The 72,089-nt window shown below is 40.7% G+C and overlaps 1 non-coding gene and 2 pseudogenes across 1 annotated transcript; all 3 read right to left on the bottom strand.

Annotated features, from left to right (window-relative positions):
• Positions 1-24,460: 24,460 nt before the first annotated feature.
• On the bottom strand, positions 24,461-27,414 carry LOC126015917 (coiled-coil domain-containing protein 34-like; annotated as a pseudogene).
• A 1,181-nt stretch (positions 27,415-28,595) lies between these two features.
• LOC126015916 (ribosomal RNA processing protein 36 homolog) lies at positions 28,596-70,730 on the bottom strand (annotated as a pseudogene).
• On the bottom strand, positions 33,857-34,070 carry LOC126016839 (small nucleolar RNA U3). The gene has a single exon (XR_007498531.1). It is a non-coding gene; the product is annotated as a small nucleolar RNA U3 (small nucleolar RNA).
• Positions 70,731-72,089: the final 1,359 nt, after the last annotated feature.

Below are 72,089 nucleotides of genomic sequence, written 5' to 3'. Positions count from 1 at the left end.
TCATGGACTATTGGACCATTGGACCATTGCTCTGATACAATTTGGTTTTTCTTGAAGTTGGAGTCTCTTTGTCTCTTGTGCTTCACTCCAAGTAGTACTGAGATCTTTTCCAAACACTGGGATGTCATGATGACTAATAACAAGTGCCAAGAGGTCCCTCAGCATTACCTGAGTGAGCAGGTAAGCACATGGTTTAGGACTTGTGTAGTACCAGAGAGACCTCTTTGTTCATTCCAGACCTATTTCTCACCCTCCTGTCTGCTTTTTGATCAGTAGGGACACCATCCATATTGGGTGGTGACAGAAACAGGGACAGAACTTGGCTGTGTCTATGAGAGTTTCCCAAGTGAATGCAGAGCAGAGGTTAAGGAAGTTTGGAAATTTGAAGAAGGACCCAGTTGAGATACTTTATTTGAGGAGATTGTGCACAATTCTGGGTGTTGCCAAATCAGATATCTGGGCAAAATAGCACTCATGGGTTTCTTGGACAAGAAGGGCACAGGGGCCAAGTGTCACAATGATCAACTGCAGAGCCAGACATTTTTTATTTTTTTTTATTTTTGGGTCACACCTAGCAGTGCTCAGGGGTTACTCCTGGCTCTATGCTCAAAAATTGCTCCTGTCAGGCTCAGAGGATCATGTGGGATGCTGGGATTTGAACCACTGTCCTTCTGCATGCAAGGCAAATGCCCAACCTTCATGCCATCTCTCTGGCCCAGAGCAGGCATTCTTTTCCAACTGGCAGGTCTAGAGACTGGGAGATAATTCAAACAGATGGAAGTGCTTGTCTACACACTTGATACAGTGAGTTCCATCCCTGGGACTACACTACCTCCTGAGAACCTCTTGTGTTCCTAAGACAAAACACACTCAGACACTTCCAGTGGCTTGGTCACTGTCACGAGTTGATGTGGGGCGTAGTGACAATTGTACCTGCTCCAGTGGGCATGGATAAGGATTGAGGTGCAAACCAGCCATGAGATTTTGTCCCTTTTTGCCTGAGGTTTATTGGAGGGAAGCTCTCTGGGTCCCACAGAACAGAGAGACTCAGGTTCCTACATCCAGTATGGATCTGTTGACTATTCATCCGGGGCCTTCCTCTGAGCTCTTTGCCACAGGAGAATTTGTCATTATCTATAAAGCCTGTTTCCTGCCTTTTCTTACAAAGTCAGTTGCAAGAGTTTCCTCTAATTTTTTTTATTACCCTCAAATTTTAATAATCCCGTGGCTGTCAGTTACAACAATAATTGGGTGAAGTAGTTCAGGGAGACCCATCGTCAGACATTAGAGTATGTCTTTCTGCTTTCTGGAGCATGGGGTGCTGGGTGTGAATGCAGGGTTTTTCTCAAACCCAGAAGCATCTGGAGGGCCCACATCCTGTGATGCCTTGTCAAGCTCAGGCCTGCACATTGGGGTTAGGAGCCCCCAAGAATGAAGTATTTGTTGCCTTGGAATCTCAGAGTTATGGGCTATGATGTCACTACAGTTGCTGGGGCAAAAACAGAGTTTAATTGCCCTATGAGCCCTGTGTGCCCACAGAAGAACCAGAAAGTTCCAGCACAGGAATTATGGGGCCACTTGGTGAAGTGTCACAAATGATTGAGACAGCTCAGGTTTGGGCTTCATGTGAGAGGGCCTAATTTCCTCTATCTCTACCTTAACCATTGTGGACACAAGTGTATTGTCATGAACTTGTAAAATCACTTTTTACTTTCACCTTTTCTGAGTTAATGAGCACAGCTATCCTTAATTATGTCAACCCTGACCCTCAGGTGATTTATGTTAAACTCTGGCTAATAAAATTGGCAGACAAAGAAGCAGAGAGCTAGAAGATTGGCTGGCTTAGTAAGATCCAAGAGGTTGCTCAACAACCCATGGCTGAAATGCATTTTCTCTCTGGTTTCTTATATTATGCCTTTGGTGCTCTGTTGACCCCTGGGCCCACAAAGCAGTAGTGGCTATGATAGGCCCTAAAGGAGCATGGGGGCTGCACCTGGCAAGGTCATTCTTATTCAATCTACACTTCCTACCCCCAAAAACTTGGGGTGCTTTTTTTTTTGGTGGAGGTTTTAGGTCCACCACCCATCGGTTCTCAAGAGTGTTCCTGGCTTCTTGAGGTCAAGAGTGACCCTTAGCAGAACTCAGGGGTGGTTCCAGGTGGTTCCCAACCATGCTGGTTGGGATGTGAAGTGAATGCTTTAATGCCTGTACCAGCTCTCCAGATCAATAGGTTTAGGAAGCCACGGATCCAATCCCAGCTCAAAAACACTCATCCTTCTTCCACCCTTAGCTAGCTCATTTAGCCTCCAAAATTCTTCATGGCATTGCTGTTCCTGCTAGCAAGTCACTTTAGGACATATGAGTTGGAGTGTCAATGTTTGCAATCAGCCCACATGTTAGTAGCATGTGATATCTCTCCCAGCCTACAGAACCACTTCCAAGACAATTCATGACATATCAACATGCTCATTTTAGGCTCACATTGGTCTGACAAAGAGAAAAAGACTGCAGATTTTCTTCCAAAGGTCCTCCTATTCCTCATTGGGTGTGAAGCCAACAGTGATGCACAGACATTTACCAAAGGCACGAGGTTGTTTTATTCTCCTGACACTCAGACATTAGACAGCACTCACATGGGTGAGTGAGCCCAGATCCAGCCACACCATGGATCCAGGGGCCAGGACTTTGTCCAAACTGTGAAGCTGCTCCCTAGGAGCAGGAGTGGAGTAGACATGAAAAAAAATGTGGAGAGTGCAGCAAAGTTAGCAGTGGAGACTGAGCTAACAATTACTAGAAGTTCCTGAAAGTTTGTGGATTTGTCTTGAGATAGGCATGTAGACAGGACATTGTTCACTCTGATTAGGTGCATTTGGGAGATATTTTTAGCATATGCAGGGCCCATTCCTTCAGTGTTTATAAGGCAAACTCTGTGCTCTGCCTTAATCTGCTTTACAGCTGCTGATGGTCTTACTTGGGGAAGACACTGACGGTCATAGGTAGTCCCTGCTATTTTAGTCTCTGCTGGTTCAGGAGGCTGGGCATGCATTTCATCTTGCAGGGGCTCACCTGGCATATGTGTTCCTTGTCCTGCTGGGGGCTCAGCATATCTGTGTACCTCATCCTGCTGGAAGCATTCTCTCATCCTTCCTCCATGACTGCTCTAAACCAAAGGGCAAGAAGGTACTGTCCTAGCACAAAGCTCTTAGAAAGATTGGTTCTATGCTAAGTGTTTCAAATTATACTGAAAAAGGGGCACCTTTACCAGGGGTATACGAGGACAACCAGTGTATGACAACTGAACATGAGGCTTCAGGGTCTGGCTTTGACTGAGAAAACCAACCTGTAAGAAAAGCCAGAAGGAAGAAAATGAGAAATAGGATGAAAAGAATAAAGAAGTGTGGCCCAGCAGGAGTTGGTCCTTCTGAGAACAGAGGGATCTACCATCAGGTAGGAGCACCCTCTCTGCATACTGCTGTATTGCCTGGGTCTCTCCAGTCCCTTCAGGGGAGTCCCCTTTTCTGTGCTCCATGAAGCATACTTGGGCCCCACACATTTCTCTGTCCTTACTTCCTTTACCTACTCACAAAGCTTATTTCTTCTAAAAGAACCCTTCAAATGGCTGATTTCTTCTAAGAACATGAATCTTATACAAAGACTGAACATGATTTTATACGAGACTGAACATGATTTTCAGGGCTCCAGAGTTGCCCCTTGTTTTTTTTTCCTTCATCCACAGTGTGTCTGGGGTCAAGGGGCACTGTGAAGGGGCTGACTTGAAATTATTTCTCAATCACTGCCTTCAACCTTCATGCCCACTCCTACAATGTGAACCGACACCCCTGAGCCTCATGTCTGGTTGGGCATTGAGCTGTACTGGTTCAACTCAGAAGAGCCTTTGGGGTTGTGGTGGCTGGCCCTGATCCACTCAGGGACTTCACCTTTGAGTGGGTGTGATCTTACGCCAAGGGCTGAGGAGAAGAAGTAGAGCTGGGCAGGGGCCAGCCAAGGTCTGCACCTGCCTCCAGAGCAGCATGCACTAGTTAGGCATTAACAAGAGACAAGCCCAGGGCTGTGACCAAAAACCCAAATGGGCAGGTTTATAGGCAGTGGCCTTCCAATAAATTACCTCTTCTGTCCCAAACACACCTTCTTCCTTATTTCTTTTATTTTTTATTTGTTTTCAGATCATACCCAGAAATTCTCAGGGATTACTCCTGGCTCTGCATTCAGATATTACTCCTGGTAGTACTTAGGGTACCATATGGGATGCTGGGGATCCAACCCAGATCAGGAGTATGCAAGGCAAGAGGTCTCCCAGCTATACTAAATTTCTAGTTCCATCTCTTCCCTTTTTCAAGCCATTGAGTTAAAATGACAGGTGAAAAAACAGCAGGGGTGATGGGCTAGACTGGTCCCTGTTGCTCAGCAGGTCTACAAAGTACCTCTGCCTGAACGGAACCACATTATTCCCTGGCAAATGTCTGTGCAGAGAAAGTGAGAAGCAAGCTATGTACCTCTAGAAGTCCAAGCTTGGCAAGGAGGGTGCAGGAAGGAGATACATACCCCATCTCCTTGTAGTGAGAGCTTTTACATTTTAGCACTGTGTGTAGAGAAAGTAAGGGAGGGAGAATACTTATGCTCCTCCAGGCAGAGCACGGTGGTCTCAGGACTTGTTGAATATGGACACTGAGTCACCTTCCCACAGCCCGGTGGCTCTCAGCAGAGCTCTGTGATTGCTTTGAAATATTCAGGCCTCTTGAGGGACTGGAAGAGCCTCTACTCTAGTCTCCCAAATGAAAGATGAGTCAGATGTGGGAAGGGCAAATCAAGGTCAATAGTTCATAAAGCCCCAAACAAATTCAGCTTTAGAGAACTCAGAACACTCCCCTTTATTCTAAAGACACACCTATAAAGACCCTTGCATGCAAAACTCCAGGAAAATCTGCACCCCTTCATCTTTGCTTTCCTCACTCCCCCACTTCGCTCCCTCCATCTCACCCATTTTTATCCAGGTCCAGCACAAGCACCTGGAACTCTGGAGAAAAGCAAGCAGGGCTCAGGTGTGTCATATCTAGCTTCTCTGGGAGGGAAACAGGGTGCAGGCCTTGAACACAGTTGTAGAGCTTAGAGATGACAACCTTCTGGACCACTGGCACTTCTGGACCACTAGCTAGGATAGGATACCTGGACTATGATAATACTTGATGTCCAAGACAACATCCATGACATTCCCTCAGGACATGGTAGCTGATAGGTGTATTTCTCCAGGGATTGGCAATGGGTCCATAGGCCAACTTGGAAACCATTTGTATTAAAACACAGCTCAGTGTGCAGCTCAGACTTGTGGAGACCATCTTCATCAGTGTTCATCCTACAGACTCCTTCTACCTTGCCTCAAAGCTGAAATGGCACCATGAGGCAGCGAATCAGTTTCACTCTATACTATAAGTCCCTGGGAGTCATTTGGCTTTTTTGAAAAAAGTGACTATGTTTTTAGATAGTTCAATGAATGTCAAACCTGAACACATTTTTTCCTTTAGTTATATACCATTATAATCAATTTCGTGAGTAAGAGATCAACAACAATAACATAAGGCAATTATAAAAAATGCTGCCATCTAAAGTTCTGTAAATGTAGTTTCTTTCTCCAAATAACTTATTGTAGAGATCTATAGTACAGAGGGTAGGGCACTTTTCTTGTATGCATTTTGGCATGCTTTGATCTTTGGCACCCCGTGTGATCCTTTGAGATCCACCAGGAGTGATCCCTATGTGAAAAATCAGAAGTAAGGCCTGAGCACTGCTGGATGTGACCCAAATACAAATGAACAAACAAGCAAATAAAGTCTTTTTTTTTGGCCACATCCTGTGATGCTCAGGGCATACTCCTGGCTCTGCACTCAGGCTCTTGCCCTGGCTTGGGGGACCATATGGAATGCTGGGGATTGAATTGCGGTCCATCCTAAGTCAGCCGAATGCAAGGCTGTGCCATTGCTCTGGCCCCAAAGAGTATTTTTTTAATAGAGCCTTTGTTTCAGATTAAAGTTGACTGCAGCTAACACTCTATGTTTAATGTGATATAATATGATATGATATGATACCTTCTTTCTGTTCCTCCTATTTCTGGAGTCAGACAATACTTAATCTTTGTTACTGATATTTCTGAAAGTTAATATCAGGCCTATATGGACCATCTAGATTGTATTGGGTTTCAGAATAGTGTCTTCTTCTGAAGGATCGAATGTTGTTCTTTTCCTTGTATAGTGGTGTCACCTTGTTTATCCATTTCTACATACAGGCACAGCATTATCATAATAGAAATCTTAATATTTATAAATTTATAAAGATTTTTATAAATATTAATATATCTAAAGGAAGTCAGTTAGAAGGCCTTCCTTTTGCCTCTGGTAAGTGGTGCTCTATGGACAAAGATGAACAAACACATCCATCCAACTTTCCAAATGCCAGAATGGTGAGTTTTCCCACTGGTGTGGACAGAAGTATGTATAAAGGGTGGTGCCTCTTGCATGATCCCTGGAGAGGATGATGCATGCAGACCAATTCTTTGGAAAGAGATGGAAACAAAGAGACACAGGTGTCCAGTCCTTGTCTGTTCTTTGAAGCCCTTGTTTGCTTCCATTGAAAAAAATATCCCATAACTTTCTTCCATATACAACCCTACCTTTCCTCAGCAGAGGCTCAGGGGTGAGATGTTGGTCTCTATTAGTGTCCCTGTGTCCAGTTTTCCTGAAATGTTCCAAACAAGCTTGTTGTGGTATAACTTCCTCTTATTCTCATCCTGTTCCAACCTTTGATTTCTGCTTTACCAACCCCTTCTCTCGTTGACAGGTCCCTTTCTAACCATGAAAGTTTTATTTGATCCTGGTCCTAATTTCATACCCTAAGCATCACTTCTCTAAAACCATGGACAACCAAGGCAACCTTGGTTGCCTTATATATAAAGTGAGGATGATATCTGCTTGCTTTTCCACATTGTGAAAGAGAGAGTACTTTAAGGGAGAGGGCTACTATTTATAATGGTTCCTGAAATGTCATGAGTCATGTCAGAGATAGATGCAGATAGATGGAGATAGATGCAGCAGAAGGAGCTGGAAAGATAGTTTAGGAGTGAAGGCACTTGTCTGAAGCAGTCAACTTGGGTTCCATATGATCTTTGTCCCCAACACTTCCAGGAAAGACCTCTGAGCAGAAATCTAGGAGTAATCCCTGAGCACATATGGATGTGGCCCCAAAACCACCCCCCAAAACAATAAAAGAAGCAGTAGAAGTGACAGGAATTGCCAACCTTCAGGGCAAGATCAGAATGCTTTGTGAACATAAAATGCAGATGAAAATTATTAGTTGATTATTTTGAGCACGAATAAGAAACACAGAAAACAATAATTACAATGGCTAGTAATTGGTAAGTGTTTCTATTTACCAGCCTGGCACCATCTCATCTTTTTCTCATAGCAATCCAGTGAGAATTGGGATAATTTTATTATAGCTCTGATGGTCAGGGTCATATGACAGAGACACACATGGGCCAAACCTACTAGAGTCTGCTAGGCTATATATATTTTTTTTTTGGATTCTTTTTAATTTTTTAATTTTTAATTTTTAATTATGAGAACAAAGATGCAAAGAAAGAGGACAAGGTAAAGTTACAGTGGAAGCACAATCACCCATAACATAACTCTCAGAAGTCCCCTTGCTGATATCTTAACTTTGAAATTTCAGCCAAAGAACATTAAGATAAATAAAACAGAATCCATGTACAATTAATTTGTCCCTCAAGCCCCCAGATTGTAACACATTATAATATTTCTTAACAGCACACAAGGCAATCTAAAGCCATAAAACTTATGTAACTCCTTAAACATTACTGGCATAGTATTTTTTTACATTTCCATGTACATGCATATTAGCTTAAGTTAACCTCAAATTTAAGTGTTTTTTTTTTTTAAGGATCAGAGTCAAAGGAGCAGAGTAAAAATGGTGTTAGAGTGGCAATTGTTGTTTGCATAGGCCCACCAAAATATGAGGGACATGGAAAGGAATAACCTTGGCCTAAATACAAAGAGACCTGACACCTGAAGTTTCCTGGCACAAGACTAACTCTAGGCTCCAGGCAAGCTAGATCGTTCAATCCAAGACATTGTCTGTAGTGCCAACACACTTTTATTTTTCACACAGTCTCTGTTGTTGGTATCATGTTTCTGTATTAAAGATCCTGGAATCTGCATATCCTACATTGAAGTCAGGATGTGGAGCATCCTCTCCTTTCACCTCACAATCAAAGGGCAATGCAGGGAGCCCTGTCTGTAAGCAGGTTGTTGTTGTTGTTAAGTCTTCTCAGTGTTAAGGGAAGTCTCTTTTGAGCAGGTCGATGTCTGAGCAGTGTAGGGTCTTCCGTGGTAAAGGATTACTTCCAGGTGATGTTATAGACAAGCCTGGATGTTTCGTAGATGGCTTCCCTGGTTCAGGGGTGAATGGAAAATGCCCTTTCTTCTGAGGTCTGTGTGCTAGGCTATATTTTACCCTATCATTTCCCTGCCCTTGGCTTGTGGGAAGGGCTGGGAAGCATCTTGTACCAAAGAACTGTGATTCTCCAAGGCTGCTTTCTGGAATTTCCCTTCTTCTCTCTCGCCCGTGGCATGATTCATGCATAAGACTTCTGCAGCCTGACTCCAGAAACAAATATCACATCAATGGGCAATTACATCTAATTCTTGGATATCTCTTTTTTTGGGTGGGGTGGGGGAGTCCAGACCCTGAAGCATTCAGGTATACTCCTGGCACTATATTCAAAAATCACTCCTGAACATAATGAAAGACTTTATCCCAGGCTTCATCCTAGGAGCAACATAATGACCAAGACTACCAACTACAGAAGATGGATTAAAACGACACTGAAGAAGCAGAACTGATAGAACCACAAAGAAAGACTTCATCATAAGCTCCATTCCTTGAGCTGCACAGTCACCAAGATCTCTAGATACAGAGGTCTGATTTTACCATCCGAGACGAAGCAGAAGCCTTCCATACAACATGAAAGCACCGAGGGAAGAGTAAATGATCATGCAAACCCTGTACCTCCTAGGCCAAGGGAATTCCCTCTATATAATATCCCCAATAGTTACTGTGCCTATGCAGGGAGAAAAAGAAAAAAAAGGCACAAAGTAATCATTTTTCCACATATAAACTTATTGATTGATTGATTTTTACAGACGTCTTTATTTGGGTGTAGATATTGAAGTTGATGTCTCCAATTTTATTTTATTTTATTTTCTCTTTCTCTTTCTCTTTGTACTCTGGCATGGTTTGATTTCAGAACCGAGACTATTGAGTGATGCTTGTTTTTATTGCTGTAGTGCTCACTGGATATTTAATTTGATATTTCTTTCTGTATTGATGTGGTGTTTCAATTACCTTTTTCATGTCCTCACTCAAACTGAGGTTGAAAGCCTCCAGAGAAGGACTTCACCATTTTTAGCTTATTTGATTTTTTAATTTAATTTTTTTATTTTTCCTTATTTTTTAAAATTTTTTCTTATTTTTTACTCCATGCTATTGCTTTTCTTTCCTTCAAACAAAACCACATAACTTGAATTATCTAGCTCCACCTCTCAAATAGAGGGGGAAACAAGGGAGGGTACCAGGACCAAACAGATATATGATCACTAATAGTAAGCTAGACAAAGAGGGGACCACCTACTCTAGCAGCCTGGGGGGTGATGGTGGGAGATATGGCTGCAGGAAGGGAACGAGGATGTGGGGAGGACAAATTTGGTGATGGGTATTCCCCTGATTCAGTGTTAATATGTACCTAAACTACTAGTGTGAAAGATATGTAACCCATTATGATCAAAATATAAAAAAAATCACTCCTGGCAGGCTTGGGGAATCATATGGGATGCCGGGATTTGAACCACCATCCTTCTGCATGCAAGGCAAACACACTGCCTCCGTGCTATCTCTCCAGCCCAATTCTTAAATGTTATTCTTAACCAGAGTTTAGCTTTGGTCTCTTGTTCCATAAGCACTGGGGATTCCTCAGACACAAGCATGGCTTATTCATAAAAGAAGTGATGTGTAGTCCATTTCTTGATAGGTTATGATTAGCATTTAGGAACATCTTAGATTCTGCCAGCTGTAGGTCCTTTGTCCTAGTTACTACCGATACAGTTCTTATTCTATGAGCTGAGCAAAAACCCCCAGTCCCCAATTACTGGAACACTGAAACCTGACAGACTCCACTGCCTGAGGAATCTATATAATAGGCATTGTTTCACAATTTAAACCTGTACCACAGAGGTTGGCCTGGAGAAAGTGCTTCCAGGTCCTCATCTTTCAGCTCTCCTCCCCAAACTGTCAGTGTCATTAGCATTGAGGCTTAGCTCTGAGACTCAGGGCTGGGGGTCTATCAGGGTGCACTCCACACTTCTATACTCACAAAGACTGAGTGGAGGACAGAGAACATAGGTACCACAGGTGTGGTCTACTTATTTATCAGGGAGATGAATCATCTGTACTAACCTGCATGTTTATCAGGATACAGAAAGATGGAGCTGAGCTTTCCAAAAGTAGGTGTCAAAGAGGGAAGCAACAGGAGAAATTCCCTACCAGTTTGGAAAATGGGGAGAAAGGCCTCTGGGCAGTGAACTTGCTTAGTCTGTTGTGTTTGGGGTGAGGTGGGTGTTGGAGGAGAGCGTGTATCTTTTTACATCCTTTGCCTTTACCTCTCAAATACGTCTTCTTTCTCTTTAAACACTCACCAGTTGGCAAGGGTAGAAACACTTTCTACAGTCAACGCAATCAACTACATTGCCTTCCGTGGTACAACGTGCTGAATAAAGATGCTCTTCTGTAAGCAAGTTTCCTCCTATTTCTTTCTGGCTCAAATGTGCTGCTAATCTTTCCTTGAATGTGGCATTTTTTATCCTTTCTTTACTTCCTGTGCTCATCACCAAGTATTTGTAAGGCCTTTTTTCCTCTTGTCATGTGTGAACCAGCAGTGTTCCTTGGCTTCAAAGCACTGGCATTTTTCTCAAGTGGCTTCAGTTCTATAGTTATTTCCTTCTTTCCTGTGACTGACTCCTGCATTCTGTGAAGACCTGCTCTAAGTGATTTAACTCATCTCAAGCTTGCCCAGAAAGTCAGCTAAGAAAATTTCAGAAAAGTCCACAAAGAATATTCTCAGAGCTGAGAGGCTCCATAGACTCCATCTACTTCTGCTAAACTCATTCAGCTCAACCTGTTGCTCTACAAAATGAAACAAAAGTTAAAATCAATATTTTCAACATTGTATTTTATGATTTGCTGTTAAAATACTCCTTGGGCTTATCTTCTAAACTCAGTTCTAAAATATTAGTATACTTTGTGATAGTGAATTTTTACTGTTGCCTGGCCTCAGCCTTTGGCCTACTGGTCCCTCCTTTTGTCTTATTGGTTCCTCTGTTACCATATCATTTTGAAGAATTTTGGGGGTGGGGTGTTTCTGTATGTGGTCAATCTCCAAACCAATTCTGCTAATCTCAGGGTTTGGGAGGGACGCTTTGCTCAGTCACTTTATGGCCAGTGAGAATGGAGGGTTTGTGTTTGCTCTTCCAATAAAGAAACCTGGAAGGGAGAGAAGGGCATTTTATGTGGAGCTGCCGACTTTTGAAACCTGGAGTCCTCTTGCTTATCAAGCCTGTTTATAACCGGTTTCATAAATGTTTTATGAGGGACTGGGCAGGCCCTGCTGACAGGGGTGGTAGCAGCTGTCTCCAACTTTCCATATTGACAAGATCAAAGGACAGATTCACCACCTGATAAGATGGGGTGGATAAGAAGGGCACAATCTGCAATCTCTGACCTGACTGACTTCTTACTGCCTTCCACACAAAGACACACAAAGAGGGCCTCCCCCACTCCCAATTCTCTGAACTCTCATTTGACATCTTTAGTAGAAGCAAGTGATTTCCAATACCAAAAGCCAACTACTCTGTCTCCTTAACCACTTTATATATTTTTTTTAATAAATTTTTATTGTGATCGAAGTATATTACAAATCTTTCACAGAATTATTTACGGTACATAGTGACAATGAATGAAGGAAATTCCTACCACCAGTATTGTCCTCCCTCCACCCCTTTTCCCAGCATGTATCCCATATCTCCCTCCTTTACCCCCCAGAATACTAGTGTAACTGGTCTCCACTTTAAAGTTTGTTGTAGATTGGGTATCTATTCTGTTGTCATTGACTTTGGGTTTGGTGTTCATGCCTGATCATTTTTTATTTTCATTACATGTTTATATGACTGTTACTGGTATCATAATTTTCCCCCTTCAATTTATGAGGCTGAATGATTCAAGTTATGTGATTCTGTTGGAGAAAAAAGGGATAAGGAAAAGAGAGGAAAAATACAAAAAAAAAAAGAGAAAATAATAAAAAGAAAGAAAAGAAAGAAAAGAAAAATGCGCCCAGTAAAAAAAATCACCAAATAATATCCACACGAACCACTTTAGATTTTTTAAAAAAGCCTATATTCTAAGAATAGCAAATTATCTGAGCCCTTGACTACTATTCAATCTGATGAGAGAAAATATCTGAATAATAACTAAAAATTTACAAAAGGAAAGTAGAAAAATGTGTGTGAAAATAATTTATGGCCAAATAAATCACCTCTAGAACATTTATATTTCAGGTAGAGAAATTTTATTGATTTGATTGCTAGTCATTGTTGACATTGCACTACAATTACCTCAATAACTGTTGAGAATGTTCTTCTAATCTGTCTTGTTATTAGAAATAAAACAACTTTCTTTTATTACTTAAAAGGCAAGCCTTTCCCTTCTTCTTCTTCTTTCTTCTTCTTCTTCTTCTTCTTCTTCTTCTTCTTCTTCTTCTTCTTCTTCTTCTTCTTCTTCTTCTTCTTCTTCTTCTTCTTCTTCTTCTTCTTCTTCTTCTTCTCCTTCTTCTTCTTCTCCTCCTTCTCCTCCTCCTCCTCCTTCTCCTTCTCCTCCTCCTTCTTCTTCTTCTTCTTTTTCTCCTCCTCTCCTTCTCCTCCTCCTCCTCCTTCTCCTCCTCCTCCTCCTTCTCCTCCTCCTCCTCCTTCTTCTACTTCTCCTTCTCCTTCTCCTCCTCCTCCTCTTCTTCCTCCTCCTCCTCCTTCTTTTTCTTTCTCCTTTTTTTTAAAACAGAGGAAAGAGGTCTTTCTTGAGTCATTGGGTATAAAGCTTACCACTAAGAGTGGTGAGTTCAGTTAGAGAAATGACTACAATGACAACTATAATGACAATGTTAATGAGTGAGAGAAGTAGAATGCCTGTCTCAAATACAGCTGGGGGTGGGGAGGAGGGAGATGGAGGCATTGGTGGTGGGAATGTTGCACTGGTGAAGGGAGGTGTTCTTTTTTATGATTAAAACCCAACTACAAACATGTTTGTAATCATGGTGCTTACATAAAAATACATTTAAAAAAAAAGAGATTTTTTTTGTATTTTTCTAGAAATACCCATGATACTCTTGGCATTCCTCGTTCTTCCAGTATCCGTGTTGTCCCACAGCACCAGAAGGGTGGACACTGAGACTTCTGCCTTTGTGGAGATTGACCTCGTGAAGGTCAGAAATGTGCTCTCTTCCAGAAATTTATGACTGATATCAGAGAATGACCCCAACAAAATAGTCAGGGATAACATTAAAACTCACACTGTTCTGGAAAGATTTAAAAGAATTTCTGAGAAGGTGGCCAAAGAGATAGTACATTTGATAATATACTTGCCTTTCATGGCCAATCTGAATTTAATCTCTGTATTTCATATGGTCCTTGAGCACCCTCAAGAGTTACCACTGAGTACAGAGCCAAGAGTAAACCCTGACTGTTGTAAAAAAAATAGAGATTCTGAGGAAAATGTGTGAAGGCTGCTCTGCTTACCTTGACCTTATTTCTCCGGCATATCTTGAGTTCCTTTTCTTTCAGCTCCTGATGTTTCTTTATTTATTGGGATACTTCTCTTGCTTCTCAATTAGGTCTACCTTTCTTTTTGTTGTATTTTGTTTTGGGCCACACAAGGCTGTGATCAGGGGATACTCCTGGCTCTGAGATCAGGAATCACTCCTGGCAGTGCTCAGTGGACCATATGGGATGTTGGGATAGAACCCAAGTTGGCTGAGTGCAAAGCAAATATCTGCTGTGTTATTGCTCTGGCCCAAGTTATACTTTTTCTTAATAAAGCAGACACTCTTCTTCATCTATCTCTATTTTTAATTTACTTGCTGTGTAACTTGAGACATTTCAGGAAGCAAGTTGAGAAATCTCCACTAAGGTGGAATGCCTGACAAGACTTGAATTTATGAGGTGCTGTTCCCCACTCCTCAGTTGTTTTTGATGCCACTGAGTCCTTTGGGTCAATCTATTACGCTGGGAAAGGTTTTAAAGTTGTCTCTGAGTATCTATAGACATAGAGCCTAAGCCCCAGGATCCAGGCTCAGAAACAAACCCTCTCCCTGGCTAAAACTGCATGCATGTGCTAGGGTGAAACACCTGTAGGTGACAAAATCTGCTCAGACTGGCATAGAATAGACATGGAACAAAGGGTTGGCCATGGATTGAATTAAGCCAAGCATGAGGATTTTGGAGACTAACAGGGTAAAGTGGTCTTTAAAGACAGTGTAGAAATGTTTTTCTGGGAGGAAGATTTTTTTGTTTGTTTGGAGTTTTTTTTTTTGTTTTGGGTTCATAACTGGCAATGCAAGGGCATACTCCTGGTGGAGTTTGGGGAACTATATGAGGTGCTGGAGATTGAATTTGGATCAGCTGCCTGCAAGGCAAGCCCTGTGCTATTTCTCTAGACTGGGAGTGAAATTTAATTCATGTCCGTTTTCTCTACTTCCTAATTTAAAACAACAAAATAGATATCAAGTGGACTTCCATCCTCTTGCACCTCAACAACGTTGCAAGAAGAGAAACATCTGCAGACATGCTGGAATCCCTCCTTTCCTTGGGAAAAAGAATGATGCTGGCACAGAAAAGACAAAAACACATTCCCAAGCAGTTGCAAGTTCAGGAGCCTCAGATTCATTTGTGCCCAGGACCCTAACCACGTGTCTGTGTTCCAGGCTGTTTGGACTTTCACCTGTACCCCATATGGTCCTTTGAACCCAACCAGGAGTGATTCCTGAGCACAGATCCAGGAATGAGTCCTGAGTATCACCAATTTACACCCCCCAAAAAAACCCCTAAAATAAACAAAGAAGAATCCTAGGGCTGGGAACTCTTGGTAGTTGGCAGGAAGAATTGCTGTGTGCAGGAGGACTGCCCAATCCCTAAAGAAAGTTCTGCCTTCCAAAGACGCATGTGTAAGTTCTCACTGGATCCTCTAGATATAGAGGCTGTGTGTGAGCCAGTCCCTAGGGGCCTCAGAGTGACAAATGCAGGACCCAGAGGAGGCATCTCTATGGGCCTTGAGGGGCAGAGCCTTATCAGTCCAGAATCAGCAGAATTTTCTCTTTGTTCTAAAGGGGCCCTCTGTCTGCACACAGCTCTGTGATTACCTTAGAACCTATGATGGTCTTAGTTCCACTGAAGGCAAGTTAGAAGCACCAGAGGTTTGGTGGGTATTTTTATTTGATTGGCTTTTTATTTTTGTGCCACACTTGGCAGTCCTTGAGGGTGACTCCAGTTCTGGGCTTTATTGTTGATCCAGGCAGTGCTCAGGGGGATGTGGGGTACCAGGGATAAAGCCCAAGTCTGTACCTAGTCTATTGTGCCATCTTTTCTGGTCCAGCATTAGAGATTTTGATGCTTGTGAAATCCTAAAGCTCAACAGTTTTAGGGAAAATGACAGGCCAGATTGTGAAAGGTAGAGAACTCAGAAGAAACAACCTTGGGAAGGAAGTAGGTGACTTTGGGGGTGCTTAGCTCAAAAGTACAGTGGCTGAGTTCTTGGATACCTCTCATTGCATTTAGTTGTCAAAGATGTCTTAGTTGTCTGGAGTCTGGAGACGTCACTTCAGTGGACTGTGCTGTTTTCCCAACTATCACTGAAAAGAGCAGAGAAGGTGTCTCCTCAGATGTAGGGAACATTGGCTTCCTGCAAAAGGCCTGCAAAGGTGACAGTAAGCTCTTTACCTGAGTGGCTGAGGTCCTGGTTCCCTTTGGTAGAAGGGCCACCAATGGGCCACCAACTCTGCCTCCAGTCTAACAAGTTGTTCATAAAGGAAGCAGTGGCTGCACCTTTGGGGTGCCTTTCACTCATCAATACCTTGTGATCCTGACTTTTACAGTGAAATCTGGCCTCAAACTCAGAGCTGTGTGGTAGAAATGGGGGTGTTTGAAGCAGGAAAAAAGGCAACTTTATTATCTGTGAAATTGTTTCCGAAACATTATCAACTCAGATATTGGTCCCAAAATTTCCTAAATTATTGGTCCTAAAATCAGAGTAATTGGCTTTTACAGTGCTGTAAAAGGCATCTGGGCTGGTTCTGGGGTGTCTTTGCTCTCATTTATCCCTTCCTTTTATCAATATAGCCATAATTTGACACTTGTGAACAGAAGAAGATTGTAAAGTATCCACAGAGCCTGCAGACTGTACTGAGATTAGTATTACTACTAAGTCTATTCCCCAGTAAAAGATAATTAAATTGATGGATGTGGCCGTAAACTTGCCTTTTATCACACACTTGCTCTTGTGCGGCATGTCTCCAGCCTTATTATTTTACAGCATCATTAATGTGCAGGCAGAATTACACCAGTAGTGGATGCTGCACCGGCCACATGAGGACGTGAAAATGTATAGATATGTCCTCAGTCTGCAGGTTTGTGCTGCTCTTCCCTACACCCTGCCCCATCACAGGCCACAGTTGGGTTGGGGGATGTGGGGGCTAGATAAGGGATGGGTCTTTTTTCATGCTCTGTAGCTAAGAAGGTAAATCAACCAGGCAGCCTCTCCCTCCACCCCAACTGGGGCTATCTGACGTTTATGGAAAATGTGGATTTCTTGGAATAGGTCACTGGAATGTAATATTTTTCTATAAATAGCTTGAGGAATGGAGCAGAAAAGACTGATTTCTGCAGAGACACTAACTTGTGGCCAGATGTCACAAATTCTGGGGTAAAATAGGCTTTTAAACTACAGCTTAGTGGGGCAGTTGAAATGCAAGGTTTTCCTAATAAACTGTAGTGAAAGATCTTGGATGTGTTCAACTTAGTGGCTCCTTATGAACACTGAGGTCAATTTGCACCATGAACACAGAAGCTTCTTCTGCCTTGGGATGGTGGGTGACAAGAGAGCTGAGGGGTGAGGACGGAGAGATAGCAGAGAGGTAAGCATTTGCCTTGCATGCAGAAGGTTGGTGGTTTGAATCTCGGTATCCCATATGATCCCCTGAGCCTACAGGAGTGATTTCTGAACATAGAGCCAGGAGTAACCCCCTGAGCACTGCAGGGTGTGACCCAAAACAACCATGATAGAGAGAGAGAGATGAGAGAGAGACTGAGAGAGGAGATCGAGAGAGAAAGGAGAGAGAGAGAGAGAAGAGAGAGAGAGAGAGGAGAGAAGAGAAGAGAAGAGAAGAGAAGAGAAGAGAAGAGAAGAGAAGAGAAGAGAAGAGAAAGAGAAGAGAAGAGAAGAGAAGAGAAGAGGAAGAGAAGAGTAGAGAAGAGAGGAGGTGGCTGGCATGGAGGGGAGGAGAACTCCTGGAGGGCACGCTCTCTTAAAGGATGATCTTCTGAAGCTAAATGTTACTGGAATAAGTAGTGAGACCCCCTTCTTACCCATCCCTCACCACCCTTCTCCACAATCCCACTAGTTATTTTAGCCTTGACCAAAAGCAAAAAGCAAAGAAAATGGTCCATTAAGTTAGGATAGCCTCTGGTTAGGGTCTGGCACAGCCCCCAATCCCCCACTCCAACCCAATGTTAGCTGGGATTACTGATGTCTTTTCCCTACAGGCTATGGGGTAGAAATGGCATCTCCTACTTGCACCATCCATTTCACTGGTATGTGAAGCTCTGTCTCTGACCTAGCCAATGACTAATCAGGTTTGCAGATACCATTCAGAGCCTACTGTTTGCTCCTGTATAGTTACTTCTACTGGTACCTTTTCCTGAAGGTCATTATCCTTCTGGAATGTTCAAGTGCCCAATCTGGCCTAAAGAGGCATCTACTTAGATACATTTCTCTGACTTTTGTTTCCCTATTGACAGCATCTATTATTTACTAGATCATTATTTATATGGTGCTGTTGGTTGTGGGCAATGTTCTGAGTACTTGCCTCTGATACTTTCAGCGACCTTGAAGGGATCCTGTGAGTAACTGGGGTCAAACCTTGAAGGGATCCTGTGAGTATCAGGGGTCAGTCAAACTTTTGTCACTGGCCTGAGTTGTGGAGACTGCAACTTGAGGCTGTTGAGTGAGCCCTGACCTTGACCATAAGAGCTGAAAGGCAGAGAATAAGGAAATAGGAAGAGAGAAGCATTTGTCATGCAGAGATAAACTCAACTTTTTTTTCTTTTTCTTTTTATTACCCTACAAGCTAAGCGATATGTACCCTGGTTGAATAAGCAGGCTGAAAGTTCAAGAGATAAGCCGCTTCTCTGGGCGTGAGATATCAGCCAGGCTGGCAGGAAGGATTTATTTGGAGGCACAATAGACCTTTTGAACCTCTCATCAGGCCTTACTAACTGTGGTGGCAGTAGCAGGGCCTCCTTCCTTGTGATGTTGCACAATCCTTTCTGGCAGGGAAGAGGATTAGTGAAGAGATATTGAATCCTCCCACACCTACTGCCAGATTCCACCTCAGCATGCAGGGTGGCATGGTGGCATGGTTCTTTTGGCTGGTTCTACAGAGGGTGCAGGAGTCAAGAATGTTGCCACTTGCCCTGGGGTGCACAGCAAGTTCCTAAACCTACTTCTGTTTGGGAACTGAGTCAGTGCAAGAGGTGTGCTGGACATTTGTGATGAATTGACTGAATGATGTGCTTGTCAAAAATGCTGCTTCCTGGACCTCTTCCAACCTATTGGTTTGAAGAACACGAGCTTTGATTCCCAAAGTGAAAAATCACACCAACTATCATTGTTCACCGTGAGGGTGACAAAGGCAGAGGCTTCTGTGAAGTAGCAAATGGTGGCAGTGAAAATTACAGACCCAGGGGCTGATGAGTTAATCTCTACCCATTCCCCTGACACCCCCTGGATACAAGTACATGGCAACCATTGGGAAAATATACATAAGCAGGAAGTATACATGGATTTCATGGTCTCTGGGGAGGAAGAAACACCTGGATGAGAAACAAGCTGAGGAAGAAAGAAGAAAAATGAAGAGTAAGCAGGAATTAATATTGAAAAGTCTGATTTCAACTTTCTATTAAAATGATTTATCAGGGGCCTTAGTAATAGTAACCTGTGGATAGGGTGTTTGCCTTGCATGCAGTTGACCCAGGTCCAATCTCCAGCACCCCATATGATCTTCCAAACTCTACCAAGAGTGATCCCTGAGCACAGATTAAGGAGTAATCCCTGAATGCTGCTGGGTATGTCCCATAAACAAAACATCAATCAGTCAATCAATAAATTAGTCTGGTTTAATTCCTGGCACCCTATATGGTCTTTTGAGTACAACCAGGAGGAAGCCTAGAGCATTACACGGTAGGACACACACCCCCAATCCAAAACTAAAGAAAATAAAGCTCCTCTAGGTTGGAAGACACTCATCTCTTTCTTCCTTTAAAGGCTTACTCAGTGCTCACATGTAGTTGAACAAGATTCCATCCTTGCCTTCTGCCCCTCCACATGGTAGCCAGGAGTGGAGGGAAAACAAAAGACAAAGGTGTGGGGGAGCTTGAGATTGGGGACTTAAAAAGCTCAGAGTTGTAGCCAAACTCTATTCTTCTCAATCCCACTGTGAAGTGTGTGATGGTGGTGCTATGCTGTGTGTGTATGTGTGTGTGTGTGTGTGGCATACTTGTACATATGTGTAGACTCACAGAGAGTCTAGGGCCACACAGATACACAGTTTGACAAACTTGCACCCAGACTTGATACCTCTGAATTCCTAACTCCTTTCTGTGCTGGAAACTCCCTTGCCCAAACAATGACTTTTGAAAATTTAGTGCTTAATAAATATTTCTTTTTCTCTTGCAGGATAGCTTTCAGTTCAATGAACACACACCACATTTACTATGATGTTCCTTAAAAGTATCACTTCTATTTTTTTTTTGGGGGGGGTGAGGATTTGGGAAAAAGAAAGAACCCAGAATAGAAGGAAGTAAGGTAAAGAAGCCACCATTGCAAACAAACCAAAAACTTGGGTGCTATATCCCAGAAAACCTTAAAGAGTCAGGGCTGAATCTGCTTGTGAAATCCTCTCTGTGCTTAGGACTAATAAACGAGGCTATCTGAGTCAACACTATATGTTTTGCCAACTATTAGATTTTTACTACTCTCAATAAGTGAGCCACATTATTTATTTCAAGTAATATTCCATTCATTGTTTCCTAAAGATTAGTGATTTAAAAGAGATGTCAACAATTTTCACTCTTTAAATTAAGGATAATAGGTTTTTTATAGCACAATATAAAGATACCAAAGGGAAGACTGCAATCTAGGCACTCCAGTCCCCTTTATCTATCAATACAGCCCCAATTTGACACTTGAAAGCAGAGGAAGCTTGTAAAGAGCCGGCAAGACCTATAAAACCCTTGGTAACATTTGGATTGGTCTTATAGCACATGTTAGGCACAGTAAAATAATAATTTAATTATCTAATAGGCCATCAATGCATGGTTTACCTAATTAGTTCTCTTCTCTTTGGCCTACTAGTAATTCCAATGTTCAGTGTTTACACATTTGCAATGACTTTCCCTGTTTTCCAGCCTCCCATGGGCTCCATTCCCCCCCTCACCCATGGGACTGTGACATCTAATCTGGAGAAAATGCTGCCAGTCCGTAAGTACTCCATTTATGTAGTGTCACAGAGGCTGCCTCCACTGGGGATAATGAGATTTTCCACATCCCTTTACTAAGGGGAGACCCAATAGGTTTGTCTGTTCATGCATAACAGCAAGTTATGCCTAGTAGTGTGCCTGGTAGCAAGTGTATGAAGGAATGAGAATGCCCGCAGTTGTGAGCATGCTTGGGAGTGAGTGTATTTGGGAGTGAGCATGGGAGTATGTCCAAGTGTGTCCCTGGACCTGAAATGTGGATGGGAAGGGAATGTTGAACTCTGGTATGCCCACCCCCACTCCCACCCCATTTCCTGCAGTAGGCCAGACTTGGACCAGGCTAGAGGGCATGAGGGCCAGTGGGAAGGGTCAGTCTCTCTTCTGGCTCCCAGAACAGCCCTTTTGTGGGTCTGCTTACTCAGTAGGTGACCTACTGGGTGGCCAGGGTTATTCTATGTTACCATCCTGCTGGACAGTGGTCAGCATACCTCCTTCTCTGGACAGTACAGAGAAGAAGGATGAGAGCTCCACATAGCACTGGGTTCCTAGGATCTCTCTCGGGGTTTTTAGGGTTTCTCTAGGGGTTCCTGCAATCACAGCTACCCTTTAATTCCAGAGCTAATCTCATCTCATCTTCTCATTCTTTCTTTGGGCTCAGGCGGCTTCCAGGGCTGGAGAGGTAAGTTTATAGTTGTGGAGCTTACAGACTCAGAGGGTGGGGTAGCCTGGGGTTCATTAATCACGTGAAAGAATGAAAACTCAGAGATAAATATGTGTCTTCAAGACTGTACATCCAGGGGGAACCTTGTGTCTGAGTGTAAAGCCTTACAACGGGCTCCTTTTCAGCCTCAACGGCAACTTTTTCCCACTTTGCATCTCAAAGACACTACCTGAATCTGATGCTGATGTCTGTGTGCCATTGCTCAGATGCAATATTCCAAAGACCAATTTTGGCCTTTGGAATCCATGCTGTTGGCCACAGAACTGGGAGGTACTTCCCAGAAGAGAACAGAAGGAGTCCAGAGTCAGGAGACTTTCCATTGCTTTTTTTCACTGCTTCCTTCTAGGAATGGCCATGACTGGGTGCTGGCTATTGCAGACCCATCTGCATCAGAATGTCTAGGAGAGCTTGCTAAGATGCTGATACTAGGTTTAATTCCTGGACATATATTCCTAATGATATACAAGTAGGCAATTTCTATTTTTGAAAATGATTTTTTGGTGAACTGGAGAAATGGCTAAAGGTACTGAGCACATGCTTGGCACATGGGCATCCTGGGTCCAATTCCCAGTCATGCAAGGTCCTCAAAATCCTCTAGCTGGAGGATCCCCTGAACACCATAAGGTGTGACTCAAAAACAACAACAACCACCAAAAAATAAGCAAAACAAAACAAAACAAAACAAAAACAACAACCCAACAAACCAACTTTAAAACATTAGCAAAATAAGAGCTGAAGCAGAGTGGCGCAAGGGTTGAGGCATTCTGCCTTTGTCCGTGCTAGCCTAAGACATTTGATCCCCCAGGTCTCTTCATATGGTCCCCAATGCCAGGAGCAATCTTCTGAGCACATATCCAGGAGTAACCCCCTGAGAGTCATCAGGTGTGGCCCAAAAACAACCTCAGCTACTCTCTCTCTTAGCCCATGACTTAAGGAAGCTCTTTTAAGGAAACTTTCCACTTTGGAAAGTGAATAGGGAAAAGAGAATAAGCTTACATGAGGAATGCTCCAATTTTCAGAAGCCAATGTGGTTGCAAAACAGCATCAAAATGAATCTTGTCCCTTTTATGCTTTAAAGAATACAATTCCCACTTTCTATTTAACAACGGTGTCATAAAGAATTGTTGTTTGATTCTAATTAGTACCAGTCATTCCCCTGTTAGATAGTAATTTATATGACTGTATCATCATGTATTCAAATAAAACTCTGGCACCTGTGTTTTCAGCAGGACATAAAGCTAGAAGGTTCCATTTCTCCTGAGCTCTTTTGAAGAGCGTTGCCCAGGACCATGGGTTAGAATTTGAGTATGACTCTACTGCCATCTTCTGGGAAATCGAAGTTTGTCTATTTACACCTAGAATATTGATTCCAAAATTTATTATCCCTGAGATTATAGAACTGAGAATACCAACTTGTGCCTGTGTAGGATGGGGGTAAATAAAGTATAATGGAAGTGACTTTGAGTGGAGGATCTAGGACACATTGGTGTTTGGTAAAAAGAGCTAACTCTATGCCTCCAAAACATCACTATGAGTAAACACACAGTAGAGGAATGCTGGTGCTGAGGGAGGGAGTTGGGACCAAAGCTGATCTAGGATAGTGGTGGCAGGTCATGGGCCCTTTGATAGTGGTGCTGTGCAGCCATTTTGTACACGCACTACTAGAAAAATAACTGTAACTATATTACCTAAACTATAAACTAAAGAGGAAAGAAAACATAGAATTCTGAACAAAATTACTGTGGAACTATTTTTGGATAAGAAAGTAATGTACTGTGAATAAAATTATTTATACTATCTGGGCCGAAAAGATAGCATAGTGGTAGGGTGTGTGCCTTGCATGTAGCCAATTCAGGACAGATGGTGGTCCAAATCCCGGCATCCCATGTGGTCTTCCATGCTTGCCAGGAGCAATTTTGGAATAAAGACAGACCTTGAGATCAGTGGAATGACTTGAGTATTCAGAGAATGTTCCCCAGACATACAATCAATTAATCTTTGATAAAGGGGAAAAATGCAAAACGAAGAAACCGGAGCGGTGGCATAGTGGTAGGACGTTTGCTTTGCACGCAGCTGACCTAGGATGGACCACAATTCAATTCCCTGGCATCCCATTTGGTCCCCCAAACCAGGAGTGATTTCTGAGCACAAAGCTAGGAGTAACCCCTGAGCATTTCCAGGTGTGGCCCCAAAACCAAATCAAAATAAAACAAGAAAAGAAATAAAAAATGGAGCAATGAAAGCCTCTTCAACAAATGGTGTTGAGACAACTGGTCAACCACATGCTAAAAAGTGAACTTAGATCTCCATCTGACACCATGCACAAAGGTCAAGTCCAAATGGATTAAAGACCTTGATATTAGACCTGGAGCCATAAGGTATATAGAAGAACACACACTCCATGGCATTGAGATAAAAAGCATCTTCAAAGAGGATACAGCACTGTTCAAACAAATGGAAGTGGAGACAAACTGTTGGGACTATATTAAGCTGAGAAGCTTCTGCACCTCAAAGAAAATAGTGACGAGGATACAAAGGCCACCACAAAAATGGGAGAAAACTATTCATCCAAATCCCCATCAGAATAAGGGGCTAATATTCTAGATATATAAGGTACTGACAGAACTTAACAAGAAAAAAATCATCTAGCCCCATCAAAAATGTGGAGAAGAAATGAACAGACAATTCCTCAAAGAAAAATTAAAATGGCAAAAAAGACACATGAAAAAATGGTCCACATCACTAATCATCAGAGATAGAAATCAAAACAATGATGTACCACCTTGAAATTATTTTTTGTTGTTTCCTTCTTTTCTTTGTATTTTAGCTTGCCACTGTTTTTCTTTCTTTTCTCTTTCTTTTCATATTCTTCAACATTTTTCTTTAACCATTCTTGATATTTTCTCTTTTGCTTTTTCCTGCAAATATTTTCATTTCTTCTTCTGCCTTTTCCTCCATTTTAAATTTTTTTGTTCCCTTATTTTTTCTTTTTTCTTTATTCTTCTTCTGAACCCATTCCTTGTGCTTTTCTTCAGAAATTATCTTTCTTTTATTGCATTCTTGCATTTCTTTGATCTTTTCTAACTTTTGATTTAATTGCTCTATAGCTTTCTATTGCAGACAGCCACATTCTTCTTTCTCCTTGCCCAAAAACTGCAGTTTCCATGGTGTCAATCTGTTATCTTCTAAGCACTCTAGTTTCTGCTCTTGGTTATCTTCTGATTTAGGCACATTACTGGAGAACCCCTGTAAATCCTTTCCTTTTGAACTCTCCACCTTGGCCTCTGAAGGGCTTCTTGGTCTGTGCCTTCTTTGTTCTCCCTGTCACCGTTGTTGTCAAATGGGAAGCCTTTGTGGCTCAGGGGAGACAACAGCGACAAGGTAGAATTGGCAGCTAGTCCAATGTCACCATCTCCTGCCCATGGGAGCGAGCCCCTGACAACAGAGGAGCTCGAGAACAGCCAAGATTAAGAACATGGTTATGCAGTCCTTCAAAATTTCGTGGTTGCATGAAGGTGGAGTAGCCTCCTATCTTCCCGCCACCCACATCTAGCCTGCCAAGATCAAACCCTTCATCAGAGTGACTTTGGATCTCTCTAAGCACCACTGTGGGTGCAGATCCTAATGCAAGGGAAAATAAAAATTAAAATGGGTACTTGAGCAAATCATCAAAAGACCAAATGACTGAAATAAGTCTTCCTCTCCACCCTGATTATGGTGTCCAAGACAGCCTTTTGTTTTTGTAAAATCACCCTTGAATGTATTTTAATTTTCTTTTTTTTTAAATTATTTTTATTTAAGAAAGAGGACAGGGTAAAGTTAAAGTGGAAGCCCAATCACCCATAAGCAGAATTCTCGGTAGACCCATCGATGATATCCCAGCCTTGATCTTTCAACCAAAGAAAATTAAGAAAAACAAAACTGAACCCATGTACAATACAATTAATTTGTCCCTCAAATCCCCAGTTGTATTACATACTATTTCTTAGCAGCACACAATATAATCCAAAGAGATTAGACTTATGTAACTCCTTAAACATTGAGGGCAAAGTACATTTATCTAGTTCCATGCACATGCTTACTAGTTTAAGTTAACCTCAAAAGTTTTAGTGGGTTGTTTTTCTTAAGGATTGGAGTCAAGGGAAAATAGTAAAATATGGTGTTAGAGTGGCATTTGTTTGCATAGGCCCACCAAAATATAAGGGACATGGAAAGAAAAATTATGGTCTAAATACAAGGAGACCCTACCCCTAAAGTTTCCTGGCACAGGACTGACTCTAGGCTCCAGGCAAACTAGTTTGTCCAATTCAAGTCATCGTATGTAGTGGCAATACACCTCCATTCCTCACATAGTCTCTGTTGTTGGTATCATGGTTCTGTATTAAAGGTCCTGGGAGTCCTGCATATCCCATATTGCAGTCAGGATGGTGCAGAGCATCCTCTCGTTTCACCTCACACTTAAGGGGCACTAGAGAGAACCATGTCCTGTAGAGCAGGTCATTGTTGTTGTCAAGTCTTCTCAGTGTAAACGGAAGTCTCTTTTTAGGAGGTCGATGTCAGACCCTTGGTAGTGTCTTTCCTGGTAGAGGATTGCTTCCAGGTGTTTCTATTAAAGACCTTGGATGTTTCGTAGATAGCTTGCCTGGTTCTGGCGTGAATGGAGGATGCCCATTCTTCTGAGGCCTGTGCCAGGTCATTATATCAATGTTCAGGGTGTAAGGTACATTGTACTGAAATTTATTAGATAAGAACTTATCTGTAGGTATAGTATTTTCCTATTTTAATGTGTCTATGCAAAGAAGGATCAATGCCATAAAGCATTATTGGTGCATCTGGAGGCAATAGGAACAAGACCAGCAATTTCCATGACATAGTTCAATCATAGGCATTAAACTGAGGGACAGTTCCACCAACAATCCTTATTGAACAGCTTACAAAGAAAAGACAAGATGAAAAGTGGATAGAAACATCATGGAAGAAGAATATAGAGAGAGTTACAGCCGTTAAAGAAAATATACATAAAATATTCAAAAGATATATGTGTTCAATTTATGTCCTTCTAAATAGTTCTGGGATTGTTAGATCCACTGTATGTCTTTGGTCTGAGATTAGAACTGTGTATTATTGAAGTTAAGAAGGGTAAATCGGGGGTACTGATGGTTGGGAGGAGTATACTTTCGTGCAGGGGCGCTAGCCCCTGCGCGGTTTGCATCATGTTGAATAGTATGAAATTGCCAGTGACAGCCTGAGTATAACTGACCAGCTATCTGCCACCCCACAGATCAAACACCACCCCCCAAGCCAATCTCAGGAGCTCAAGCCCCACCCTAGGCCAATCTCCGCAGCTGGCCTGGGAGTGGGGAAAACCCAGGGTGCCCCATCAGGTCCTCCCAGAAACCCACCTGGAGATCCGGAGGAAAGGGGGAGGGGGGGTCGGGTGACCCAGGTCCGGGCCCCCCTCCCCTAGGCCGGGCCAAATGGCCCCTGGCACATACGGAGGTCTGCCAGGAGCCAGCCCGTGCCGGCTGAAAATCCTGCCCCAGGAAGGGAGGAAGGCCCTCCCAGGCCCAAAGGACCAGAGCTCAAGACCCACCCGTATTTTAATTTTCTTATTGAAACTATTGTGATTTACAAAGTTCTTCATAGTTGGGTTTCAGACATAGAATGTTTCAGGGCCAATACCACCACCACAGTTGATATTCTTTCACCAATGTTCCCAGAGTACATCCCAAGCTCCCCAGCTTGCCAGCATAACAGGTCCATTTTAAGTTTTGATTGTTAAAGTTTGGGACTCATGATTACATTGCTGTAGACTCTAGTTTGGATATTTAGTTCTGGCCTTTCTTAATGCCACCACTTTGCCCCGTTCCCTTTCTTTACAATTTGTATTTCTTCCTCCTTGCTATATCTGGGACCTAGATTGTTCTTGACAATTTCCATTTAAACCACTGCATTTCTTCATGCAGTTATTCTAAACACCACATATAAATGATACCATTCTGTATTTATCCTTTTTATTCTGGCTTACTTCATTTAATATAATATCTTTCAGTTCCATCCTTATTGCAGAAAATTGCATGATTATACAACATTCCTTACAGCTATGTAGTATTGAATGTCTGTTCTTAATGAATTAGGGACTTATTTTCTATGCTATGTCTAATGTGGTAGCAGAGATCTATTAATGAAACTATCACTGACATCGTGATTTGTCATTCACCAGAGATGGTGACAGGTAATGAAAATGTTCTTATTGGCAATGAGCTCCCAAGAAAGGGAAAGAGGGATGAGTGAGTTGCATGCAGGGGACTCTGCAACTCATCATCTATTGCCCTAAGAGAATGCTCATGAGAAAAAAACTATCACTTAAAGCAGCAAGACATAATGACTTCAAAACAAAGGCTTTTTTTAAGGTTGAGTCACCCTCTATTTTTTGCTTTTTGGTTTCTGGAACACCTGGTAGTGCTGGGGTAGGAAGGCACTCCCAGCAATGCTCAGGGGAATGTAGTATTGGGCTCAATCCTGGGGCTCCTGAATGCCTAGCCAGTGATTTTAGCCCACAGACTTATTCTTTGAAAGATTGTTGGTGCCTTTTGTTTTAAGTAGGAGGAGTTTCTGCCCTGGGTAGGAGACTCCTACATCTACACAGATGACTGGCTAAACAGAGCAGTTTTGTACACTCTGCCCCAATCCCTCCAAAACAGAACAAGATGAATGAAGTGGTTTATGAACTGGTTCCTACATTAGGTCCCAGCCATGGGAGCCCCTGGCAGACGCTAAGCCTCAAGGCCACGCTGAGGCCTCTTTCTGTATCAGCATCATTTTATAATGAAGGCAGGGGGGAACATAAGGACATGATGAACCAGAGTTAAGCCCAGAGCTCCTCTTCCTGAGTGGCACACTCCTAGTTCTGTCCAGGCACCCTTTGTCTTTTCTCAGGCAATCTAGTTCAAGGGCTGCTGTGAACAGGAAAGGTCAGGCCAAGCCCAAGTTTGCCAGTCCTGCGGCAGCGGCAGAGCTGGAGGCAGGTCTTGGCCCTCTTTGCTGAAAGGGAAATGTCCCTTTCCTTGCCTGCATTCTTCTGCCTCTTTTGACTCAAAAAACTCTCCAGCTTCTTGCTGCGTTTCAGTTCCTTGAATTTCTCGGCTAGGACCAACAGACACAGCTCGGATTTCTTCAAGAAATATGTCTGATGGCCCAGCTGGATCTGAGTCCGCCGCTCCTGCTTCAGGGACAAGCGCAACTCCAGCTGTGGCAGTTCTTGCTGCTCAGTTCGCTGGAGCAGCTGCTGCAGTTTCTTATGTTCCTCCTCTGAACGGTGCTTCTTCAGCTACTTTTTCACTAGCCCTTTCTCTTTGGAGCGAATGCCATCCAGGAATTGGTATGTTTTGTCAAACACCTCAGGATTTTACTTCCCGGAGAGATCGTCAAATCAGGGATCACGGCTACCTTTTACTGGCAGGCACACCTTGGTGCAAAAATGGCACTTAGCTTGTTTTACCTCTAGAGGCCTGTGCTTCTCTGTGACGCATGCAGCCTGTACAGGTAGTCTGGACCCTTGCTTCTTCGTGCTGCTTGCAGCTACATATGTCTTTGTGCCCACTTGTTTCTGCAATTCCAACAGCTCCTCAAACGGCATGTGTGATGAGTCCTCATTCTGCAGCAGGTCCGGGTCCGCGCCTGGGGCTCTCGGCAAGGGCCTGGCAGGCCTGTGTGGGTCCCCAGGACACACAGAGCTATTTCCGCCGACCGGCTCCCACCCTGCCCCTTCAGGCCCCAAACTTATTTTTTATTGAATAGTTGAAGAGGAATACAACAGTTGAGAGTTACAGGGATTTTCTTTTTTTTTTTTCCTGTTAATTTTTTTTTAAATTTTTATTGTGACCAAAGTGCATTACAAATCTTTCACTGCATCATTTATGGTACATAGTGACAATGAATGAGGGGCATTCCCACCACCAGTGTTGTCCTCCCTCTGCCTCTGTTCCCAGTATGCATCCCATATCTCCCTCCTTTACCCCCAGAATGCTAGTGCAACTGGTCTCCACTTTTCAGCTTGTTGTAGATTGAGCATCCATTCCACCGTCATTGGAGATAAAAAGGATAAGAAAAAAATTTGGTGACAACTACCAAAAAAAGAAAGAAGAGAGAGAAAAAGAAAAGAAAAGAAAAGAAAAATGGAAGAAAAAGAAAAATATGGACTGGGCAAATAAAAATAAAAATAAAAATAAATCTCTAAATAACCACAAGAGTGAAAAAGAAAGAGAAAAGTGGAAGAAAAAAGAGAAGGGAAAAAAAGTCAAAAACTAATAAATCAAAACAAAACAAGAAAAAGTATGGGTGCTGGAGTGGCAGGGTTTAGAGTTCCCCCCACTTTTTTTTTTTTTTTTTTTTTTTTTGTATAGGCACAGTAAGCATTGGGGAAGAAAGGGAATTCCCATGGCCTAAGAGATTCAGGGTTTCTCCATCCTTGAAGCATACCATTATGGGATCAATCCCTGGTTCCATATATACTCATTATCCCATCCCAAAGGCTTTTTTGTGATGCCAGGAAAGTTTCTTCTCGGTTGTGTGTGAGAAAATCAAGCCACTGTAGCTAGCAATCTTGGTATTTGCGCGGGTTACAGGTCAGGGTCTAGATAGAGTCTCTAGGTTCTAGAGGTTCCTATCCATCGTTGTTGTCTTGTCGTGTTCAGTCTTCTGTAACACTTGCTCCCTGTTTTCGTTCAGTTCCTAGGCTGAAGCCTGGATATTATGGATCCAAAGGTTCTGCTCAGTCTCTGTTGTCCAAGTTGGACCTCTGCAATAAGACATCTTGTTGTTGTTGTTGTTGTTGTTTTATGTGTCCTGGGCTACAGCCTAGGGTGGGGTTTTCCTTATTAGGTTCTGTTCAGTCACGGTTGTCAAAGTCAGTTTTTTGTTGTTGGTGCTCTTAATTTTCACAGTTCACAGGACGATATCTCTTCTGATTTCCATTTAGTGCTAGGTGATGTGATAGGACAGACTGGTCTTAGGTCAAGTTTTCCTTTCCTCGTTGTCATATCAAAACTGGCACAAGTTGGTGCCAGAGCAGTGTTATAAATCTCCCAATGGAGCTTAGTTCCTGGTGGTGTTGCCCGAAGCTGTATCATTTCTACGTCAGGGATCTGGGGTTTGGGATTGGACGAACACTGTCTAATCTCCTGGGGACTGCGTTGTATCCACATGACACATGTTCAGGATAGGAGATACCCTTCTGCTATAAAAAGTGAGTTCTTCTCCCTAGAAGATAAGATCTTGTTTCTGTGTCTATGTCTCATAATGCAGCAAAGCATCTCTCAAACTCAATTCCAAGGCCTGTGAATCAAAAAGTACCTTGGCTTTTACTCCCCACAAGAATATATCAAAAGACCTAATTGGGAGTCTTATATTGCCTATGGAAGCTCAATACCTGTATAACAATACATCTTAAGATGTGTATTCCTAAATATACAGGTAGCCTCCTCCACCACTTGTTTTATTCGAATACCTTTTCTTTTTAACTCAGTTTTATTTATTTGTTCTATTTTAATATATACATTTTTCTCTATCCTTACCATTTTTGGTGCTGCTTGGTACAAAAAGCCTTGACTGGAATAAAATCTCAGAACAAAACCAGACGACAGAGACTGTGTGTGCAGCCTGTCATCCTTACCCAGAATAGCATCAGCAACACAGTATGATGCCATACTTTTTTGTATGGGCACAGTAAAAAAAAGGGGGAAACTACAGGGATTTTCTAATTAAAGGGAAATACCGGAGTATGCTACACAAAGTTAAAAACTGAAATAGACACAAGTTTTTCATTGGGGATGTGGGGAGAAAGAAATTCTCATCACTGCTGGTGGGAATGCTATCCCAACCTTTCTGGAAAACAATATGGATATTTCTCAAAACACTGGAAATTGAGCTCCCTCCCATATGATCTAAAAATACCACTCCTAGAGTTATATTCTAGGAACACAAAAACACAATACAAATATGCCCATGGCAGCACTGTTACAATAGCCAGAATCTGGAAACAACCCAGATGCCAGACAACAAATGAGTATCTAAAGGAACTTTGGTATATTTACACAATGGAATACTACACAGGTGTTAGGAAAATGAAGTCATGAAATTTTCCTATAAATAGATGGAGTTTGAGATTATCATGTTGAGTGAAATGAGTCAAAGGGAGAGAGATAGACACAGAATAGTCTCACTCATCTGTGGGGATTTAAGAAAAATAAAAGACAATATAGTAATAATACCAAGAGACCATAGAGATGTGGACTGGAAACACAAGCCCATGATGTAAAGCTTACCACAAAGACTGGAGAATGCAGTTAGAGAAATAATTACACTAACAAGTACCATGACAATGGTAGTGTGAGAGAAAAATAAAATGCTAGTTCTGAAAACATGCAGGGATGGGGAAGGAGGGAAATGGGGAACATTGGTGTTGGGGAAAATTTACACTTGATGAACGGTGTTGTTCATTTGATGACTGAAACCCAACTATACCTTTTTTGTAACCATGGTGCCTAAATAAATAAATTATTAAAAGAGTTTTACATAAAATAAAAACAAATTAATAAATTATAGAATAAAATGGTAGTGACCAAATGGAGAATAGAGCTAGGAGGTAATTAGGTAGGTAGATAGGGGTTTCAATGAATGGTGATGGATGAAAACTAGACATTTATGGGCATTATAGTCAAAGAAAAAGATGTCAAACTATAGTGCTGTGTACTTGCAACTAATATAATATTGTAAATCATATATAATTCCGTAAGGTCTTATTTTAAAAGTTTTGTTTATTTGTTTTGGGGCTACACCCAGCAGTGCTCAGGATCTTCTCATGGCTCTGCACTCAGGTCACTCCTGGGGACCTTTGGGATTCCAGGGATTGAACTCAGGTTAGCCACATGCAAAGCAAGCACCTTTCTGTGTTGTTTCTTTAGCTACTTTTAAAAAGTTTGAAGGGTACAAGAAAGATCTGCTATATCAAATACAATGAGAATACATGATAGAAATAAAGACCAAATAATGTGAATTTTGGGATCTGGTGCCTTTCTTCATGAAAGCAATTTCCACTCCCCTGAAGTTGGGGGTATAATTAATATAGTAAAAGGTGGAAGTATGAATGGGAGAGGAGAAGAAAATGATTACTCACTTCAAAGCATAATAGGAAGACTGTGGAAGAGATATTACAGATGTTTCAGTGCTCCCAAGTTGGGAATTTTTGCTAAGAAGGGAAGAGGAAGCTCTGAAGTGCTGAACCCAGAGCTCTGCTGTTTGAAATATGCCTACAGTGCCACTGTAGAACTTTGGAGATTCCCACAAGGGCCTATTTCTTGGTGTCATGTGCCAGGGCAACTCCTGCTTACAGACATTTAGACTCTTATGTGTAGAAAATAAGGACATTGTGGGATTGAGGTGACATGACATTGAGGTGCCCCATTGAGGTGTCATGGTCATCCTGAGTACTCTTAAGGATCTATGGAGTGACTCTAAGGATCTGTGTAGTAGATTTCAAAGATGATATATGTTTATTTCTGACTCAAGATGTCCCAAACTGCATACTAGATTGGGAAGTGATGTCTACTCTAGGCAGTGATTCAGATATAAGAGACCCTGAGGTATGTGCCTCTATCTTTCACTCATGGCTTTTATCATCCACGGGGTTGGCTGGCTGAGGAAGAACAGCACTGAGGCTTGACACAGGAAGATTCTATGGTACCTGTTGGATGGGGCATCCATTCTGCTCACCTGACCTAATCCAATGGAGTCTGGGTAATACAACAAATTTATTTGCCTAAAGGAGAAGAAATGAGTTTGGTGAACAGCAAGTAGTAATTCTTATCCTGGTAAGATACTAAATGAAAGAATGAACCAAGCCCTACAATGAAGCTGAGTTCATATAGCTTGAGTGCTCTTGTGAGGTTCTATCCTCTGTCACCTTACACTAGAAAGCTGTGTTGAAACTATGGTGGTGTTTCCTGGAGGTCTGCCCCTTACAGGGAAATAAAACTAAATTCTAAATTTTCAAATATATTCTACTACACTTAGAATCCTCAGAGTAGTCCTGCAGAAAGGGAGGGGTCCCCAGGACCAATATTTGTGTTGGGGCCTAATATTTATTTTTTCCTACATTTATTTATTTATTTATTTATTTATTTATTTATTTATTTATTTATTTATTACTACTCAGACTGCATCCTCTCCTTCTACCCTTTTCAGAGAAAAAGGAGAACGATCATCAATGGCAAGAGGCAGCCACAGAAGCGACACCTAGAGCCAGCTTCACGCTCAGGAGAGGACGCTCTGGCTCCTCCTCGTGGCTTCGGGTGCTCTACATGATCAGAGAAACTTCTCTAGTCACATACTATAGAAATGATCCCTGAAAGTATAGTCTTTTTTTTTTTTTTTTTTTTTTTTGGTTTTTGGGCCACACCCGGTAACGCTCAGGGGTTACTCCTGGCTATGCGCTCAGAAGTCGCTCCTGGCTTGGGGGACCATATGGGACGCCGGGGGATCGAACCGCGGTTCGTCTCCTAGGCTAGCGCAGGTAAGGCAGGCACCTTACCTCCAGCGCCACCGCCCGGCCCCTGAAAGTATAGTCTTTATTTTTTTTTTAATTTTTTAATTTTTGGTTTTTGGGTCATACCCAGAGGCATTCAGGGGTTACTCCTGGCTTTTCACTCAGAAATCTCTCCTGGCAAGCTCAGGGGACCATATGCCAGGAATTGAACCCAGGTCCATCCTGAGTCGGCTGCATGCAAGGCAAACACCCTACCACTGTGCTATTTCTCTGGTCCTGGGGCCTAATATTTAGAATAAATTGATGTGGCATCTGCCCAAGCTCCAGATTAAATGGGTTGTTTGGATAGTCTATCAAGAATGTTATGACAAGTTCAAAGTACCATGCTTCTTGAAGCTTTACATTTCCATTTGTTTGGATCCCTTCCTGGTATTAGAACTAATAATGGATTTTGCTCCCAAAGGGGACCTGAATTGAAGGAGTCTGGTGTAGCTGAAGAACCTTGTTGTGGAGCAATCTCTGTTGTTAAATAGTGACCCCATGATACAGGGGTTGTTGTTGTTGGTGGTGTGGTGGTGGTGGTGGTGGTGGTGGGCACAGATGGCTAAACCTCAAACTTCACTACTTTGCATGATCTCATGCATCTCTTCCTTGGCTAGGTCCTCATATCATACTCTACCAATTGAATTCCCCTCATCTGCCTCTGACTTCATCTGACCTGCTAGGAAACCAAGCTGTATGAAGAGAGGAAACCCCTGGTAGGCCAATACAGAACCCTTAGCAGGCTGTCATCTGTCCTTTTATGCTGAGCCAATCAGATTTCTCCTTCAATAGGCAGAATCTCGCTCCGCTCAGCTCCAGGAACTAGAAGTCCTTTAGATCTATAGTCCAGAATGGTTATGAGAACAATGACAGTAGAGCTCATGAGTGAAGAGTTCACTAGCTCTTGTGCTGGCTCTCCATTGATGGAAGAATGCTCTGGATCTGGGCACATGGATTTTGCAGGAAAGTAGACCTGGAACTAGCTCTGGGTGGTTTCTCAGCTCCACTCCCCAGTGCCAATGGGCAGAGGATACCTCCTCCTGTCCTGGTTTGAGAGCCAAGATCTCCCTCTCCATCAGCCCACTCTGGTCTGAGGTTTGTGACTTCTAGGAATATAAGATCAGATGTTTCTGGATAGGAAGTTCTGAGTAAAACTGCCTTTTTATTTTTATAATATTTAATAATAAAATTTAATAATTTAATAATATTTAAGAATAATAAATTTTAATAATAAGAATAAAACTAAAATAATAATATTGTGGGGCCAGAGTGATAGCACAAAAGGTAGGGCACTTGCCTTACATGTGGTCAACTTGGGTTCGATCCCCAACATACCATATGGTCTACAAAGCCTACCAGGAGTAATTTCTTTTCTTTTTTCTTTTAATGCCCTACTGCTGTGCTACTGCTCTGCCTCAGGATCTTGTCTCTTAATTCAATTTTCTTTTTTTTTGTACAAAGTTTATTATTTAGCATTTTATATATAAGAAACCCTTCACCAGTGCAACATTCCCATCACCAATGATCCAAGTGTCCCTCCTCCCCACCCCAACCCTGACTGTGCTCTAGACAGGCTTTTTACTTCTCTCATTCAGTCACATTTTGTTATGATAGTTCTCAGTATAATTATTTCTGTGACTGCACCCATCACTCTCTGTGGTTAGCTTCATGTCGTGAGCTGGATCTTTCAGTCCTTCTCTCTCTTGTCTCTGAGAATAATTACACAAATGTCTTTTATTTTTCTCAAAACCCATAGATGAGTGAAACCATTCTGTGTCTATCTCTCTCTCTGACTTATTTCACTCAGCATAATAGATTCCATATACATCCATGTATAGGAAAATTTCATGACTTCATCTCTTCTGACAGCTGCATAATATTCCATTGTATATATGTACAGTTTTTTAGCCATTCATCTATTGAGGGGCATCTAGGCTGTTTCCAGAGTCTGGCTATTGTAAACAGCACTGCAATGAATATAGGTGTGAGGAAGGGATTTTTGTATTGTATTTTTATGTTTTTAGGGTGTATCCCTAAGAGTGGTATAGCTGGATCGTATGGGAGCCCAACTTCCAGCTTTTGGAGGAATCTTCATATTGCTTTCCATAAAGGTTGGACTAGACAGCATTCCCACCATCAGTGAATACAAGTTCTTTTCTCTTCACATCTCTGCCAGCACTGCTTGTTCTCAAATTCTTTGTAATGTGCACCAATCTCTGGTGTGAGATGGTACCTCATAGTTGTTTTGTTTTGCATCTCCCTGATGATTAGTGATGTGGAGCATTTTTTTAAAGTATCTTTCATACTCCTCTACCTTCTGGCACTTCCTACTCATTGAACACTTTAGCAGAATTTTTTTTGGTTTATTTTTATAATCAGCATCTTGCAATAACAATTTTCCCAGGGTGGTTGTTGTGATTGATCTCCATCATAGCTCTTCCTGTTCACTTAATGACATTTATATGACTTCATATTTTTTTTGGTTATACTCACCTTTGGGTATGTGATCACCCTGTCCTGCCCACATCCATCCTCAAATGTTTCCCTAGACAGTCCTGAGCATTTTGTTGGATGGGGGATGCTTCTCACTAAGCCCTTCCTCAAGCTTCCATCCAGATTGCCCCAGATGTAGGGCAGAAGATAAAGTGGATGCTCTTTTCAGGATAAAGGCTTTCAGAGTCATACACCTCTGATGATGCATTCCACAAGTGATGTGAATCACATGGTTGTTATTTTTTGTTTTGTTTTGGTGGGAGGGGATGATATGAAAAATTTGAAGACATGGTTCCTTTAGGTACATTGGATGCATAGAAGAGTCCTTTCCTCCAGGTTGGCAGCAAATTTTCTCTTTAGGAACTAAATTCATGTTATATGTCATCCCCCATGTTCCAACATGCTGAGTACATCTCAAAAGTACATTTGATACTGATATTTCTCAGTGTTTCTTTATTATATTTTTTTGTGAGAATGTCACAGCTAATGATGCTCAGGGGGTCACTCCTGATCCTGAGCTCAGGGATTTTTACTCCTCAAAAAACTGGGGAATCATATAAGGTATGGTTGTGGGTTGGCTGTGAACAAGGCAAGTGACCTACCACCATACTATCTATGCTCCTGTAGTATCTAGAAGAACCTCCTGTCCCAAGAACATAACAGTGATTTTTTTTTATCACAGGCAACACTTATTCGAGCTGAATGACACTTGCATTTGCTCACTACACTCAGGGCCTCTGCAGCTGCCAGTGTCCTCATGTCTTTGCCTCACATTCTTGTATCTGCTTAGCCCAACCCCCAGAAATCACTCTTGACCTCCTTTCTGTGTTGGCATCTGTTAGGGAAAGAGGGAGTTGGATGAACATTTTATTGTTGCATGCTTACCTTAAAAAAGCTTGATATTTTTTCAGTATTGGCTGTGTCTTGGGCCATAAGCATCTCCTATATATAATACACTAAGACTTGCCTTTTGCATTGTTGACTGTGCACCTGACATAGTAATTCATTTGATTCTCACAGATTTACTCCCAAGTACTGCCCCCTGGTGGTTAACACAGAATATTTCTTTTTATTTTATTTTATTTTTTTTAATTTTTGTTTTGATCATGCTGGCTGACATATCTTTCACAGTAGTATTTTAGGTACATATAAACATTAAATCAAGGGAATAGCCATCAACAAATTTGTCCTCCCCCCAGCCCCATTTCCTTCCTGCAACCCATATCCCCCACCATCACCCCCCGGGCTGCTAGAGTAGGTGGTCCCTTCTTGTCTAGCTTACTATTAGTGATCATATATATCTGTTTGGTCCTGGTACCCTCCCTTGTTTCCCCCTCTATTTAAGAGGCAGAGCTAGATAATTCGAGTTATGTGGTTTTGTTTGAAGGAAAGAAAAGCAATAGAATGGGGTAAAAAATAAATAAAGAAAAGAAAAGAAAAATCAAATAAGCTGAAAATGGGAGAAGTCCTTCTAGAGGCTTTCAACCTCAGTTTGAACGAGGGCATGAAAAAGGTAATTGAAGCACCACCACAATACAGAAAGAAATATCAAATTAAATATCCAGTGAGCACTATAGCAATAAATACAAGCAACACACAATAGTCTTAGTCCTGAAATCAAACCATGTCGAAGTGCAAAAAGAAAGATAAAGATAAAATAAATAAAATAAAATTGGAGACATCAAATTCAATATTTACACCAAAATAAAGAAGTTAAAAAATAAATCAATAAATATATATGTGGATAAAGTTATTATTTTGTGCTTTTCCCCCCTGCATAGGAACAGTAACTATTGGGGATGTATAGAGGGAATTCCGTTGGCCTAGGAGATTCAGAGTTTCTCCACCCCTAAAGTATACTGTCATGGAATTAACTATAGACTCCTTGCATGATCATTTACTCTCCCCTCTGTACTTTTGTGATGTATGAAAGACTTCTGCTTCGTCATGTATGGTAAAATTAGACATCTGTATCTAAAGATCTTGGTGTTTGTACAGCTCAAGGAATGGAGCTTATGATGAAGTCTTTCTTTGTGATTCTAGCAGTTCTGCTTCTTCAGTGTTGTTTTAATCTACCTTATGTAGTTGGTGGTCTTGGTCATTATGCTGCTCCTAGGATGAAGCCTGGGATAGAGTCATTTGCTATGTTTCCAGAAGACCCGTTCAGTTGCAATAGTACTTGAAATGGAACAAAGAAAGTCTCCTCAACAAATGGTGTTGGTACAACTGGAAAACCGCCTGTAAGATACTAAAAATTGACCCATTCCTCACTCCTTATACAAAAGTCAACTCAAAATGGATTAAATACCTTGAAATTAGATCAGAATCTATGAAGTTTACTGAGGAAAATATAGGCAGAACACTCGAAGACCTATATATTAAAAACATCTTCGAGGATGGAACACCAATGGCAAGGACTTTAGAATCAAACATAAACAAATGGGACTACATCAAACTAAGAAGCTTCTGCAACTTAAAACAAGAAGACAGTTAACTGAATGGGAAAAATGTTCACACTCAACATGTCAGATAAAGGGCTGATAACCAGAATATACAAAGCACTCAAAAGCTGAGTCCCCCAAAACCAAATAAAGGCATAGAAAAATAGGGAGACAAAATGAATAGACACTTCTCTGAGGAAGACCGAAAGATGGCCAACAAACACATGAAAACATGCTCACCTTCACTCGTCATTAGGGAAATCCAAATCAAGACAGCAATGAGATACCACCTTACACCAGTGAGGATAGCTCACATCAAAAATAACGGAAACACTCTCTGTTGGCGAGGATGCGGTATGAAAGGCACTCTCATACACTGCTGGTGGGAATGCCCCCTAGTCCAACACCTATGGTGAACAATCTGGAGAGTGCTCAAGGAACTCAAAATTGAGCTACCCAGCAATCGCTCTCCTAGGTATCTACCCCGAAGTCGGAAGGACATTCATCCCAAAGTATTTGTGCACCCCACTATTTATCACAGCACTCAGTATAATAGCCAAGTCTTGGAACCAACCTCAATGTCCAATAACAGATGAGTGGATCATCAAGATGTGGTATCTATACACAATGGAATACTACATGGCGGTTAGAAATGATACAGTTATAGACTTTGCAGCAACATGGATGGACCTAGAAAATATTATGTTAAACAAAGTAAGTTAGAAGATGAAAGATAAACACAGAATGATAGCAGAATATTTCTTTTTAATAGATACCTTGAGTGGGACTCATGAATCTGATCGGAAAAGTGAAAGAAAATGATTTTAAATATAAATTCTGACCCAGGACGCCTAATTTTTGATACCAGCACCACACCTGTGTCTCTGGGTAGGGGACTTAACCTTTACTGTGCTCTCTGTAAATGAGATTAGTAATGGTACTAATTGGAAAATGGTTGGCAACTAGTTGGCAGAGATGTGAACGAGACATTCCTGAAAAGTGCTAGATGTAGCCAAGTCTCCCTGTTGCTGCTGTTGCTGTTATGATGCAATGCAGCTGTCGCACCCCCGTGTGGTCTCAGCCTGTGTGGCTCAGTGCCTCTGGTTGGATGGCAAAGTTGGCAGTGTCAGGGAGAGACATTGATCCAAGCCTGTGACCATGCTCCCAGAAAGAAGTCAGAAGCTTCCATTGCTTCTCCTCTTTTCAAAGAATGCAATTTCTCCAGAACCCATTGGAGGGTCTCCAAGTGCCATTACAGGATTTCTCCTCAAGATTATACTGCCTTTCATGGCTTCACAATATCAGGGGAGTTGACAGAGAATTCATGACTGGGTAAAGAGGTTATCAAATTACAAAGATGTCTCATTAATTGTGGAAAACGATATCCCTGAATGTCCTTCAGAATCATCAATTTTCTGTTTCATTCTTCAAATCAAAACCTTATCATGGGGCCAGAGCAATAGTACAGTGGTAAGGCGGCTGACAGAGGATGGACCCCGGTTCGAATCCCAACATCCCATATGGTCCCCTGAGCCTGCCAAGAGCAACTTCTGAGTGCAAAGCCAGGAGTATCTCCTGAGGGCCGCCGGGTGTGACCCAAAAACCAAAAACCAAACACACATACACACACACACACACACACACACACAACAACCCCTCCCACAACAACCTTCTCAGAACACAAAACCCTTACCAAAACAAAGAAAAACCAAACCAAAACAAAAAACCTTACCACACATGACCACGAGCCCCCCCCCCCAAAGCTACCTCTTAATGCCAAAATTTGAAGCTCTCTCTCCCCCCTCTTCTCTTTCTCAAGGATGTAATTTTTTCACACGAATATAATTCTGACTTTTTAAAGCTAGGAATTCTGGTTTTCATTTATTGTTGTTCTTCAGTGAGAGAATTGGTGAATGTGTTGAGAAATAACAATTAATGATCAGTAATTAATCATGTGTCAGGTTTTGGAATCAGCACTTTTTAATTTATGACTTCCCAACAACCTTGCTGGAAGGGATTGAATTATGCCATTTTTCATTTATGAATGTTATGTCTCCTTTTTATTATGAAAAATTATAAATATACAGGAAACTGAGAGGGTTGAGTCTAATAAAAAAGAACCAGCACCTGAATTTAACAAATGGTAAAGTTTGCTGTATTTACTTTGTCTACTTGTCTTTAGCAGAAAAATTTAAAGAGCTGTCTTTTCTCACCTTTATTTCAGTAGGTTAAAATAAGGATATTTCCCACACAGTATTAATGGCATTGTTGTTTATAATTTGTTTATAATTGTTTATAATTTGTCTAAGTTCTTTAATATATTTGTTCCCAAAATGTCTTTTGTACTTGATTTGCTCCTTTAGAATGCATACAAACATATTTTTCTATAGTTCTTTGGCTTCATTTTTGTATGTGTTTGATGGTAGCATACCCACCTGAGTTCAGAGATTACTCTTGACTCTGTGCCCAGAAATCACTCCTGGCAGGGCTGGAGTCAGCCCTATGCAAGGCAATTATCTCATTCATTGTACTATTTCTCTGGGCCTCTTTGACCCCAGAACAGTGCTTATACTCCCTTCTCCTTTTTAAAAATGCTATTGATGGGGCCGGTGAGGTGGCACTAGAGGTAAGGTGTTTGCCTTGCAAGCTCTAGCCAAGGAAGGACCGCAGTTCAATCCCCCGGAGTCCCATATGGTTCCCCCAAGCCAGGGGCAATTTCTGAGTGCGTAGCCAGGAGTAACCCCTGAGCATTAAAACGGGTGTGGCCCAAAACCCAAAAATAAATGCTATTGATATTTTGAAAGCACAGCATCTTGTAAAAGGTTGCTCACTAGGTTGTGAGATTATTAGTTGCATATTTAATATGAGTTTATTTATATTTAATGAGTTTATTAGCTGCATATTTAATATGTTCCCTCCATTGTCACTGACTTTGGGTTTGGTTATTAGGTATGATCACTTTTTATTTCCACTCAATGTTCATGTGAATGTTTGCTCCGAGTACCATCCACTATTTTCCCCTTAATTTTTTTTTTTTTTTGGTTTTTGGGTCACACCTGGCAGTGCTCAGTGGTTACTCTGGCTCTATGCTCATAAATTGCACCTGGCAGGCTCAGGGGACCATCTGGGATGCCAGGATTCGAACCACCAACCTTCTGGTTGCAAGGTAAATACCTTACCTCCATGCTATCTCTCACCCCACCCCATTTTTGAGGCAGAACAAGATGTTTCAAGTTCTGTGGTTATATTGGAAAAAGGGAAAAAAACTGAGAGGAGCCCATCTTTAAGCTATAAATATAGATTTAAAAGAAGAAAGAAAAATAAAACCTAACCAAAACAAGCAATGACAAGAAAGACAACTTACAAAACAAAGAAAAAGAAAAAAAAAAAGGAGGGGGCTGGTGTGGCAAGATTTTTTGTTGTTTTTGTTTGTTTGTTTCTGCATAAGCACAGTAAATATTGAGGGAATTAGAATGGAAATTCTCTTGGCCTAGGTCCTAGGAGATACAGGGTTTCTCCACCCTTGAAGCATACTGTCATGGAAACAGCTATAGGCTCTGAACATGCTCATTGTTGAGCCTCAGGGTCTTTTTTTTTGTTTTTGTTTTTGTTTTTTTTTTGTTTGTTTTTTGGGGCCACACCTGGTGACACTCAGGGGTTATTCCTGGCTATGTACTCAGAAATTGCTCCTGGCTTGGGGGCCATATGGGATGCCGGGGGATCGACCCGCGGTCTGTCCTGGGGTAGCAGGGGCAAAGCAGAGGCCCTACTACTTGCACTACAGCTCTGGCCCCACCCCAAGGTCTTTTTATGGTGCTAGGAAACATTCTGCTCAGTGTGGCTGTCAGAATTGTCCTCTGTAATTAAAGATCCTGGTATTTGCACAGGTCATAGGAAGTCTAGGGTAGTCTTTATGGATCCAGAGGTTCTGCTCTGTCACAGCTGTTATAGTCATTCCTCGTTAATGCGTAATCTTGGTTTTTGAGTAGATTCTAAGATGGAACCTAGGATAGAGTCTTTCCTTGTGGTTCCATATGTTTTATTCCATTGCGGTTGTTAAAGTCAGACCTCTGGGATTAGAGATCTTGGATTTTGCACAAATCCTTGGCCGAAGTCTAGATTAAGGTCTTTCTTTTTGGTCCCGGGAAAATTCTACTTAGTCGCAGTTGTCAAAGTCAGTCTTCTGTAGTTAGTGATTTTAGTTTTAGCACAGATCCATGGATGGATCTGATTTGATTTTATCTTACCTTATCAGTGCTTCTCAATTATTTTCTATCATGACCCCTAGAAAGAAGAAAACATTTTCGCACCCCCCCTGCATGACTGTAAATAGTATCTTTATTAAAAAACTTTAATCTACAAAACAAAAATATATAAAATAATTTGAGCTGATTTTTTAATCAGAGGTGATGTCTGGATTAGTGGCTATAATGAGAATGTTTTGCAATGCATAGCTTTTTGAAGCGGGGTTTGAAGCAGAACACAGCAATTTTCAGCTTCAGAGACATAAACATAGGGCTTAGCTAGTTAAGACAGTGTTTGCCAAGGTCAAACGGGCCCCTCTTTACGAAGCTTTGTGCCCACCCCCTGGGGCGTGCCCCACTATTTGAGAACCACTGCATAAGGTGATGAAGTAGGGCAATCTGCTCTTAGATCAAGTTGTTTCTGTTTCCTCATAGTCAGGCTGTCATATCAACTTGGTGCAAGTTGGTGCCAGAGCAGTATTGGGCAATCCCCAAGGTTGCTTGGTTCCTGGTGCTGTCGCAGGGAATTGTGTTGGTTCTATGGTTAGGATCTGGAGTTCAAGGTTGGAGATGGAGTCTAAGTTGAGTCCCCACGACAAATGTTCAGGGTGAGAGGAGACTTTGTATTATAAAATTTATGGATTCTTATCTCTAGTAGATAAGAGCTTGTGTTTTTTTTTGTTTTTTTTTGTTTTTTGTTTTTTTTTTTTTTGGTTTTTGGGCCACATCTGGCAGTGCTCAGGGGTTACTCCTGGCTATCTGCTCAGAAATAGCTCCTGGCAGGCACGGGGGACCATATGGGACACCGGGATTCAAACTAACCATCTTTAGTCCTGGATCGGCTGCTTGCAAGGCAAACGCCGCTGTGCTATCTCTCCGGGCCCAAGAGCTTGTTTCTATACATAAAATTTCCCCTCGTTTTTTAGTATGCTTATGCAAAAGGGAATGGTGCCATATTATATTGCTGGTGCATTTGGGTAAGAATGTCAGCCTATACAATCTTTGTGACCTGTTTTTGACCTGAGATTTTTATCACAGGCAGGACTTTTTAATGCTTATTCTGAAGTTCCAACTAGAAAGGCAGAAAGGGGGGCCTGTGTGATAGTGCAGTGGTAGGGCATTTTCCTTACATGCAACTGACCTAGGACATAGCTGGGTTCTATCCCCAGCATGCCATAAAACAAGAGAACCTGGAAGAAATAAATAAATTCTTGCATTGTTATAATGTTCCATGGTTGAATCAGGATAATCTAGCATATCTAAATAGGTCCATTACTACTGATAAAATTAAAATGATAATCAAAAGTCTTCCCAAAAACAAAGATCCTGCCTCAGATGGATTCAGTAATAAATTATGCCAAACTTTTCTTCTTCATTTTTTTTTTGGTTTTGGTTTTGGTTTTTGGGTCACACCTGGGCAGCACTCTGGGGTTACTCCTGGCTCTATGCTCAGAAATCGCTCCTGGCAGGCGTAGGGAACCATATGTGATGCTGGGATTCAAACCACCAACTTTCTGCATACAAGGCACTGCCTTACCTCCATGCTATCTCTCCGGCCCCTATGCCAATTTTTTTTTAACTTCAAGGTTTATTTTATAATTCTTTCTTTTGCCATTACATATACATATCACAGTATTTTTTCTTAGTCATTGTTACTAAAATTGTGTAAAATTTTTTAAATAAACAGAAATTAAGATGTAAATTAATGGACATTAGCAACATAATAACAGGATGCTCCTAGTAACTGTTGAGTTATGTTATATAAAGTAAATAACCCCTGATCCCTCAAATAACACTAACAAAAACATACTTAACATATATTAATATGATACAGCTAAAAATAGATGGATGAAAATTAGGATTGTGTGTATAAATGACTAAGCTGGTCTCTTACAAACATTACATACAATTTATTTGGCTAAGTCTTTCTGGTGAAGCTTGGTGAGGAAAATCTTTCTGGAGTGAATGTACTTGAGTTACAATTTAAAGAAGAAGGAAATAGTGGGAAGATGGGAAGAAAACTATTCCCTATATTTTAGACCTTACAGCCTTTCTAGTACAAACAATATATCTCTTTTCTTAGCCATAGGCAACCCACTAACAAGTCTTTACAACATCCCTGGTGGTGGTAAGGAACAATTTAATACAACAGCCCACCCCACAGAAATTTTCCACTCAACTTTAAAGGCTTGTCACATCTGTCCCATCAATTGGTGAGAAGAGATGAAAATAGATTCTCAAGAGCAATAGGCTTAATGCACTATCCCTGAGGTAGTAAACCATCCCACTTAGTGTAAATAGTTTTGAAACCTGGTGCTATAAGTATAAGATCCATTTCTCGTCTGTAAAAGCAAAGGCTAAAGCATATTAACTGCTATGGTTTCAAATCATCAGTAAAGTTAAAATACCAGGAGAGCAGGTGAAGATGCACCATCTGTGGCTCTGGACTTTAACCTTGGGAAGTGAATTGAATATATACCAAGACCAGTTTCTAATTTTAATTTGAGCTATTCCCACAATAACTATATTTTATATATGTTACTAGTAGTATAACCAGAAATAAAAGAAAACAGATGTATAGAACATTACACAAAATTCAAGTCATGCTATACAGTTAGAGTCAAGGCTAAAATTAAGTAAAGACAATCCATAATATGCACAAGAACTTAGTCAATCAAATAGAAAGCAAATTGGGGCCAGAGAGATAGCATGGAGGTAAGGCATTTGCCTTTCATGCAGGAGGTCATCAGTTCGAATCCCGGCATCCCATATGGTTCCCGTGCCTGCCAGGAGCAATTTCTGAGCCTGGCACCAGGAATAACCCCTGAGCACTGCCGAGTGTGACCCAAAAACCACACATACACACACAAAAGAAAGCAAATCAAAATAATGAAGACACAAATTTTCAACATCTGTTTGTTCTATATATTACTGCTATGTTTTCATCTTTCTCTTATAAGCTCAAATACAACACTTAGATGTGATAGCCGATCAATAAATAATTTTTAATTACTTTGGGACTTCATATATTAAAAATTTATTTCATCTTTTAAAAAGTATTTCTTAGTTTTCCATTAGCATTAAAATGGAAACTGTATTAGGATAGCTTCACAAAGACAACAGTAAAATAGTTTCAAAGGTAAAGACTTCCATAGATATTCTATAAGATCTGATATGAGTTTTTTATATTCAACATGGCATCATTAAAATCCCTGTAATTTATAACGTATGATTGTTTTTGAGTACACATTTTGAGCACACACTAGACTCTGAGAACTGTGGACTGAGTAAAAGTGGAATAATTTAAAGTTATTTTGCTGATTCTTATTAGTGAATATAACTTTGAGGGAGAACATACCTGGTAATGTTCAGGAGTTACTACTAGATCTGCACTCAGGAATTACTCCTGGTAGTGCTGGGGGACCATAAAGGATGCCAAGGATTAAACTCAGGTTGGCTGTGTATAAAGCAAGCACCCTACCTACTGTCATAGAGAATATTCTTTATCAGAAAGAATACAAGAGCAATAAAAAGAAACAGCAATAAAAAATTTAAGTCTTCTACTAAATTCTGAAATGAAATGGTTTCCAGCTGTCAAATTATTTTCTGTAGAGGTATGAAGATATACCAGTTAGGTTCTATCTGTGCAAACATTGCAAATCAAAAGAAAACAGTGATATTTTTCATTGTTAAAATACTAATCTCTCTCTAACACAATACACCTCAAAACCTGTTAAATTCTGTTCAGGTTTTTACATGGGACATACCAAAAGGGTTTCTATTATTCAGTAACAATTATTTAGAAAATGCTTCTGGTGTATAGGCACAAAAAATAGAATTATAATGGCCTGAAATATAAGGGATATGGCAAGAGCAGCAGTATTACAAGGTTTCCTTTAGAATGACGAAGAAGCCACTGGCTGCTGTTTGTATACTACAATTAGTAAAAGACTGTTGTACAAGCTGGAGGCAGAAAAGCTGGTAAGTGAATGCATCAATACTGAATTCAGTCGGTGTTGCCTTCTAAATGTAAAGGCTCATTCAGTACAAACATTAGGAAAAGGCTAATGGAAGGGTTTCCTAGCCAGCTAGATTGAACACAACATGAAGTCCTCCCTTGGTATACACACTCAACAGTGTTTAATTCTACTTCTGGTTACCCAAATTTGCTCTTTAAAATAAAGAGAGCGGGTTTAAAGGGACAGGAGTGGGGGGTGGGAGAGGACTGTGAGTTTGCTTTGTTCTATAAACTTAGGTGACTGTAAAATGCAGCCATGGGGTTTTCTACTTTCTTTTCACTGACCAAATATTATCCTGGCAAAAGATATAAATAGGTAATTATAAGAGTTTAGACCCCTATTTGTTATTTTATTAATATAATTTTTATTTTGATCATAGTGGCTTACATATTGTTGACAATAATATTTTAGGTACATATTTACATAAAATCAGGGGGATTTCCATCACCAATTTGTCCTTTCTACACCTCCGTTTTTGTCCTCCCATATCCTCTTTCCTCACCCCTGGGGCTGCTAGAATATGTGGTCCCCTCTGTACCTAGCCTACTACCTAGTAGTCTTGCACCTGTTTGGTCTTGGTGCCTCCCTTATTTCCCCCTCTAACTGGGAGGCAGGACTAGCTAGTTCATGTTACGTGGTTTTGTTTGAAGAAGAGAGAAGTAATAAACTGGGTTAAAAGTTAATACGCAGAAAATGGGCGGAATCCTTCTAGAGGCTCTCATCATTGGTTTGAGAGATGAAGGAGAATAAGAAGGTGAAACACTCCACCAGTACAAAAAGAAGTGTCAAATATCCAGTGAGGACTCCAACAATAACAATAAGCGCCACAAAAAAAAAAAAAAAAGCCATGGTATTGAGATAAGAAATATGGCAGAGCACATAAGAAAAGAAGAGAAAAAAATAAGTATAAATGGGGACAACAACTTCAATAACCACACCAAAACAAAGAAATTGACCAAAAGTAGATAGGTAAGTAAAAAATAATAATAAATGAAGATAAAAAATAATATATAAAAATAAACAATGTTTTGTGCTTTTTGCTTTTTTCCCCCTCCTGCCCTGGCACAGTAAATATTGGGGTCATTCAAAAAGGAATTCACTTGGCCTAAGAGATATGGGGTTTTTCCACTCTTGAAGTATATTGTCAGGGGATTATATATAGACTCCTCTCAGGTTCACTTACTCTCCCCTTGGTGCTTTTGTGGTGTTTGGAAGACAGAATGTGTATTCTGCTTTCTGGGGATGTAGGGTCCTATATAAGTCTATTAGCCCGAGGTCTTCTAATTTTTCATTTAGAGCTCTTATTTCTTTGCTATTTTTCTGTTTGGTGGATCTGTCCAGTGGTGATAGTGGAGTATTGAGGTCACCTACTATTATCACATTTCCCTTCATGTGTTTCTCCAGGTTTATAAGCAGATGCCTCACATATTTTGCTGGCTCTATGTTAGGTGCATAGATATTGACCAGGGTTAGTACTTCTTGATCTAATGTTCCCCTGATCAGTAAGTAGTGACCCTCTTTGTCTCTGATCACTTTCTTGAGGTTGAATGGAATTTGGTCTGATATAAGAATGGCTGTCCCTGCTCTTTTTTGTTTTCCATTGACCTGAATAATTATTTTCCATCCTTTTATTCTAAGCCTGTGCTTATCCTGTAGTTGTAGGTGTGTTTCTTGCAGACAGCAGAAGTCTGGTTTATTTTTTATAATCCAGTTCTCTACTATGTGTCTTTTAATTGGAGAGTTTAGTTCGTTGACATTTAGAGAGATTATTGACAGAGATGACTGTTGTGCAGTTGTGTTGTGTAGGGTGGTTGTTGTTACAATTGGGAGTTTGGATTGTGTAATTCGTCTCTGAGTAGGTCATTTAAGATTGGCTTTGTTTGCACAAATAATTCAAGTTCATGGTTTTAGTCTGCCTTCCCATATGAATGATAGTTTTGCTGGGTATTGGACCCTGGGTTGGAAATTTCTTTCATTCAGTTGTTTAAACATGTCATTCCACTGTCTTCTAGCTTGTATTATTTCAAATGGGAGATCTGGTTTGATTCTTATGTTCCTTCCTTTGTACTTGAGGTTTTTTCCTTCCTTATTGCTTTAAGGAGTTCATCTTTCTCTTTGTTTTTTTTTTTTTTTTTTTTTTTTTTTTTGCCATTTGGATTACTATATGTCTTGGTGTTGGTTTATTAGGGTCTATTTTATTAGGGACTCTCTTCACTTCCTGGATTAGCATTGACATTTCTTTCCAGAGGGTAGGGAAGTTCTCTGCTATTATCCCCTGACTACTTGTTCTTCCCCTTTCCCTCCTTCCTCCCCTTCTGGTATACCCACAATTCTTAGATTGTTTTTTTTGTCCTTGTTCATTAGATACTGGACTTTTCCTTCCAGTGCTTTGCCTTTTATTTCTTTGTTGGTTTCTTGATCATTTTTTGTTTGCAGTTTTCCTTCGAGTTATTTAATGTGCTTCTCCAACTCTGTGTTTCTGCTCATAAGGCTTGTTACTTTGTCTTTTAATTCCTTCAATTCTTTTTGTATGGAATCTCTCATGTTCTTCAACATTTCTTTTTTAATTTGGCTGATTTGTTCATCCATAGATTTCTTATACTTGGTAGGTAGCGTTTCATTTCTTTTATCAATTCTTGCATTTCCTTTCTCATTGCTGCTTTTAGGTCACCTTCCCATGGATTTATGCCTTTTTGTGGATTTGGAAACTTGCTAGGGTTTGTCTCCATATCTCCAGATGTTAGGGTTCTCCTGATTTACCCATATTTCTTTGCATTTATTGGTGTACTTTGGAGTGCTGTGCCTTCTAAATTTAGCCTGTTTAGATCCCCTGTGGCATGGGGATGGGTCCCCTCCCTGAGGGTGGTTCTAGAGGGGCTGTTGGGTGAGCTCGCTGAGGTATGGCTCCTCTTGTGCTCTTTATGTGGCCTGATTCATTGCTTTGCCCTTTTGTTGTCAGCTAGTGCTGGTATTCTTCTGGCCACAATGGTGGAGGGCGCTGTTGAGTCTAGCTCTTTCTCTTTCTCCCCCACCTGCTACCTGGAGGTCAGCCTTCCTTCAGTGGGTCTGGTTAATTTCCTTCTCTTTATTCCTGTCAGCCGGTGCAGCTCTGCAACAATGGTTGCAGGTGCTGTTGAGCCTAGCTCTCTGTTCCTTTCCCTATCTGGGAGTCAATGAAGCTCCACCCACTCTGAGCTTCTGCAGAAAAATTCCCCCAGCCAAACCCACCCAGTAGCTGCTCTCAGCCCTTGGGGAGTCTCATGTCCACTCCGGGGCTCAGGGGGGAAGGCTGCTCTAGGTTACCCAAAGGTCCAGGTGGCAGGCCCAAGATCACCCAGTCTATTGGTCCCAGCCTGTCCCAGTGGCACAGAGTGGGTCTGGCTCAGGTGACTCTGACTGGCTACGTGCCAGGGAAATGCACTCCCCTGTCTAAGCTCTGGTCAGGTGGGGTGATCTCTGGGGACAGGAGAGTGAGGCGGTGGGAAAGGGGGTTTCTGCACACCCACGTGGAGTGGCCCCACGGGAATGCACTCACCCTGGGCACCGGCGCGGGGGGTCGTGGACACAGGGGTCCCTGCGTGCCCAGGTGGAGTGGCCTCTGGGCACTGCACTCACTCTGGTGACAGACACACAGGCTGGCGGGTGCGGAGGTCTCTGTGTACCCCCGTGGAGCGGCCCCAGGTGAATGCACTCACCCTGGGCACCGCACTATGCCAATTTTTTTAAGAAGACATACTATCAACGCTTTTCAGGCTCTTTCAGAAAATTTAAGAAACAGAAATACCCCCAAATAGTTTTTATAAAGTTAACATTACCCTGATACCAAAAGTAGACAGAGATGCCACAAAAAAGAAAATTACAGACCAGTATCCCTGATGAACACTGATACAAAGATTCTCAACAAAATCCTAAAATAGAATCCAACATCTAATACATTATGACCAAGTAAGTTTCATTTTAAAGATGCAAGGATGGTTTAACATTGGCAAATCAATCAACATAATATGCCATATGAGCTAAAGAAAAAACAAAAAACATATGATCATATCAATAGGTGCAGAAAAAAATTCAATGAGGTTCAATACCCATTCATGATAAACTCTCAACAAGATGGGAATGGAACAAACTTTTCTCAAAATAGTCAAGACCATCTACCACAAGCCAATAGCAAATATTATACTTAATGGGGAAAATCTGAAAGCCTTTTGTCTAAGATCTGGCACAAGGCAAGGCTGCCCCCTTTACGCACTCCTATTAAATATAGTATTGGAAGTACTTGTACTAGCAATTAGGCAATAAAAAGATATCAGGGGCATCTAGATAGGAAAGAAAGAAATCTCACTGCTTTCAGATGACATGCTACTATATTTAGAAAACCCTGAAGACTCTATCAAAATAGATTCAAAAAGCAAAGTGGTAGGCTACAAAATTAACACGCAAAAATCAATGGCCTTGTATACACAAATAATGATAGAGAAGAAACGGACATTAAATAAAATACCATGCACATTAGTGCTACAGAAACTCAAATACCTTAGAGTCAACTTCACTTTTCAAACAAGTGAAAGTAGAGATAAAAAATACGACTATCTTAAACTAAGAAGCTTCTGCACCTCAAAAGAAATAATGACTAGAATACAAAGGATATCCGCAGAATGGGGAAAACTATTCACCCATTACCCATCAGATAAGGAGCTAATCTCTAAGATATACAAGGTACTGATAGAAATTAAGAAGAATAAATCATCTAACCCCATTAAAAAGTGGGAAGAAGAAATGAACAATTTCTCAAAGAAGAAGTACAAACGGCCAAAAGGCACATAAAACGTGTTCTAATCATTAGTTCAATGCAAATCAGAACAACAATGATGTACTATCTCACTCCACAGAGACTGGCACACATCACAAAGAGCAAGAACAATCAATGTTAGAGGAGATGTGGGGAGAAAGTAACTCTCACTCACTGCTAGTAGAAATGCCATCCAGTTCAGCCTTTCTAGAAAACAACAGGGAAATTCTGCAAAAAACTGGAATTGAAGTCCCACATGATCCAGCTATATCACTCCTAGGGTTGTACCCTAGAAACACAAAAATACGATACAAAAATACCATATCCACATTTATATTCATTGCAGTGCAATTTACAACAGCCAGAATCTGGAAACAACCCAGATGCCCAATAACAGATGATTGGATAATGAAACTGTGATACATCTACACAATGGAATAGTATGCAGCCTTCAGGAAAAATGAAGTCATAAAATTTTCCTATACACAAATGGACATTGAAAGTATTATGCTAAGTAAAATAAGTCAGCAGAAGAGAGACACAGAATATCTCACTCATCTATGGGTTTTAAGATAATATAACACCCAGAGACAATAAAGATGAGGAATAGAAGGACCAGCCCATGATATGAAGCTTACCATAAATAATAGTGAGTGCAGTTAGAGAAATAAGTACACTTAGAATTATCATGAAAATGTTAATGAGAGACATATATGATTTTTCTATGCATTACATAGGCATGTATTATGTATGCTCTATTATGTATTACATAGGCAGGGGTGGATGAGGAGGGAGATTGGGGTTACTGGTTGTGGGAATGTTGCACTAGTAAAGGGGGTGTTCTTTTTTTAATAAACCAACTACAAACATATTTGTACTATGGTGCTTAAATAAAGATATTATCGAGAAAAAATGGAATATAGAACATTGGACTTGAATCCCAAAATAAAGGTTAGGGTTAATCAACCTCAATTATTTCTTCTGCAAGGTAAAATAATTCAACAATATTGGCCTAACTCACATTATGAGGTCCGTGAAAGAACAAGTACTGAGGGTTTAAAAAAGAACTGAAGGTATAATGAGTTAACTAGGGAGAAATAATAAATCAGTGATGTGAGTGAAGGAAAACAATAGAAAAGGAACTTTAAAGTGGTAAGTAGGTAGGAGGAGAAAGAGGGGCTATATATAACAAAATGAAAGACTGACATATATTATGTACAATATGTAACACTGACATATATTATGTACAATATGAATGAACATTAAACAGACATAGAGGTTGCCACCACACATATACTCATGCACACATACATAGATGGACACAGGATCAATGTCTAGGTTGCACTTCAAAAACTGACCCAGATGGAATGGGTCAAAGCATTTCAAAATATAAAAGATATGCCATGTGGAGATGCTTTCTAATTCCTAGGAGAAATCATCATTGAAGAAGGCAAAACTTGCTGAAAAGGCTTCATGTTTTAGAACATGCATAGAACATTCTTAAAACAATCATACTTTTTTTTTTTTTTTGGTTTTTGGGCCACACCCGTTTGACGCTCAGGGGTTACTCCTGGCTATGTGCTCAGAAATCGCCCCTGGCTTGGGTGGACCATATGGGACTCCGGGGGATCGAACTGCGGTCCTTCCTTGGCTAGTGCTTGCAAGGCAGACACCTTACCTCCAGCGCCACCTACCCGGCCCCAAAACAATCATACTTTTCAAATCTAGAATACTAATATAGTATTGAGCACTATAAAAGGAATCTACACCATGGAATATTGTATTACAGGTCTCTAGCATCCAGGTTCCTTTTTTGTAGGCAAACTGAGTACAGAGGCATATGATCTAGTGGAAAACTAGCGTGAATTTACACATGTTTTATGATATGCTTATTTTGTAAGAAGGAGTTATGGACTTGGCTATGCCAGGGATTGCTTTTTGCTCAACTAATTCTGGGTTTTTGCCAAGTGAAGGAAAAGGACTGTGCAAGGGTCTCAGAACACAGGCCAGAGTAGGACTGGCAGCAAGAGAGTAAGAGTAAGCACTGTTGCAAAGGCAGATTGTGCCTGGGCAAGAACTTGCAGGAGAAGCCAGTGGCCCAGACAGGAAAGGATCACTCTTGTCATCATTCAGTTGTCATCATTCATGTTATAACATGTGAAAAGGCAGATGGCCAACGTTAGAAGAGTGGTGTCAGAGGGTACAGTGGTGGACGTGTGATGACTAAGTTAGACTGTTCAGTGCCCGAGGAAGAATTCTAAAAATTCATAGGTTGGGCTGGGTAGATGCTCAAGGGCAGGAATACAGGCTCTGTATATAGGAAGCCCAGTTTCAATGTCTGGTACTAGATGATCCCTGAGCACTGTTAGGTGTAGCTCAACAACAACAATGACAACAACACAGTCATATAATACTTAACGGATATTTTCAAAAGCACTGATTTAATTTAATGGCCAATTAGGTCCTTCCTAGGAATCTTAGTGAAACATGGAAATTACAAGAGGAGCTGGTTGTGAGACTACCCCATCTCCAATTCTGGAAGGCTAAAGATGCTCTTCTTTCATTCTTTTTTTCCTATTTGATGCAAATGATCTTTATATGTTTATATATAAATTACTTTATTTAAAGACCATGTATTACTTAGTTGATAATAATACATTTGTTTCCAGTTAAGTGGGAGTTAAAGTATTTTTTTTAAAAAAAAAAGAAAGAAAAAGAAGGAAAAAAACTGTACAGTAACAAGAAAATTTGTGAAAATTATTGTATCTTGGAATGACCTCCTTAAGTCATTGTCAGAAGATTTATGCTCTTGGTGCTAGTTGATCTTTCTGTTGCTTCCTTTGTTTCTGAACAAACATTAGGTGACCTCAAATACATGTTGGCATCTAAATTGGTGTGTTCCTACTAGGATGACAGTATTTAAAAAGTTGGAGTTTTGTAACTATGAGTGTTCCCTGTGTGTGTTTTTCTACTGTCCTGTGTCCTGAACCTCTTGTGAGTGGGCTGAAAACGGCCCAGCAAAATTGCTCTCCGAGAGTAACCCAGGTGGGGCTGGAAAGCCAAAAAAGACTGTGTCCTCGAGAGAAAACTGGCTATCAGCAGTAAGTTGCAGAAAGGCAGGTTCCCTGTCTCTGACATCAGGCTGGAGAAATCTGCACCTGCCCAAGTGAGTTCCAACTGCGAGAGACTGTGAGTGTTGCCTGTGCATGTTTTTCTACTGTCCTGTGTCCTGAACGTCTCATGAATGGGTTGAAAAGGGCCCAGCAAAATTGCTCTCCTAGAGTTGCACAGGTTGGGCCTCAATTGTGCACTCTTTCTAATGAATGGACCCCACTGCAACACGCAAAAAAAAAAAATTACACTAGGATCTGTGCTGGATTTCTGAAGTCCAGCATATCTCTGTGGACTGTTTTCTCTACTGCATGATCAGGCCTAAGATTTGATCCTATGTGTGGCTTCATCCACAGAGGGCTCCTCTTTTGTGGAGGTGAGTTGATCAGCCCAGAAAAGGTGGAGCCAGAAGAGCGTGGCCGCACACATCATTTAGCCAAAAAATACCACCACAACATGTAGAAAAAAACCCACAATACAAGTGTGACAATGGGGAAACAACACAGGCCAGCACCAGGCTAGAGAATGAAGATGGCTACTCTGATGACTGGAAAACAGCCAACCAACTAGTCAATCTTTCAGAAATGGAGTTTAGAGAAGATATATAGAAAATGATCACAGAACTCAAAGAAAGCATAGATCGAGTTGCAAGAACACTAATAAGAACCAAGAAAATATGGAGACAGAAACCAGAAAACTCCAAATAGAAATAACAGATCAAATAACAGGTCTGAAAATCTCAGTAGACAAATTGACAGACAAAATGAATAAGCTCTCCATCAGGGTAACAGAAGCTGAAGATAGAATTAAAGAGCTGGAAGATGCAATGCATAACAACTCCATACAGCAGAAGAGATTGGAAAAAGGCCTTAAAGCAAATGATCAGACAATGGAAAAATTAGTCAAAGAATGTGAACAGATGAAAATAGAAGTCTATGATAAGCTCAACAGAAACAACTTAAGAATCATTGGAGTCCCAGAGACACAGGAAGAAATCTCCAGGAAGAATCAACGGTCAAGAACATCATTAAAGAGAAACTACCAGAGCTAAAGAATACATGCAATCAAATCCTGCATGCCCGAAGAGTACCAACTAAAAGAGACCCCAGAAAAAACACCCCAAGACACATCCTAGTCACAATGACGAATCCCACAGAAAGAGACAGAATTCTGAAAGCAGCAAGATCAAAAAGGGAAATTACATTCAAGGGAGAATCCTTGAGATTTACAGCAGATCTGTCACAAGAAACACTCAAAACCAAAAGACAGTGGTGGGACATAGTGACAAAACTCAATGAAATAAATGCTTTGCTTAGAATACTGCACCCAGCAAAACTCACTTTCAGGTTTGAAGGAAGAATACATGGCTTCACAGATAAACAACAGCTCAGAAACTTTACAGACTCAAAACCAGCCTTAAAAGAAAAACTGAAAGACATAATTTAAGACTGACCAACAGACACATCAAACTACGACACAAAAATGGCACTAAATCCCATGATAACTTTTTCTCTCAATGTCAATGGACTAAATGCACCAGTTAAGAGACACAGAGTGGCTAAATGGATCAAAAATCTCAATCCAACCTTCTGCTGCCTACAAGAAATGCACCTGAATAGTCAGAACAAAACATAAACTCAAAATACAAAGCAGGAAGAAAATCATCTAAGCAAACAACACCTATAAAAAAGCTGGAGTGGCCATACTAATATTAGAGGATGCAAACTTTATACTCAGGAAAGTTGTAAGGAACAAAGATGGACATTTTGTATTAATCAAGGGATATGTACAGGAGGAAGAAATCACTCTCCTAAACATTTATGCACCGAATGAGGGGCCAGCAAAATATTTAATACAATTGTTGACAAATCTGAAAAAGAATATCAATAACAACACAATAATTGTGGGAGACCTCAATATGGCTTTGTCAACACTGGATAGGTCAACCAGACTGAAACCCAACAAGAATATACTAGACCTGAAAAGAGAAATGGAAGAAACAGGCTAGAAGATATATATAGGAAACTCCACCCCCAGAAACCTGGATACACATTCTTTTCCAATGTACATGAGTCATTCTCCAGGATAGGCTACATGCTGGCATATAAAACATACCTCCATAATATCAAGAGGATAGAAATTTTTCAGGTTACCTTTGCTGACTACAAGGCTCTGAAATTATATGTGAACTCCAAAGGGACACAGAAGAAAACTTTAACAATTGGAAATTAAACAGCCTGCTACTGAACAATCAGTGGGTCCGAGATAAAGTCAAAGAGGAAATCAAAACTTTCCTGGAAACAAATGATAATAAAGACATATACTATCAGAACCTATGAGACACAGCAAAAATGGTACTGAGAGGAAAATTTATAGCTTTGCAAGCACACATCAGGAAGAAAGAAGGGACATACCTGAATAGCTCAATGATGCAGCTCATAGAATTAGAAAGTGCTGGCCTGCCTGTGTTTCTGAATCCCTGAAGGTTTCCTCAGAGGCCTAGGGAGCGCACCCCCAGAAAACTGCATTTTGAAGCTGCCCAGTAAGTACATTCTGGCTGTGGGGGTCACTGTCCAATAAGATGAGGTCTCTGGCCTGTGGAGGTTCTGCCCTGTTGTGCCTTTGTTCACTCTGAGAACTTCAAGGGAAACTTCTGTTACGCCTGTCTGCCTGTGTTTCTGATTTCCTGAAGGTTTCCTCAGAGGCCTAGGGAGTGCACCCTCAAAAAACTGCATTTTGAAGTTGCCCAGTAAGTATATTCTGGCTGCGGGGGGTGGGGGGGCGCTGTCCAATAAGCTGAGGTCTCTGGCCTTTGGAGGCTCTTCCCTGCTGTGCCTTTGTTCACTCTGAGGACTGTCAACTTTTTGGTTCACGGCACTCTTTCTAACCAATGAACCCCACCACAACACACAGGAAAAAACCACACTACAAGCATGACAATGGGGAAACCTCGCAGGAAAACACCATCCACAGAGAATGAAGACAAAAGCTCGGATGACCTAATAAATTCCAACCACCTAATTCACCTTTCAGATAAGGTGCTTAGAATAGAAATATGGAAGATGTTCATAGAACTCAAAAAAAGCATAGATTGATCTGAAGAGAACACAAAGACAGAAATCAGAAAACTCCAAACTGAAATAACAAATCTGAAAAACACGGTTCCTCAACTGAACCCTCAATGGATAGCATTGCCAACAGGGTATCAGCAGCTGAGGAGACAATCAGAGTACTGGAAGATGTGATGCAGAAAAACTCAACACAACAGAAGAAATTGGAAAAGAACCTTAAGACAAACAAACAGGCAATGGAAAAAATACTCAAGGAATGCGAATAGATGAAAATAGAAGTCTTTGATAAGCTCAACAGAAACAACATAAGAATCATTGGAGTCCCAGAAACCCAGGAAGGAGATATCCAGGAAGAATAAACTATCAAAGACATCATCAAAGAGATACTCCCAGAGTTAAAGACTGCATGCAATCAAATACTACATGCCCGAAGAGTACCAGCTAAAAGAGACCCAAAGAAAAACACCCCAAGACACATCCTCATTACAATGACAAATCCCATAGATAGAGATAGAATACTGAAAGCAGCAAGATCAAAAAGGGAAATTACATTAAAAAGAGAATCCCTAAGACTTACAGTAGACATGTCACAAGAAACTCTCAAGGCCAGAAGACAGTGGTGGGATATTGTGACAAGACTGAATGAAATGAATGCCTCACTGAGAATACTGCACCCAGCCTGACTCATGTTCAGGTTTGAAGGAAGGATACATAGCTTCATGGATAAACAACAGCTCAGAAACTTCACAGATGATAAACCAGCCTTAAAGGAAAAACTCACAGGTCTAATCTAAGACAAGAGAGACCAACAAACACAGCAAACTTATCTACAAAGATGACATTAAATCCTATGAAAATCATTTCCCTCAATGTCAATGGACTAAATTTATCAATTAAAAGACACAGAGTGGCAAAATGTGTCAAAAAGATAAATCCAAACTTCTGCTGCCTACAAGAAACACATCTGAATAGTCAGAACAAACATAGACTCAAAATCAAAGGCTGGAGGAAAATCATCCAAGAAAACAACACCCTCAAAAAAGCTGGGGTGGCCATATTAATATCTGATGACACCAACTTTATACTCAGAAAAGTGGTAAGGGACAAAGATGGATACTATGTATTAATCAAGGGATATGTGCAACAGGAGAATTCAGGCTATTATATATATATATATGCACCCAATGAGAGACCAGCAAATTATCTAATACAATTACTGACATATCTGAAAGAAGAAATTAATAACACAATAATTGTGGGAGACCTAAACACGGCCCTATCAATACTTGAAAGGTCAACCAGATTGAAACCCAAGAAAAACATACTAGCCCTGAAAAGAGTTATGGAAGAAAGAGGACTAGTAGATATATATAGGCTGCTCCATCCCAAAAAACCTGGATACACATTCTTTTCCAATGTACATGGGTCATTTCCAGAATAGACTACATGCTGACACATAAAACATACCTCCATAAAATCAAGAGGATAGAAATCTTGCAGGCTACCTTTGCTGACCACAAGGCTCTGAAATTAGATGTGAACTACAAAGCCACACCGAAGAAAAACTTTAACAATTGAAAATTAAACACCCAGCTACTGAACAACCAGTGGGTCTGAGATGAAATCAAAAAGAAAATCAAAACTTTCCTGGAAACAAATGATAACGAAGACACAAACTGCCAGAATCTATGGGACACAGCAAAAGCGGTCCTGAGAGAAAAAAAAATTTTTTTTTGCTTTTGGGCCACACCAGGTGTTGCTCAGTGGTTAATCCTGGCTATCTGCTCAGAAATAGCTCCTGGCAGGCACGGGGGACCATATGGGACACCGGGATTTGAACCAACCACCTTTGGTCCTGGATCAGCTGCTTGCAAGGCAAACGCCACTGTGCTATCTCTCCAGGCCCCCTGAGAGGAAAATTTATAGCTCTACAAGCACACATCAGGATGAAAGAAGGGGCATATCTGAATAACTTGATGATGCAGCTCAAAAAATTAGAAAATGACCAACAAAGGAAACCAAAAATAGAGAGACAGAAGGAAATAGCAAAGCTGAAAGCAGAAATCAATGAAGTGGAAAATCAAAAAACAATCCGAAAGATCAACGAAAGCAGAAGTTGGTTCTTTGAAAAAATAAACAAGATTGATAGACCATTGGCAAAACTCACAAAGAAAGAGAGAGAAATCTGGTAACCCATATTAGAAATTAAAAGGGGGAGATCACGACAGAAATTGCAGAGATACAAAGGGTAATTAGAGACTACTTTTAGAAACTTTATGCTAATAAACATGAGAACCTAGAAGAGATGAAAAAATTCTTGGACACTTAAAACCTTCCACGTTTAACTAAGGAGGATGTAGCATAACTAAACACCCCCATCACTACTGAGGAAATTGAAACTAATCAAATATCTGCCCAAAAAGTAAAGCCCAGGCCCAGATGAATTTCGTAATGAATTTTTTTAAATATTTTAAGAGAAGCTACTACCAATCCTAGCCAAGCTCTTCCACAAAATTGAAACTTAGACCCCCAGCTAACATCATGTATGAAGGTTAAATCCAAATGGATTTAAGACCTCGATATCAGCCCCCAAACCATAAGATATATAGCACAGCACATAGGCAAGACACTCCAGGACATTACAGGCATCTTCAAGGAGGAAACTGCACTCTCCAAGCAAGTGAAAGCAGAGATTAACAGATGGGAATATATTAAGCTGAGAAGCTTCTGCACCTCAAAAGAAATAGTGCCCAGGATACAAGAGCCACCCACTGAGTGGGAGAAACTATTCACCCAATATCCATCAGATAAGGGGCTAATCTCCAAAATATACAAGGCACTGACAGAACTTTACAAGAAAAAAGCATCTAATCCCATCAAAAAATGGGGAGAAGAAATGAACAGACACTTTGACAAAGAAGAAATACAAATGGCCAAAAGACACATGAAAAAGTGCTCCACATCACTAATCATCAGGGAGATGCAAATCAAAACAATGATGAGATACCACCTCACACCACAGAGAATGGCACACATCACAAAGAATGAGAATAAACAGTGTTGGCGGGGATGTGGAGAGAAAGGAACTCTTATCCACTGCTGGTGGGAATGCTGTCTAGTTCAACCTTTATGGAAAGCGATATGGAGATTCCTCCAAAAACTTGAAATCGAGCTCCCATATGATCCAGCTATACCACTCCTAGGAATATACCCTAGGAACACAAAAATACAATACAAAACCCCCTTCCTTACACCTATATTCATTGCAGCACTATTTACCATAGCAAGACTCTGGAAACAACCAAGATGCCCTTCAACAGACGAATGACTAAAGAAACTGTCGTACATATACACAATAGAATATTATGCAGCTGTCAGGAGAGATGAAGTCATGAAATTTTCCTATACATGGATGTACACGAAATCTATTATGCTGAGTGGAATAAGTCAGAGAGAGAGAGAGAGAGAGAGAGAGAGAGAGAGAGAGAGAGAGAGAGAGAGAAACGCAGAATGGTCTCACTCATCTATGGGTTTTAAGAAAAATGAAAGACATTCTTGCAATAATAATTTTCAGACACAAAAGAGAAAAGAGCTGGAAGTTCCAGCTCACCACAGGAAGCTCACCACAAAGAGTGATGAGTTTAGTTAGAGAAATAACTACATTTTGAACTGTCCTAATAATGAGAATGTATGAGGGAAATGGAGAGCTTGTTTAGAGTACAGGCAGGGTCGGGTGGGGAGGAGGGAGACTTGGGACATTGGTGATGGGAATGTTGCACTGGTGATGGGTGGTGTTCTTTACATGACTGAAATCCAAACACAATCATGTATGTAATCAAGGTGTTTAAATAAAAAAAAAAGAAAGAAAAAACGGGAACACACCCAAACAGCTTTTATGAAGCCAACATCACCTCGATACCAAAACCAGACAGAGATGCTGCCCCAAAAGAAAATTACAGACCAATATCTCTGATGAATGCTGATGCAAAGATCTTCAACAAAATCCTGACAAATAGGATCCAAAGCATCATCAAGAAGATCATACACTACGACCAAGTAGGTTTCATCCCAGGAATGCAAGGATGGTTTAACATCCGTAAATCTATCAATATCATACACAACATCAACAACATGAAAAATAAAAATCACATGATCATATCAAAAGATGCAGAATAAGCATTTGATAAGGTCCAACACCCATTCTTGATCAAAACTCTCAGCAAGATGGGAATGGAAGGAACCTTTCTCAATCTAGTTGAAGCCATCTACCACAAGCCAATGGCAAATATTATCCTCAATGAAGAAAAAATAAATCCTTTCCTCTAAATTCTGGTACAAGACAAGGCTGTCTGCTCTCACCAATCCTCTTCAACATAGTACTGGAAATTCTTGCTATAGCAATCAGGGAAGAAAAGATATCAAGGGAATCCAGATAAGAAAGGAAGAAGTCAAGCTCTCATTGTTTGCAGACAACATGATACTTTACTTAGAAAACCCTAAGGACTCTACCAAAAATCTTATAGAAACAATAGATTTATATAGCAAGGTGGCAGGCTACAAAATCAACCTACAGAAATCAATGGCCTTTTTATACACCAATAATGATAGGGAAGAGATGGAAGTCAGGAAGCAATGCCATTCACAATAGTGCCACACAAACTCAAATATCTTGGAGTGAACTTGACCAAAAACGTGAAGAACCTATACAAAGAAAACTATAAAGCCCTGCTCCAAGAAATAATAGAGGACACACGAAATGGAAACACATACCATGCTCATGGATTGGCAGGATTAACATAATTAAAAAGGCAATACTCCCCAAAGCATTATACAGATTTAATGCGATCCCCTTAAAAATTCCCATGACATTCTTCAAAGAAGTGGATCAAACACTTATGAAGTTCATCTGGAACAATAAACACCCTCGAATAGCTAAAGCACTCCTAGGGAAAAGGAAAATGAAAGGCATTACTTTCCCCAACTTTAAACTGTATTACTAAGAAATAGTTATCAAAACAGGATGGTATTGAAATAAAGACAGACCCTCAGATTAGTGGAATAGTCTTGAATACTGAGAAAATATTCCCCAGACATACAATCACGTAATCTTTAATAAAAAAGCAAGAAATCCTAAATGGAGCACAGAAAGCCTCTTCAACAAGTGGTGCTGGCACAACTGGCTAGCCACTTGCAAAAAAAGTGAACTTATACCCCCAGCTAACATCATGTATGAAGGTAAAATCCAAATGGTTTAAAGATCTTGATATCAGACCTGATACCATAAGGTATATAGAACAACACGTAGGTAAAACACTGTATGAAATTGAAACTAAAGGCATCTTCAAGGAGAAAACTGCACTCTCCAAACAACTGAAAGCAGAGATTAAATGATGGGAATATATTAAGCTGAGAAGCTTCTGCACCTCGAAGGAAATAGTGCCCAGGATACAAGAGCCACCCACTGAGTGGGAGAAACTATTCACCCAATAACCATCAGATAAAGGGCTACTTTCCAAAATATACAAGGCACTGACAGAACTTTATAATAAAAAACCTAATCCCATCAAAATTGGGGAAAAGAAATGGACAGACACTTTGATAAAGAAGAAATACAAGTGGCCAAAAGGCACATGAAAACATGGTCCACATCACTAATCACCAGGTAGATGCAAATCAAAACATCTATGAGGTACCATCTCACACCATAGAGGTTGGCACACATCAAAAAGAATGAGAACAATCAGTGCTGGCGGGGATATGGAGAGAAAGGAACTCTTATCCACTGCTGGTGGGAATGCCATCTAGTTCAACCTTTCTGGAAAGCGATATGAAGATTCCTCCAAACACTGGAAATTGAGCTCCCATATGATATAGCTATATTACTCCTAGGAATGTACCCTAGGTACACAAGAATACAATACAAAAATCCTTCCTTACACCTATATTCATTGCAGCACTATTTATCATAGTAAGACTCTGGAAACAACCAAGATGCCCTTGAGCAGATGAATGGCTAATTAAACTGTGGTACATATACACAATAGAATATTATGCAGCTGTCAGTAGAGAAGAAGTCATGAAATTTTCTTATACAAAGAAGTACATGGACTCTATTATGCTGAGTGAAATAAGTCAGAGAAAGAAAGACGCAGAATGGTCTCACTCATCTATGGGTTTTAAGAAAACTTAAAGACATTCTTGCAATAATTTTCAGAGACAAAAGAGAGGAGGGCTGGACATTACAGCCCACTTCATGAATCTCATCACAAAGAGTGATGAGTTTAGTTAGAGAAATAACTACATTGCCATCTATCCTAACATTGAGAGTATATGAGGGAAATAGAAACCTGTCTAGAGTACAGGTGGGGGTGGGGTGTAGAGGAGGGATATTTGGCACATTGGTGGTGGGAATGTTGCATTGATCATGGGGCATGTCCTCTTATATGACTGAAACCCAACCACAATTATGTTTGTAATCAAGATGTTTAAATAAAATATTATTTAAAAAATAAAAAAAGGGGCCAGATAGATAGAATGCAGAAGGACAGTGCTTCAAATCCTGGCATCCTATATTGTCCCCTGTGCCTGCCGGGGGCAATTTCTGAGCATAGAGCCAGGAGTAACCCCTGAGTGCAGCCGGTTGTGACCCAAAAACCAAACCGAAACACAACAAAACAAAACAAAAGTTGAAGTTTTATTGTAGTCATGTATGCGGTATGACCCAGGAATTTTAAGCACTGTGGCTAATACTCCATCTTTTTTATAATACCTTTATTTAAACATCTTGATTACAAATATGGTTGTGATTAAGTTTTAGTTATGTAAAGGATGCCCCCTTCACCAGTGCAACATTCCCACCACCAATGTCCCAAATCTCCCTCCATCCCACCCCACCCCCACCTGTACTCTAGACAGGCTTTCCAGTTTCCTCATTCATTCACATGGTTATTTCTATAACTGCACTCACCACTCTTTATGGTGAACTTCATGAAGTGAGCTGGAACTTCCAGCCCTCCTCTCATTGTCTCTGAGGATTGTTGCAAAAATGACTTTTATTTTTCTTAAAATCCATAGATGAGTGAGACTATTCTGCATCTCTCTCTCTCTCTCTCTCTCTCTCTCTCTCTCTCTCTCTCTCTCTCTCTCTCTCTCTCTCTCTCCCCTCTGACTTATTTCACTCAGCATGATAGATTCAATGTACATCCATGTATAGGAAAATTTCATAACTTCATCTCTCCTGAAGGCTGCATAATATTCCATTGTGTATATGTACCACAGTTTCTTTAGCCATTCGTCTGTTGAAGGGTATCTTGGTTGTTTCCAGAGGCTGGCTATTGTGAATAGTGCTGCAATAAATATAGGTGTGAGGAAGAGGTTTTTGTGTTGTATTCTTGTGTTCTTAGGGTATATCCCTAGGAGTGGAATAGCTGGGTCAAATGGGAACTCAATTTCCAGATTTTGGAGGAATCTCCATATTGCTTTCCATAGAGATTGGACTAGATGGCATTCCCACCAGCAGTGGATAATACTCCATCTTTTGTGGGCATGTTTGGCTGCTATGCTTTTGGGAAGTATGAGAATGCTGTGTGAGAGTGACAGCACTCACTCAAAAAAGATCCTGGTGATGTCAGCCCAAATACCAGAATACCTGGAGTTTTGATCAAATTGGTGTCTCTGCAGAGATCTGTAGTTGAATGTTTGAACAGGGTCATTGTCAAACATGTGATCATGTTTGATGGGTGCAGCTGGCATGGCTTCAGCATGGCAGAGACTTGGCCTGCCTTTCTACTGAGATTTTCAGTTTTCATCTGTGTGGCTGGTGTACCTATAATTTTTCATGGTTTTATGTTTCTTTTGAGAATAGATTGAGTATATAAAGCTATCCTCATAACTTACTTCAATCCCTGATTTCTCACTTTATAACTTATTTATATAACCTTCTTTTACACTTTAGTCTTTCTTACATTTAAGGCATAAGTTTTACAAACAGCACATAGTTATTTTTTTTTAAATCTAGTCTGACAGAATTGATATACCTATATCTATATATCTGGTTTTTTTTGGGCCACATGTGGTGGTGCTCAAGGGTTACTCCTGGCTCTGCACTCAGGAATCACTCCTAGCAGGCTTGGGGATCCATATAGAATGCCAGTGATCGAACCCAGGTCAGCCATATCCAAGGCAAATGCCTTACCTACTCTACTAGTGTTTTGACTCTCAGGATTGATATTTTAATTAAATTCTTTCCTTCTTTAACATTTATTAAATCATTTTTGTCTTTTTCTGTTTAAATGAAACATCTTGCTAGATATTCTTGGTTGACTACTTATTCCCATTCTTTCTGAGTTGTTTTCTACATATTCTTAATTTTACTCTCCTGTTGTAGATTTTTTCCTCTTTTCCTACTGATTATCCTAGCTATTATATCAGGCAACCTTGACTTTTTCAAGACTTATACAGACCATTATTATCATCACTTTCCAAAAAAGGGTGAAAAGTTTTTACAGTTTCTTTCTTCCTGCCAAAGACCCAATTGTCAATTAAATTATCAGTACATATTTTAAGGCAATCCAAGACATCATTATTATTATTTGGAGGGTTTATTTTAGGTGCTCAGGTCTTGTTGACCACTGGCTCTGCACTTAGGATTAGCACATCTGGTGAAACTTGGGAGGCCATCTGGGGGTATTGGCATGCAAGGCAAGCACCTTAGCAGCTTGCTAAATCCAAAGTATTATTATGACTGTTTATCTAACTAGTATTAATTTTGGGGGGGCACACCCGGTGATGTTCAGGGGTTACTCCTGGTTCTGCGCTCAGAAATTGCTCCTGACTTGTGGGACTATATGGGACGCTGGGGGATCAAACCACAGTTCGTCCTAGGTCAGCCGCATGAAAGGCAAATGCCCACCGCTCCAGCCCCCTAGCTAGTATTACTTTATTTAGAGCCATCAGTTAATATATTCACACCTTCCAGTGCTCTTCACTTCTTGTCTGAGATAATTCCTTCTTACCAGAGATATAATTTCCTTTCACTCTATAGAACATACTTTAGTTTGAATGTGCTGAGAACAGACTTTTGCAGGACTTCTTGGAAATATTTTTAGTTTAGTATTTGAAGATTATTTTATGTTGGTTATATGGTGCTAGATTATGAATTATTCTTTTTAACATATTAAAAAATAGGATTTTTCATCTTTGGCTTTGTGATACTTTTTTTATTTGTGATACTTTTGAACATAGTTTACCTTTGTTCCCATTCTTGTTTCTTTTAAGATTTTTTTTTATCTTTTGCATTTTAAACACTTTTACTAATATAAGCCTGAATTTGTTTTCTTTTGTATTCCTTCTGCTTGTGGTTTTTCTCGAATCTGTGATTTGATGTTATAGTCAATTTAAAATACATCTTAACATATTGTCTCTCCTCTATGATTTCCCTCTTCATCATCTGGGTTTCTATTTACACATGTTTTATGATATGCTAATTTTGTAAGAAGGGGTTCGGAACTTGGCTATGTCAGTGCTTGCTTTTTGCTCTGTGATCAAGATCACTTCTGGACTGTATTGTATGGCAGTTGGGCTTGGACACACCCTTGGACACCCCAACTGTAATGATTATTGAACCTGGACATGCTCCTTGGACATGTTCCCTGTCATGCTGAGTTTAAAAAGATAAACTTGTATTGTTGTTGGGGGCGGGGGGCCACTAGGATAGTGGCCAAAGCAGGCCTGCTGGTCTGCAGAAGGCCAGAGATAAATCATCAGAGAAATGCTGCCTGCTTTGAATTTACACCCTTTTCTTTCTTCTTTGAACCCAGGCCTCCCTCGGCCACCTCTGGCTAGTGACTTTCCATTTAACTCTCTCTCTCTCTCTCTGAAATTCCCCCCTCTCAGTTCTGGGATGTTGGCATCCCTGTGGGCACAAGGCCCCACCCGGCATCTGGGCCCCATGGACCTTTGAGAGTCTTATAGCACCAGGCCCTGGCAGCCTTAGAAATCTGTAGCCTGCAGCCCTGCAGTCCTGGCAGCTTTGGGACACTACACTGTATGTGGTGCCAGGGATGGAATCAGGGTTATTCACATTCAAAGAAAGTGCTTTATTCCCTGTGCTATCATACACACATACATGTAATGGTATTTTTGGCAATACCTAGCTGTGCTCAGGGCTTATACCTGGGTTCAAACTTTGTGATTATTTTTGGCTGGTTTAGAGTGATCATATCATATAGTGTGCTGTGTACTGAACCTATTCAGCTCTAGGCAAGGTAAGCCCCTTGTCCACTGTACTACCTCTCCAGCTTCAATGCATATTTTAAATCTTAACTGTTTATGTTCTTATCTGCTTATGTTTCATGTTTTTTTTGTATTTTCTAAGCCTGCAATAATTTCTTCTAATATCATAATCAAGCTTTTTACAGTGAATTGCTGTTTTCAAAATATTGTCATTTCCAATTTGCTCAGGATCAAATTGAAGTGCAGAGCAATGAAAAGTGTATTTTATTTTAAATTTAATAACACATAGCAATAATTACTACAGATAATATTCATTATATTTCCCACATCTCAACATCTCAAAGATCAGTCTTAAAAGTAAAGAGCAGAAAACAAGGCTTCCAATACTTTACACAAGCCTTTGTTCTGATCAGCAGATCCATCTGGTGTATGTTAGAAGACATGTGGGAGGCCTCTGGGTCTTCACACCACTTTTCGTATTGGGGCTGTCACACTGGTTCTGGAAATTAGTGCTGCTAAAGCAGCCAGACCATGCCTGCTAGACACATCTAATGGGGTATTGATTTAGTCCTTATTGTAGTCACCTGCCTCTCTCATCCTTGGCTTCTATGCCTTACCTGATAATCCTCCAATAAATGCCTTCTCCACATGAGCTAACCAGAGAGGTTTTAGTTGATTGCAACTTAAAATCACAAGTAATACAGTGACCAAGTGGTTAAGAAGTCAAGGTGTTTATGCTGAAGATTCAGTTAAGAGAGGCTGGTGCTTCAGAATGAGAAATCCAGAGTGATTCACATTCCTGCCATGGGTGCTGCAGAGGAAGCTGAATATGTCTCCACATACTCATTAAATTGCATGCTATTTTCCCAGAAAAGTAAAATAATAATTTAGGTCTTTCTGTAGGCTTAAAAAGACTCATTAGTGAGAGAATAATGAGAAACAAATTAGGGTGAGAACAATGCGCAGGATGTAGCTGCTGTAAATGGAGGCTGGGTCTATGCCTTGGCCTGTCTTGGCTGCCTTTGTGTCGGGAGAGTCTGATCCAAGGGCCTGATCAGCCTTGAAGGAGGTGAAGGTGGAGATCCTCACTTCATTCTAGTTCCTCTTTGGACAAGATTTTGTACACATCTTCTCCAATAACTTTGTGAAGATCAGTGCTTTGGGGAAGAAGGTACTGGCAGCTCCTGATCTGATCCTAGATCAGATTCTGACCCGATCCCTGACCCAGATCCTCGCCTGTATCATAAGCAACCTGGTGATTATACAAAGGGGTTAAACTTAGGTCTCTTGCCTGGAAGATCAAATACATTTGAGATGTGTCTAGGCATCAATCCTGCCTCTCCATCTAGACTGAGTTCCAGGACTCAGGATCAAGTCCTCATGTCACATACCTGTGCACACAATGATGTTGTTGCAACAATTGTTGCAATTTTGGCAGTGATGTTCTTGACTGTTTATTTCTTCTTTTAGCTCACTCTTACTCCTCAGTTGCAAGGTAGATGGACTCAAATGGAAAAGGTTATATAGAATCATAACATTGTTTCCAGTCAGAAGTTCTGGTGTCAGTGGTAAGAACAAGATGGGGATTTTCCAGGTGGATCTTTTTCCAGGCCAGTTCTTGACTTGAGTTTCCAACTTAAATTTTAAATTTTGTCTGGGTGATGGTGTGTAGATTGATAATATACTTTGAAAATTTCATCTATTTGAATATCTTTGTCCTAAATAGAACCAATGCAATCTTTGTTCTCCCTCCTACATTCCCAGGTTCACATAACCTGGGCTAGAGGAATGTGCATGTAGACACATACCTCCTTATAGGTTCTCTGCATTGGTGCTTGCCAAGCTTGCTATTAAGAGCATAACTTGGATCAAATTGCTCCTCCTTCATAGGGAGTTCTTCTCCAGGTTTTTTTTTTTATAATAGTCTGAGCAGACCTGCAGAGTATTCTCTTTCTCTTCCTATTTCTCTTCTCTTACCTCCTTGCTCCTCACTCTCAGCCATAATGGCGACATTTTCCATCCCTGTTTCTTTTCCTAGTGTACCCAGGCCCTTCTCCAGGCCATCCTGTGTTGCATTCTTTCTCATGATCATTCTAGTCTCAAAAATCACCTTCTATATGAACACCCTATCCAATAAACCATTCCATCCTCTATCATTTGTTCAGTTCTGTTAATCTTTTTATTCACTTTATTATCTTACAACATTTATCTTTTCCTAAGCCATTCACATATTTATACCTAGAATAATGCTTGGTGCCTATCTGTTACTTTATAAAGTTCTACAAATGAATGAATATAAGAACTAGTAAAGAAAAATTTTAATACCTAAAGACATATTTGGAAAAATAAGTGAGAATTTTTATCCTATATTAAAATAACTTATGTTAACTGTAAAACTGTAATTTAAATTAATAAAGGAATGAACATACCTAACTTAAAACAAATTGAGTAATCATTAAATTAACAAAGGCCTCACTGAATAAATGAATGAATGCATAAAATGTTGGTGCTCTAGGGAAGTGTACTATTTTTATGTTGTAGCATCTTGGTCCTCTTGACCTGTTGACAAGCCTGTCAACTGAAAGGAATGTGTTGCTCTATAGGTTGCTTTTGTCCATATGGAGCATGAAACACCCGCCCCCCCCCCCCCAAGACACAGAATTCTTCTCAAAGTCAAAGAAAGCATGAAATTGATTGTTTTCCAATGGATTCCACACGACTGTAAGATCTACAGTTAAGAATTTAGGTCATCATCACTTAACTGGACTTCCCACAGAACAGAGAACAAAGTGCCCCATTCCTATCCTGTGTCATTGGGTTTGAACAGGTGCCTTCATAGTCTCAGTGTGGTGGAAATTCTAGAGAATGTTTCTTTCCCTTTAGAGTATCAAGCATATTTTGGATCACTATCAAGAAATTTACACCTTCCAGACTGATTCTCGCCTTTACTCAGCATCTGTTGGGCAGTCCCACCTACCTGGGCATGTGCTCAAGAAACCTGTTTTTGCAAAATATTAAACTTATTTGTGTGGGAAATGCTGGAAAAAAACAGCTCATGTCTTCAATCAACTGGAAATGTCCCTCTTTGTTGGTGGAATTGGAACTCCTTATTAATTGTTTCTGAGTCCACAAATAACTCCTAGAAAGATAAATTAAATCCCATTCTTCAGTCCCCCCTTTTGGGGGAGACCTTAGTAATAATATCCGGAGTAAATAATCAACACAGACAAAAGATTAGGGGACCAAAGATTCAGCAAAGAGAGTCTTTTGTCAGTCTGTAGCCAGCTCCAAAAAGAAACCAAACTAGCCATCAGCTCTGGCAAAAAAGCCCCTTACTCCTCTCCAACAAGCTATTTTATTCTTTCCTTAATCACTCCCACCTGGAAGATCCAGGTGGGACGACTGGCAAAAACAATATTACAAAAATACACAACACCCCTTGAGTAAATTT

This window comes from Suncus etruscus, chromosome 8, assembly GCF_024139225.1.
Source record: "Suncus etruscus isolate mSunEtr1 chromosome 8, mSunEtr1.pri.cur, whole genome shotgun sequence".
Taxonomy (NCBI): domain Eukaryota; kingdom Metazoa; phylum Chordata; class Mammalia; order Eulipotyphla; family Soricidae; genus Suncus; species Suncus etruscus.
This window is presented reverse-complemented; position numbering and strand designations above follow the sequence as displayed.